This window comes from Lampris incognitus, chromosome 2 (genome assembly GCF_029633865.1).
Source record: "Lampris incognitus isolate fLamInc1 chromosome 2, fLamInc1.hap2, whole genome shotgun sequence".
Lineage (NCBI taxonomy): Eukaryota > Metazoa > Chordata > Actinopteri > Lampriformes > Lampridae > Lampris > Lampris incognitus.
In genome coordinates this window covers 107022987-107095075 of record NC_079212.1, presented here as the reverse complement: position 1 = coordinate 107095075, position 72089 = coordinate 107022987, and positions in this window count along the sequence as shown.

Sequence of the window (72089 nt, the reverse complement as noted above, 5' to 3'; positions counted from 1 at the left end):
AGAGATGGAGGGCCTGATAATTGCTGCACAAGACCATAGCCTGGCAACCAGATCCTACCACCATTGCATCATCAAAGATGGAGCAGACCCCAAAATGCAGAATCTGTGGAATGTCTGAAGAAACCATCAACCACACTGTCTCAGGTTGCCCTGAACTGGCAAAGACCGAGTTCATATATAGGCGCAACAAGGCAACAGCATACTGGAACTGGAAGATCTGCAGGAGTTCCAAGATCAAGACAACTGAGAAGTGGTAAGAACATCAGCCAAAAACGGCCACTGATAACAATGATGTCACCATCCTCTGGGACATGCCCATCCACACTGACATAAAGATAAAAGCCAACAAGCCATTATCAAGGACAGGAAAGAAAAGAGGTGCATGCTCATCAACATGGCAATACCAACCGGAAAAAAAAAAACCTCTGTGAAAGTCACAGAGAAGCTGACCAAGTACAAAGGCCTGAAGATTGAAATCAACAGGATGTGGGGTATGAAGAGTGAAACAATACCAGTGGTCATCAGAGCTCTAGGACTCATGAAGAAGGAAATGGAAAAGTTCACCAACCCCGCATCCCAGGCAACATCAACATCCACGCAGTCCAGAAGATCGCCCTACTTGAAACAGCCCACATATTACGATGAGTACTGTCAATCAAGTGATAACAATAATACGTGTAGTGCCCCTGAAAATATAATTTCATTTGAATAAAAGATGGAAAAATATTGCGTGTTTTGAACTTGCGGTAAATGTTTTTACAATGAGGGAAACTAAGGACTAGATCCCATTGTGTTTCAAAACCTGCTTGTATGTATTGGTCAGTTAAAAAAACAGTAGTTTAAAGGGTTAAAAATATGCAATGTAGTTCATGATGTTCATGTGATATCAACATGGAGAGGCACACTGACCAGTGATGATGTGCATGTACAGCATCTTGGCTTATTACCTGGCTGGTACCACTGTGTTGGTCCAATTACATGTTTGTAGGGGGTGGGGGTAGAGAAAGGAAAAAAAAGAATAAAGGGGTTCTAGTTCAAAGACGATGGTTTTACAGCGTTCAAAGGAAAGTGGGACAAATGAGGTATGCAGGAAGGAACAGGCGATATTGTTATGTCTGCACACATCGACAGTGCTGCATTTGATCTGGTGCTGTTCTATTGTGCTGGGATCGATTGGCGATGCCTGCGGGCTCTGGGTTGTTTGATCGGGTCTGCCTGTGATGCTGTGTCAGTCTAAATAAAGAATGCAACGTAGCGGTTGTGTCGAGCGACAGCGCTGTGTCCTGACGTGATTTCTAAATACAATATTGGCGACGAGGATGGCTGATATCTCTCTCCCACCACCTGCCCCCTTCCTGGCATTACCTGGTGAGCCTCCAGTACCATGGACTCGCTGGCTACATAGTTTTGAAAATTACATCATCGCCTCAGGGCTCTACGACGTGAGCCAGGCTAGGAAGACGGCTCTGTTGCTACACTGCTTGGGAGCAGAGGGTCATCGTGTGCTCGGGACTCTGGGGAACGTCACAAACTTTGACGAAGCTGTGGGACTTATGAGCACCCATTTCGCTGCTCCACAGAGTGCCCTCCTTCGGCGATTTATATTCCATCAGCGACACCAACTGTCTGGTGAGTCTGTGCAGCAGTATGTAGCTAATTTGCGAGGGCTAGCTAGCTCATGGAAAGTTTGGCGTGCTTCAGGACGAGATGGTTCGCGACCAGCTAATCGAACACACCAACAACGCAAAGGTGCGTGAGGCTCTCCTGCTGGAAAAAGACGATCTGCTGCTGTCCAGAGCAATTACCATTGCACTACAGGTTGAGGGAGCAGCTGAGTGTGCTGCTATGCTAAATACACAGCAAGTGGCCACCTCCAGTCAAGCTGCCAACGACTCCCCCCTCTACTCACGGCTGCCCCTCGGGACGCAACCCAGCCAGAGCGAGGCGGGCGCCGACTCCACTGGGGACGTCTTGCAACTGCAACGACGGCGTTCTCGGCCCCGCCCTCAACAGTCCTGTGGTAACTGTGGATCTGGGTCTCATGTTTCAAGGGCTCAGAACTGCCCTGCCCGTGGCCAGACATGCCATAGCTGCGGTAAGCAAAATCACTTTGCCAATGTCTGTTGATCTTCCCCGGCTGGGTCAGAGGGCCACACCCCCCAGTCTTCAACCGCCGTCATTCACAAGGTGAGCTCTGGGCCAGTGTCATTCAAATCATGCACAGTCAACATTAATGATGTGTGCATCCCCCTGCTGTTGGACACCGGTGCAGGTGTGTCTCTCCTGAATGTTGATACCTACAGTCAATTTTTCGGTTCACTGCCACTGTCCGCACCCTCAGCTGTCCTCTGTGGGTATGGTGACTCCAAAATCGATCTGGTTGGCTCTCTCCAAGTGACTGTCCGCTATGGAACCAAGCTGGTGCCCAATGCAGTTTTTCATGTGGCACGCCGTGGGGCCAACCTGATGGGCCTGGACCTGTTCTCCGCTCTGGGGTTCTCCCTCTTAGACACAAGGGGGGCAGCAATCCTGACTGTTGCCACACCTTGGCAGCAGAAGTGGCCATCGCTGTTTATGGGGCTGGGCTGCCTCTCCGCCTTCGCCCATCAACCTCTCCTCAACCCTGCTGTGAAATCTGTCATCCAACCACTGCGCCGCATCCCGTTGGCTCTCCGTGATGGGGTCTCCGCCGAGCTGCAACAACTGCTGGAAGCTGGCATCATTGAACCGGTGGACGCATCACCTTGGGTCTCAAACCTCGTGGTGGCTAAGAAGAAGTCGGGGGGCCTGCGTGTCTGCGTCGATCTACGTGCAGTGAATAAGGCAGTGGTCCCTGATAAGTATCCACTGCCCACCTCAGAAGAACTCACTGCTCAGTTCTATGGCTCTGAGGTGTTCTCCAAGCTCGACCTCAGACAGGGGTACTTACAGGTGCCCCTCCACCCCAGCAACCGAAACCTCACAGCCTTTGTGACACATGCAGGAGTGTTTCGCTACACCAGGATGCCTTTCGGTCTCAGCTCCGCCCCTAGCTGCTTCCAGAAAATCATGGTCTCCGTGCTGGCTGGCATACTGGGCGTGGCCATTTATCTGGACGATATAGTGGTACACGGGCCCACCAGTGAAATCCACGACAAGCGCCTCAACATGGTCTTCGCAGCCCTGTCCAAGCACAAGCTAACTCTCAATGCTGAGAAATGTGTCCTCTCTGTGCCAGCCATCGAGTTCGTGGGGTTCCGGCTGTCAGCGAGCGGTGTAACTCCACTACAATCCAACGTGGACGCCATTCAGGCCATCCCTGAGCCCAGCTCGGCCGCCCCGGTCGCCTCCTTTCTGGGTATGACAAGTTACTACCTGAGGTTTCTTCCCCAGTACTCTGTGACCACAGCCCCCCTGCGCCAGCTGCTGCGTAACGACGAGCCATGGGTGTGGTCAAAGGCATGCAGTGACGCTGTGCGTGATCTCAAGACTCAACTGACTTCACCACCAGTGTTGGCTCACTTCGACATCTCCAGCTCCACCTTTGTGACCTGTGACGCATCAGCCACAGCGATAGGGGCTGTGCTATCTCAAACCCAGAACGGTGTGGAGAAACCCATCGCCTTCGCCTCCCGTGCCCTCAACCTGACTGAGCAGCGGTACTCCGTGGGTGAGCGTGAGGCATTAGCCTGTATCTGGGCTTGTGAAAGGTGGCACCTCTACCTCTATGGCCGCTCCTTCACCCTCAGGACAGATCACCAGGCCCTGACAGCACTGTTGTCCACATCTGGGAAAGGCCACAAACCCCTGAGGTTGCACCGCTGGTCTGACCGCCTCCGCCAGTACAACTTCAGCCTGCAGTTCACCCCAGGCGGACACAATGATGTCGCCGACCTGCTCTCTCGCTCTGTCTCCACCCCAGCTCCACAGACGGACACTGACTGTGTGGAAAAGGACATTGTCCAAATGCTACACACACCCCTTCAGGCCACTGTCTCTCTGCAGGAGCTGAGGGCAGCCTCCGAGCAGGACCCTGTCCTCTCCCAGCTCCGCACCTACATCCAGAATGGCTGGCCTCACAAGGTCCCAGAGGAGCTGGCTGCGTTCGCCCGAGTCAGACAGGAGCTCTCCTGCTGGAACGACACCTGCATGGCACGTGGGTTTTGCACAGTGGTCCCGGCTGCTCTCCGTGCACGTGTTTTGAATATGGCGCATGAAGGCCACCTGGGCATTGTGAAACTGAAACAGCGCTGCCGAGACCTGGTGTGGTGGCCGGGGATAGACAGAGATTATGAGGCTCTGGTGAAGGACTGTTCTGCCTGCCTTGTGAGTGGCAAGACTGGCCACCAGGCTCCCCCACCCCTGCAACCTCTCGCCTGGCCCTCTCAGCCCTGGGAACACCTGCAGTTGGACATTTGTGGTGAGATTCATGGAGTTCCCCACCACCAACGCTTCATGGTGGTCGCCTACGATCTACACTCAAAATGGCCTGAACTCACCAAGCAAGGGCATCCGTCATATACGCACTGCGTACCACCACCCCCAGGCCAATGGCAGCGTTGAACGTTTTCACCAGTCACTGAAGAACGGCCTCAGAGCACACATGGCCCAAGGGTGCTCTTTCACGCAGGCCATCCGTCACACTCTGCTGCACTATCGGGCCACACAGCACTCGACCACAGGCGTCTCCCCAGCCTCTCTCATGCTAGGCCGGCAACTGTGCATGCCCCTTGACAGGCTCCGCCCCTCCACACCCCAGGCACCTCCCTCTGGGGTCAGGGCCTCAGTCACTCGTCAGCAGATGTGGATGAAGCAACGGTTTGACCAGTCAAAACGAACCAAGGTGCCAGACATCAATGTGTCAGACTGGGTCAGGGTCCGCAGGCCCCGCAGGGACAATAAAATGGCTTCATACTGGTCCTCCCCTCTCCAAGTCACCCGTCAGCTGGGCCCAGCCACTTACCTCCTCAGTGATGGCAATCCGTGGCACTCCAGTCGTCTACGGAAGGTGTCAGCTCCGCCACGCACAGCTGGTGACACAACCTTAGCCATTCCCTCAGCATGGCGAGACGCCCCGGGGCTTCATGCAGCTCCTACACGGGCCCCAGACATTCCTGGGCCTCAGCTTCCCATGCCTTCTCCCTCCCACCTCGGCCTGCCCAGCCTCAGGCCGCCCCGCGACCTGTTCGCACACGTTTACGCCCTGGCCACCTAGAGGACTTTGTGTCAACCTTTCATGTTTGAAATCCTGCCGGGGGGGGGGGGGAATGTTATGTCTGCACACATCGACAGTGCTGCATTTGATTTGGTGCTGTTCTATTGTGCTGGGATCGATTGGTGATGCCTGCGGGCTCTGTGTTGTTTGATCGGGTCTGCCTGTGATGCTGTGTCAGTCTAAATAAAGAATGCAACGTAGCAGTTGTGTCGAGCGACAGCGCTGTGTCCTGACGTGATTTCTAAATACAATAGATATGATATAACAATTTCAAGACTCAGATTTGGACACACTGGACTAAACAGTGCACAACAAAATGTTGACCTGTACTCCACTTTTGTCGATCTGACCAAGCCCTTTGATACTGTCTGCAGAGATGGCCTTTGGAGAACAATGGCAAAATACGGATGTCCAAAAAAGTTCATCACCATTGTACGACAGCTACATGATTGCATGCTAGCCAGAGTCCAAGACAATGGAGTTGCATCTGAGCCGTTCCCTGTCTCTAATGGAGTAAAGCAAGGCTGTGTCCTTGCCCCAACTCTGTTCAGCCTTATGTTCTCAGCCATGCTGTCAGATGCCTTCAGAGAGGGGGACGCTGGCATGGTTGTCAATTACCGTTTTGATGGCTCTCGCTTCAACCTTCAGCGGCTTAAAGAAAAACCTTAGTTAAAGCAGCAACCATCAACAATCTTCTTTTTGCCAATGACTGTGCCCTCAATGCTACATCCGAAGCCAACATGCAACAAATTATGAATAAGTTCTCGGAGGCTTGCAACAACTCACCAACAACATAAAAAAGACTGAAGTACGTCATCAGCCAGCTCCAGGCAAGCCATACAATGTACCCAACATCACCATCAATGGGCATCGATTAAATGCACCTGACAAATTCACTTACCTGGGCAGTTCTCGCTCCAGATATGTCACCACTGATGAAGAGATGACCGCACGACTTGCTAAAACAAGTACTGCTTTTGGCAGACTCCACAAGAATGTGTAGAACAGGAGAGGCATCACCAAGGAGACAAAAATTAAAGTCTATCGGGCCATAGTTCTCACCACACTGCTTTAGGGCTGCGAAACATGGACAGTTTACAAACGCCATGCAAAAACACAACCACTTTCACACCACATGCCTCAGAAAACTCTTAGCATAAAATGGTATGACAAGATCCCTGACACAGAGGTCCTCACTCACTCAAGACTGCCGAGTATACACACCATCCTCATGTAATCACAGCTTCATTGGGTGAGCCACATATAGCTCACATGCCAGACCACCGGCTTCCAAAAAAACTGTTATACGGTGAACTCAAGCAAGGCAAACACTCCCATGGTGGTCAAAACAAGCGTTTCAAAGACACCTTGAAGGTTTCGTTAAAGCCTTCACCATCAAGGAGGAGAGTGGCGTGCAGCCGTCCGAATTGGTGCAATCACATATGAGGCTGCCAGGATTGCTGCAGCAGAGAGCCGCAGGCAGGCCAGGAAAGACCGTGACAGCAACCCTCCAGCTACTCCCAATATCCCATGCCCACACTGCCAAAGAACATTCAGGGTGCAGATTAGACTAACCAGCCGTCTTCGCACCCACAGAATTCGGCCCCTACAGGATGACTAGATGGTCCTCGTCGCTGCAACGGAACAACATTATTCTGAATATTTGCCTCTTCTCTTGATTCATGGTTTTTACTTAATGCCTAAATATTTAACCTCAGTTTTAACAGAGACACCAAATAAAGACCCACAATGATGCTCATGTATAACCGGAAGTTTCCATTTGCTTATATTCAGAGTTAAACCTGATGCTTTAGTGAAGAGCTCAACTGATTTAAGAGCCCAGGGGATCAGGAAGGCATTTTTTTACGAAAAGTGTGGTGTCATCCACAAGTTGGCTTATCAATAATTTGTTGCCCAAGGCCTCTAGGCCGTCAATGTTATAATTTTTAATTAGAATGGAAAGTAATTCTGCTACAATAATGAATAATAAAGGAGAGCTGCCGCAACTTTGCCTAATACCCCTCTTGGGCAGGTACCACCAGGTAACGACACACAAAGTTTATGTCCTTGTATAACATGCTTATGACCCCAACAAACTTTTCTCCAAAAGAAAAAAAAATGATGTAGTGTTTGTAAGATGAAAGGGTGCTCAACAGACTCGAATGCTTTGTGAAAGTCTAGAAACAGTAGGAATCCATCATCTTCAATTAAATCACTGTAATCTAGTAGATTCAGAAAAAACAGAGGGATGTTATTGTGAATAGATCTTCCCTTGATAAAGCCAGACTGTGTTTCATTAATTGTGTTATACCTTCTTTCAGTCTGGCAGCTAATACTCCTGACAGAATCGCATAGTCTGCATTTAGTGAAGTGATAGGCCTTAAATTATCTAGTATTCTTTTATCTTTCCCCGGTTTAGGGATCAATATTATTACCCCTTGTTTCATTCTTGGGGTCAGTTCCTGTCTTTCTATGCACTCCTTTATTGCATTTAGTAATAATTATCTAATATCTGACCAAAAACATTTGAAGAAAATTGTAGTAAGACCATCGGAGCCAGGAGATTTACCTGTAGACATTTTTTGAATAACATAATTCAGTTCTTCTATAAGAACGTCTGAATCACACAAATCTTTGAAGGGTTGATCAATGCTAGGCAGATGACCTTTAACCTGGTCAAAAAACTGCATAGAACCAGAGTCAGGAAACGAAGATGAATATAGTGACTTGTAGAAATTAAACACCTCATTTGCTATATCCTTTGGTTCTCTACCGGAAAATGGTGGATTGCTCCCTCCGGGTTGGGGATGAGTTGTTGTCTCAAGTGAAGAGTTCAAGTATCTCGGGGTCTTGTTCAAGAGTGAGGGTCGGATGGAGTGGGAGATTGACAGGTGGACTGGTATAGCATCAGCATTGATGCAGACGTTGTACCGGACCATTGTGGCAAAGAAGGAGCTGAGTCGGAAGGCAAAGCTCTCAATGTACCAGTCAATCGTCTTTCCAATCCTCACCTATGGTCATGAGCTGTGGGTAAGGGTGAGATCGCGGATACAAACGGCTGAAATGAGTTTCCTCCATAGGGTGTCTGGGCTCAGCCTTAGAGATAGAGTGAGGAGCTTGGACACCCGGATGTAGCTTGGAGTAGAGCCGCTGTTCCTTTGCATCGAAAGGAGCCAGTTGAGATGTTTCGGCCATCTGATTAGGATTCCCCCTGGGCACCTACTTTTGAAGGTTTACAGGGCAACACCAATTGGGAGGAGACCCCGGAGTAGACCCAGAACTCGCTGGAGGGACTACATGTCCAATCTGTCCTGGGAACGTCTTGGGATCCCCCAAGAGGAGCTGGAGGGCGTTGCTGGGGAGAGGAACGTCTAGAGTGCCCTGCTTAGCTTGCTGCCCCCGCGACCCAACCGAACCCGGAAGAGTGGCTGAAGATGAGATGATTTATATATATATATATATATATATACGTATATATATTGCTTGAACTGTTTCTTATTGATCCATGAGGTGTGTGTGTGTGGGGGGGGGTTTAATAAATACACACTATGTTTAAGTTCAAGTGAATATATGTGGTTTGTGTATTATTAATGTAATAAGTTTTGTGTATATTTCTCTGAGTGTAAGTATTCAGAGTGGGGGATCAAGAGCAAATGTTTTTTGGCATGGGAGATTGTGTTCTTTATGCGATATAGCTACTCTATGGCATTGCTGTGGCTACCTGAGGCTGCTCACGGACCCTAGCGAGATCCTAGATAACGAGCATAATATTGGTACATCCCGCCATAGCTCCTCCCATGCTTTTCGGTAATATTTCCCTTTATGTTAATTGAGCAAGGTGGTTGGGAGAGCTACATGTGGGGGCTCGTCCGGGATCTGTGTACTGTATTTTTTGAAGACATTTGCATAATTGAAAGCTTAAAGTAGCTCCGAATTCCTTGTGTAGGGGTAAATAATTGTACACAAATGCATAAGGTAAATGGTTAGACTTCAAGAATAACCACAGGACTCTGACATTTTTATTATTGTGATATTTTCATGTGTTTTATGGTTTATTGCTGGTGAATTTCATACAAAATGGAGGCAAGTCAGATACTTACCTGGTGTAATGAGAAAAACCTTGATGTTAAATGATCTTGTACTCCGTGAGGTGTCGGCTGAGATATCTGTTGAGTAAATTTACAGTGTTGTGGATGCTGCCAAAGTGTTGGGTTGGACTAAGATAATGAGGCAGGGTTTAGATGCAACAGGGAGAGGCCAGCTCACCATTTTAGTTGAGACCACAAAGGATTTAACACAAATCAAAGTACCAGAGCAGGTAGGGCTTCAAGGTGAGTTAGGTCCCTGGCCAGTCCATATCCTGGAAAAACAGCCATTGCCAGCCCCCACTGAGGCAGAAGACTTTCAGTTAAAGCTGATGGCATTTCTGAAGCATGAAGAGAAGACCTTAGATGAGGTTAAAGGCTTGATACTCCTGCTAGCCCTGTGCTTAATGCTCCTGATTTGAATATCAAGTTAGTGAATGCCATATCCTCCTTGATTGAGAAATGCCAAGTAGCACTTTTGGAGATACAGAGCTACTATCATAAGCTATGTATGCTCTACTCCAACCGGAGAAGAATACGATGCCTAGGCTGAACAGGCTATCCATATGCTTAAGGAATGGCAATGTTGTGACACTGTGAAGAAACAGAGTAGCTGAAAGTCTTAAAGGGCCAGCTGCAGATATTATTAGGTCAGTTACCTCTCTGCGACTGCAAATGACTACCTCAAAGCTGTTGAGAATGTATTCGGGACAACTGAGAGCACCTCTAATCTCATGGTGAAGTTTTGCAATACAGTCCAGCTTGATGGAGAGAATATTTCTGCATATATGTTAAGACTAGACAAACCCCTGACCACTGCTGCACTCTGTGTTAACGCTTACCATGGCTGCCTTAGCATGTGCTGCACCTGCTGTGACTCCCACTGTCATTAGTGACCCCACTGACAAGGTCATGTAAATAGAGCTGTTGAGAAAATTAATACAAGGCCTGAAGAGTGAAATTGTCAGCCTGCACTCTGCCACAGTAGCCATGTCAACGGCAGAGGTAAAGCCTCCACTGCAAAGCCCTAACAAGGTTGGATCGGGGAGCTCACGATCACAGCACCAAGAGAGAGTCCCAGCAAAAAATGCTGAACTGTGACTGCACATTTTGCTCTAGGTGTGGGGAAGATGGCCACTTCCAGCATGAATGCCAGAATCCTGAGAATCTGAGAAGTGTCAAGCAATGCCTCCTGAAAATGAAACAACCGGGGGGAATCTCCCAGGGGCTCAGTAAGGGCATGGCCTGTCGTCCTGGGAGATACATTCCACAAAGCGTGATACGCTGCAAGAAACCAAGGCCACTTTGCCCAAAGGCTTGGCAGGCCAGAGTTCGGTTGTCTCTGTACAAATCGAGGGTATGTATGCCAAAGCCTTGCTGGACAGTGGGTCAGAAGTTACCCTTCTCTAACCCTCATTCTACAACAAGTATTTGAAGCACCTGCCATTAACACCCATTGAGACTTTGGAAATATTGGGGCTTAGCATGCAGCAATATCCCTATGATGGCTACCTGGTCTTAAAGCTAGAGTTTGGAGGGGATGTAGCTGGGGTAGCAGAGATGGAGGAAACACTTGTGCTTGTGTGTCCAGACCAGGCGAGGAAAGGTGGAATCTCCATTCTGGTTGGGACCAACACCTCTGTGTAAGGAAACCGATGGAAGTCTGCAAGGAAAAAGGAGAAAACTTCCTGAGCACAATGACAATTCATCCAGTGATGAAAGGAGCCTACCAAAAGCTGCTTTTAGCTCCTGATGACCCTGCTGACCTGAAAAGCGGCACTGTCTGGCTCGCAAAAGCAAAGACTTTGACGTTACCCCCAGGGGGAGCTGCGACTGTCACCAGTATTCCAAAGTTTCCAGGAGATCTATTCACTCAAGCAGTCATCATAGACCTGGGCTGCCCAAAGTGCCCCCCCAGGCCCGCCACAAGGTTCTGTTTGGCCCGCCAGATGTTTCTCGTAAAAAAAAAAGATAATAATAATAAAAATCAAAAAAGAAAATAAATTTGTCAAGGATTAGAATACAAATCACTGTTTTTGCCATTTCATTTTTATGAGGTAAATAGGTAAATATATGTTTAATATGTTGGATGCCTAATTATTAATAATTTATTTTTCCTAATCTGAGCATGGTGGGCAGTGATACTTTGTGCAGGAAGTCAGTTTGGTGCGAGTGAGATAAGAGTAACAGAAAAATGGAGAGACAGAGACTATGGCACACCGATGAAAGGAGTTTCAAACAAAGCTGGCAAGAAGACTTATTTTTTACAGAAGTGAATTCCAAGGCAGTTTGTCTAATATGCAAGCAGTCTGTTGCTGTACTGAAGGAGTACAATGTCTGCTGACAGTATGGTACTAAACATGCAGCAGCTTTTTCAAAGTACCACAGTGATGCACGCAAGCTAAAGACCAGCGAATTGCTAGCTAAACTTCACTCACAGCAAGGCACTCTCATCCGGCCCTTGGCAGTTCAGATGAGCGCGACATGGGCCAGCAGTGAAATTGCAGCAAAAAGCAGATCATTTGCTACTGGGGAGTTTGTCAAACAGTGCCTCTCTTCAGCTGCTGAATTGATCAGGCAAGATTGTTCTCCCAAATCGGCTTGTCACGGAATACAATCACACACTGTATTGAAGACATGTCTCAGGACATCAGCAATCAAATTAAGGCAAAAGCTCCTGAATTTGCCACCTTTTCAATTGCGTGCGATGAGAGCACTGATATTTCAGATTCAGTACAGCTTTTGGTGTTTTTGTGGGGAGTGAGTGAAAACTTTGACATAACACAAGAACTGGCTGGCCTCGAGACACTGAGCAGTACCATGAAAGCGGAGGATTTGTTTGCAGCTGTTGAGAGAGTGCTGGAGAACACATATAATTTAAAATATATTTAAAGGTTTATTTAAAAGACATTTAAATTTTTTTTAGATACAAACCTTATAAAAACTGATACAAAAAAAGAATGACCTATCCAACCAACTAAATAGCAATAATTGCCACAAACCATATAATTATATACTGTGCAAAAATATATGATTTATGTCACATTTTCTGAGCTGAAGTAGACACGTCTTCCATCCTTCACAAGCATGCAACCTCCCATAATGTTTCTGTTTTTAAAAGGATATGAGAAAGACAAGTATGTAGATAATATATACTTAGCACAAAAAGTAAGGAAATTTGTGTTTGGTAGATTATTTATTTGTTGTAACAATGCTTCTTGGCAATACATCTTATACCGCTGGAAAGCCTGTTTATTTCCCTTTTAAATGGTGCCACATTTGTAAGGAACATGCATTTGTGGGATGAGCAGCAGAACTGAGTATGTGGGTTGCACCCATGAAAAATTTGCCAAATCTTCTCTGCCAATGCCAAACAGCTCATTTTGCTGTTGCTATTGACTCTTGTTTTGAACTTCAGGTACCCCAGGTGCTGACAATCAGGTGCCTGATATAAGATTTATTGCCAAGAAGCATTGTTACAACAAAGAAATAACCTACCAAACACACATTTCCTTACTTTTTGTGCTAAGTTTAGTTGCAGTCATTAGTTTTCTCAGACAAGTCAATTTTACATGGGGAAATTTTGCAATCCAAGAACAATCACACATACAAAGACACACACACACACACACACACACACACACACACACACACACACACACACACACACACACACACACACACACACACACACACACACACACACACACACGTGCTCCAAACACCACAGGACCAAACTTGAGGATAAAATACACTAGACTGTTTGTTGCTGGATTATATTTTAATTAAACATGTATTATCTCCCAAAACGTTTACATACAAGTACTCAGCGATAAACACAGAAAGGTTAAAGTTAGCCACTTTTCCATACACGTGCTGACTTGGCTTGACTCAGTTTGACTTGGTGCATCAGCCCATCGCACTTGGCATTTGCATTAACATTACGAAAGGGCTACCTGCTTGACGCTGTGTATTTAACTGATGATGTGCTTGTCTTGATTTGATGACATTTAAAAGCAAGCACCATTTAGCACTCTTTACTATTGCACTTTGCAACAGTTGTTGGCATCCAGCTAATTATCATCATGGATTGCTCGGCTGTTGTCACAGTTTTGCTTGGCATCACTTATTGCTTGAAAAATGGAGATGGGATGATGCTTAGACGGAGGCTTTTTAAACATTTTGCTGAATCGTCACTGAACAATGATGCTGATGTCACCACAACGCGCTTGGAGGCGGCTCTAGCACGATCCATCTCGGGTGCGACTCGGCACAATTTGGCATGTTTAAATGGGTAATGGAAATGCAAATCAATGGAGCATGGTTTAACTCGGCATGGCCAAAACTGCAAATAAAAGAAACACTACTGCAGTGAGAAAAGTCAGACTTAATTACATCCCAGACTTATCCCTCTTCGAGCCCTGAAACAATTACAAATTAATCAAAGAAGTCACAGAGCGTAGCTTTCTGAATGAACGTTGAATATTAAGGTGTCAGAAGTGTGTACTGTCAGTGTGTGTGTGTGTGTGTGTGTGTGTGTGTGTGTGTCATGTGCAAGATTCAATACTTCCATTTATGTGTTTCCAAATGTGTTTCACTGTGCCTTGTGTGTTTTTGTTCATTTTGATGGCTACTAAGGGGTGCATGTACACACCCATTTGTCAGTGTGTCAATGATTTGTCACTAAATAAATAAATAAATTACACTTACACACACACACACACACACACACACACACACACACACACACACACACACGGGTACACTTGTGTGTGATGGTACATCATTCACAGCTGCTCCCATAACGGCCCATCCCTAATAACCGATTCATTTCACGGGAGCCAAGCCACTCCTTTCATTCTCCTTTCTAATCACTCGCAATTGCCCAATTAAGCCCAATCGCTTTCACAGGCCAACACTCTCCAGTGTAATGAGCCCATCAGAGGAGGCGATTCACTCTCAATCAGAGTCCCATACTGAAAAATGTCTGTGTGTAATTTCACCGCTATTCCAACCATGACAATTCAATGAATTGAGGCTCTCCCCCTGTATGTACTGTAAGAGGGGAAATAAAGGCTGTGGAAATCAAAGACAGTATTTGAATGAAACGTCAAGGACGAGGATAGGATGAGGATAGTATGTTCAAGTCAATTTGGTTAGACTTAAATGAGGAAAAGTAAATTGTGTAGCATTTATTTTCATGTTCATCATTACCATACTGTATTGTAGACCACTGACTCAATGTTGCCATTAATAATGACTCTGTCTCTGTCTCTCTGTCACTCTCCCTCTTTCCCTCTCCTCCTTATGGAATGTGGAAGGAGAGATGGTGGTGGATTTTGTGGAAAAGATGGAAATGGCTGTGATGAATACATATTTCAAGAAGAGGGAGGAACACAGGGTGACATCTAAGAGTAGGGGAAGGTGAACAAAGGTGGAATATATCTTATGCAGGAGGTGCAATCTAAATGGGATTGGAGATTGCAAGGGGGTGACATGGGAGAATGTAGCTGGGCAGCATCGTATGGTGGTCTGTATGTTGACTTTGGGGATCAAGAAGGGTAAGACAGTGAAGGAAGAGCCAAGGATCAAATCGTGCAAGTTGAAGAGGGAAGACTGTTGTGTGGAGTTCAGGGAGTAGTTAAGACAGGCACATATTGGTAGAGAACAGTTGCCGAATGGCTGGGCAACTACTGCAGAAATAGTGAGGGAGACAGCTAGGAGGGTACTTGGTGTTGTCATCTGGACAGAGGAAGGAAGACAAGGAGACTTGGTGGTGGAGGAAGATGTTGGCAAAGAAGACATGGGATAGTCAGAGAGATGAAGAAAGAAGACAGTAGTACAAGGAGATGTGACAAAGGCAAAGGTGTTTGGTGAGTTGTATTGGAGGTTAGACGCCAAAGAAGGAGAAAAGGACTTGTACCAATTAGTTAGACAAAGAGACCGAGTCGGGAAGGACTAACAATGCTGTGATTGCAACTCCTCCCCAATATTCTGTGAATAGTACACATGACCGTTGAAACTCTAGTTGGTGGTCACGCCTATTTGCATATGAAACCAATATTGTTTTCACTCATTCTGTTTATAAGGTTGGGGGATACCTGCAGTCAGTTGAGACTGACAAAGTCACTTGGATGAGTGATGAAACCTTTCTCCCACTAAACATGTCCAGATGAACTGATTCACTTTTCAGTGATCTAGGGTTAGTGGTTAGTAAGCAGCTGTCTCGATCACATGTATCACATGTATCACATCTACGTATGTATGAAATGTGGATGAGAACATAAGGGAGTTATTGTTACAGCATTGTTATCTTGTAGAGAATCAAAACCCCATAAAATGGGATCAACAATCACAATTGTCATTATTGCAAAACAACACATCATTCCCCTGAGACCAAACCCAATTTTCCTAAAATGATGCCAGGGCCTGCTCTCGGGCACTGGCCTCGTTACTTACAACACAGTACCTCAATGGTGCCTTGTTGTCATCAGGCTCAATTAGATAAAATCATGCTTTTCCTTTTCCCTATTGGGTAGCAATCGTTGGTTCTTGGTAGGTTTTTAAACCTCAGCGAGCTGAATGTGTCTACTTCTCTTCCTTGTTTGTGAGCGAAGTGGATCTCTTACCCTGTACCTTTGTCTCAGATGGTGGCACCTTTTTGCAATGGCTGGCATATATCCAGCTGACTCTCCCCTCCACCTTAACGGTTGTAGGTGGGGTCCATCCCTCTTTCACTCTCTTCCCGACATCCATACATAAATATGTTACTATGTATATCTACTACTGCTACTACTTTCGGCTGCTCCCATTAGGGGTCGCCACAATGGATCATCCTTTTCCATCTCTTCCTGTCCTCTGCATCTTCCTCACAAAATCCACCTGCATGTCCTCCCTCACCACATCCATATACTTTTTGGCCTTCCCCTTTTCCTCTTCCCTGGCTGCACCATATTCTGCATCCTTCTCCAATTATACCCAGTATCGCTCCTCCGCACATGTCCAAACCATCCCAATCTTGCCTCTCTTGCTTTGTCTTCAAACAGTTCAACCTCAGCTGCCCTCTATTAAACTAGTTCCTAATCATGTCCTCCTTTGTTACTCCCAATGAAAATCTTTGCATCTTCAACTCTGCCACCTCCAGCTCCGCCTCCTGTCTTTTCATCAGTGCTACTGTCTCCAGACCATATAACATAGTTAGTCTCACAACCATGTTGTAAACCACCCCTTTAACTTTTGCTGGTACTCTTCTGTCCCAAATCACTCCTGACACTCTTCTCCACCCTGCCTACACTCTCTTCTTCACCTCTCTTCTGCACTCGCCATTACTTTTAACAGTTGACCCCAATCAGTTAAATTTATACGTTCCTATATATATATATATATATATATATATCAGTGTTGTAGTCGAGTCACTAAACCTCGAGTCCGAGTCGAGTCTCGAGTCCCCAGTGTTCGAGTCCAAGTCCAAGTCCGAGTCACCAAAGAAAAGTCGAGTCGAGTCCGAGTCGAGTCCCCATTACCTGAGTCCGAGTCAAGTCCCTATTACCCTAGTCCGAGTCCGAGTCATCAAAGTTGAGTCTGAGTCGAGTTCCAAGATGGCTCCAGTGATCCACTCGGGCACAGTCAAAGATCTGACATACAAATAAAAAAGGTCTACATTAAACAAAAATGACACAGCTGTCACCATTTCAAAGGGAGTTTATTTACTTTGTGACACGATAGCCAAACAAATGCACACCCACACACTCGCACACATGCACGCGCAAGCATGCGCGCACACACATTTTTAGAACAGTCTGAATTTCTTTGACATTCTGAACACTGGATGTGCTTCAAAACACATTTGATAGCTGTGAATAGTATGCTATTAGCAAATGGTGGAAACAGTATACAGAAGTAAGTTCCACAGCATACAATACATTCATAAAAACTAGTCAAAAGACATTGTCTCTCAGGAATAGTTAGGAACAAAAGGCTGGTGGCACTAGTTTTAAGCATACACGTTGCATTTCAAAAACACAAGATCTGACAGCATGGAACTACTCAACCTTGCACGGTGAGGCCTCATCAAAATGCCTCCATGACTAAATACCCTTTCAATGGGCGCACTGGAGGTAGGGATAGAGAATACCTGTGTGGCAATCTGATAGAGGGTAGGGAATTTGGATTTGTTTTGCTGCCAAAACCTGAGGCACAGGACTGAGTCAGAGTCCTGCTCAGCGATCAAGTTGAGGTATGCAGTCAACTGAGCCTGGCCAGACGGCTTCTTCTCGGTGGAGGAGGGAGTCCTCCTATAGTGGGAGAACATTCTCAACTGCTTCTCAGGAGGAGACTCTGAAAGTTCACCTTCCCCTGGTCCTGTTGCTTCCGCTGCATCTGCTGTTGATACCGCTTGCTTGTCACCCTCTGCCTTTATATACTCTGAAATGAGAGGGGGCATGGGGGACTCATTACAAATATGTTATTGACTAGGCCTACATGACAAATGACACGCCTATGTGCTTTATTGTAACACCTTCAATGATATAAACATCACAACAATCAAATAGTTAATCACTTAACTAACGTTAATCAAAACATTTCTCACCTTTGATCTCAGTCTTCAGCACATCTTTGACGTCACTGTCCAGCTGCACATCATGTTCTAGCCGCTGGAAGCCAAATGCTGGGTCCAACACAGATGCTATGAAGTAGGCATTGGTGAAAGGAAATTTGGTGGGGCCTCTTCCTTCAGCTGGCTCACATCCTGGTATCTTGACTGCACTGAAAACCTCTGCAAACCTTGTTTTCAAGGAGCTCTCCAGATCTCACCAGAGGCCCACAGTATCTGGCTTTTCCTCTTATTTCCTGCAGGTAACAGCGCAGAGTGAGGACACAGGGCACAATCACACTGACGGTGACAGTAGTCTCACCCTGAGTTAGGTTGGTTGCCTCTAAGAACGGATCAAGAACTTCGATCAGTTCTTTAAGCTGAGCATACTCTCGCGGGGATAAGATAAGGCTTTTGTGCCCCACTGATTCCAACACACTGGACAGCTTTTGCATGTCTAAATGCACATAAGCCTTCACCTGCTTCAGAGTGGAATTCCATCGTGTGGCATTCGCTGTTGGAATTGTTGCATCACCAGAACACGCTTCAAAGCAGTCTTTAAACGAGGTGCCACTGTGGAGGAGGTTGGCTGCACGGGATAGCTTTGCTAGGGTGCTTGACAGCCCACTTGTGTCTTTCAGACCATCTTTTATGACCAACTGCAGTGAATGTGTGAAGCATGATAGTCTCTGCATCTTACAGTTCTCAGCCAAAGTGTCATTGACTGTCTGTTGATCTTCTGGCATCAGGTCTTGCCATATTTCATCATCGTCCTCAAATGTACTGGGATCATGAGCTTCAGCATCACAAGGATCCTCTAGGGGAAAGCTGGCCTGGAAAGCTTTTCTCATGTTGGATGCATTGTCAGTTATGACAAAGTTGATCTTGTCCTTAATCAGGTATTCTTCAGCACAGCATTCAAACATCATTGCAATCTTCTCTCCTGAGTGTTTCCCATGCACTCTTTTGCAGGAAAGAAGATATGACTGAAGGCTGAGTTCCTGTTTTTTTTATCCATTGCCACTGTGTGTGCTGTCACTCCAAGGAATGACTGCATCTTTCGATCACTCCAAATGTCTGCGGTAACAGCAACACTCGATGCTTCTGCCAGCTGGTTCTTTATCTGTTCTTTCTTGACTTCCACCATTCCTGGAATGGTCACAGAGGAAATTGTGGATCTTGCTATGGGCCGGTACTGAGGGTCCAGGACATGCAGGAAGTGCTTGAAGTCCTCGTTGTCAACGATGGAGAGTGGCAAGCAGCACTTAATGATTAGATCTTTTACAAGGGCATCACTTATTGCCTTCTGACGTGGATGTTTGAGGTCGTACATCCTTTGCTGTCCATCATTTAAAAATGATGTGATAGTCTTCTGACCTGGAGCAGCTGGCATCACATCTGAAGCAGTGGAGGCACGGTATTCTTGGAACCTAGGGGAAGATAGGATACACACTTTAGCTTGCTGATGCCAAACTGTTTCAAGTAATCTTTCTCACAGCAAAAAATGTGTAACGTTATAGCTATAACAATATGCAATAAAAATACAAATGTTACACATTATACACATAGTGGTTTGAACCATAACCAGTTAAGTTACATATTTAGTTATCTATATAACTAACATTACCATATTAGTAGATTAACTAATGTAAACTAGCTGGATAAATGAAAAGTATGAGAAAAGATACATAATTTATGAGACTAACAGGACAGGGATTAATTAGCAAAACCCAGTCATTTAATTATTGATTTAAGTATGTTACATGCTACCTAGCTGAGCTTTAACTCTCTATCCTCCGTGAGTCTGTACGTTTATTCTGTATGGGTCAGGGAGGGTGTGATTTTGTTAGAAGACAGAGCCAGTTCATAGTACTGTTCAAAAGCTACGTCGCGCGTGTCTATTTTTAGAATTTGGCACACCCAATGCTGCATATATGCAAAGAAAAATATCCCCATATTTACAGTAGCCTATGCGGTGTCACCAATCACGATCCGGTTCGGTAGTTTTCGGTACATCGGGGGGGGGGGGGGGCGGGGGGGGAATGCCACATCCGTCAAATCTTGTACCGTCTCCAGCTCTCAAGAAAACCAGTGGCGGCATCCACATTAGCTTTCTTCATTTAGTCCATTTAGCGAGTAATAGCCTACAATTATTTTTATTTGCATTGTAAAGTTGTGCACATTTTATCAACATTATTTGTGGATGCATATAGGCTAGACTCCTTCCTTCTCCGCACTTGGAGAATATTCATGGCGGAGATCTGCAATGTGCGGATTTGTTATTGCTAGTTAAGATTAATGCTAACACGGTAGTTCAGAGTGGTGTGTTTTTTCCGTTAAGTGTATGCTACTTGGTAATTAGCTAAATGATAAATAAGAAAAATCAGTTTTAATCTCCCTATAACACGAAGACGCTGCGTGTTACTTACCAACTCATCATTAGTGAGATGGATGGCACGCTCGTACCGAAAGCGAACCGTACTGTGACTTTTCTGTGCAATGCTGCATTAGCATGCTAACAGTAACGTTACTTAACTTACCTATACAATCTCACTTGGTTCTAGTGATATGATATACCCGCCATACCACCGAACCCAACGGTTCTAGTGACATGATATACCCGCCACACCACCTAACCCAACGGTTCTAGTGACGTGATATACCCGCCGCCACACCACCTAACCCAACGGTTCTAGTGACATGATATACCCGCCACACCACCCGACCCAACATCTTGGACCAGTGGTTGAGTTACTTCAGAGGCTATTGTTACCGTAGCTAGATAGCTAGCTAGCTAACGTTAACTGATCACCAACCATATCATCAACTGACTGCATATCACTTACTTTTCTGGGTGCATCCTTGACAGATGTCTGTTGAAGTTTGAGGTTGTCCCGGTCTTCTCCTCAATAGTTCGTTTACATATCGAACATCTAGCAGTGATCTTGCTGGAATTTGTTGTAAAATCTGTGTAAGCAAAGCGCACAATTCGGGGCGTCTCTTTAGGCATCTTCGCGCTACTGAACATGACGGTATGCACGCCACGTGAATCCGCATGTAGGTGGAACACACGTGCCTGCCCTTACACGAAATTGAATAATGTTACAGTATTAATATAGCTATCAATATATTTTAACAGGGCCTATTATTTAAAAAAAATCTAACAAAAACAGTCTTTATCAATTAAAAAGTCAGAGTCCGGGTCTCCAACTTCCGAGTCCGAATGCAGTAAATTCGCGAGTCCGAGTCCAAGTCCGAGTCATCAGTGCTCAAGTCCAAGTCGAGTCACGAGTCATGAAAATCAGGACTCGAGTCGGACTCGAGTCCGAGTCCTGGACTCGAGTACTACAACACTGATATATATATATATATATATATATATATATATATATATATATATTATCACTAAACTCTACTGGTTAGTGGCCCTTAAGATTGGAACTACAAGCAGTAGAGTTTGAAATCTTTACCTGGGAAATGGGACGCCACTCGTTACGTCATCACCATCATTGTTACGTCTGCTGCTCAGCATTTCATTAGTTGCCTGGTTTGCTCAGGACATGGTTATAACATTATAGTACTATTCTTTTTTTTTAATTAAAGGCTGTTACGTGCTACCACTATCAACTATTATAGTGACATATCTAACCAAATTTACAGGACATAACAATACAAATGAATCTATTGACAATAGCCAGGAATCATGTTTACACATCAGCTACTTCAGTGTAGTCCTGCCAAATAAAAATTATCCCTCGGTCACACAACCTGAAGGGATCTTTGTGAATGTTTATGACTGTTGTCATTAAGTGTCATTCGGTCAATTGTCATTTGAATGCAAAGTTGACATTGTTTGAGATGTGTTTGTTCTAGCAACCTGAGTGGGCCCGAGCCACTGAATTCGATATATTTCGTGCATTTGTAGCTCGAAAACAGACATCTCAAATAATGTAAGAATTCCATTAAAAATTGCATAATTTCCCAAATGTAACTGAATGACAACAGTCACAAACATTCATATGTAGCGACGGAGGGAGGTGGTCGCTCCGACTGTCAGCGGCTCTGAGCTGGGCGAGCGCAATGGCTCATGGGACTGTTAATGTTTGTTGAAATTGTTGATTGTTGTGATGTTTGTTTGAGGGTTTGTAATGGAAAAATACAAACTTATATGGGTTTTGCTGTAACCTTGTGTAGCCCCGACCAAGAGTACAACAATTTGTTTGATGGGGACATCAAAAGTCTAGAAGGGTGAGGGTGTAGCCCGGGTGAGGAAAGGCTGGGTTTAGTACAGTTGTTAAATGCATGTAGTTTTACTGTGTCATTAGGGATTTGCTAATGTCTGAGGTTCGCATCCTGTCTGCCCTAAAAAAGAAGGAAAAAAAACTAAGCATGTTTGATTGGAATGTACATTGGGTCCCATACAGCATAGCACGTGTACAACCTATTATGTATGACGTAGGAGTGTCTTATTGGTTAATGTCAAATGGCAATAAGGGCAAACCTAATTGTGATTGGATGGGGGCGGGAGTAGAGGAGACTTTAGGGAAGAAGACGTTTTAGAGAGTTCGGGAGTGAAGGTCTGACGTCTCCTTAGCCTTATCCTGTATTCGGCTTTAATTGCATACTTGTTAGAGTCGACTCTTATACAGTGCTGCTTGAAAGTATGTGAACCCCTTGAGCAGTTTAGATGTTTCTGTTGTTTTACCATGATTTTCTTATTTTATCATCACCAGTTTTTATGTATGAAATGTCAGATATATGTTTATCAATTGCATGTACTTGTTTAGTGGGACTTGTTTAAGTAGCCCAAAAACTACATGAAACATGGAATCAGTGTATGTGCAAAAGTAAGTGAACCCCCAGCTGCATTGGTTAAGTCAAGCAGGTAACAGACTCGGGTGAAACACATTTGGGTGCTTAATTAATCATTTAAGCAGACCAATGAAATGAGACATCCTTGGGGAAGGGTTTGGCCTGCACTAATTAAAAGAGAGAGGATACCAACCAAACCACTGTGGTCCCATACAAATCAACAATGCCGAGAGCAAAGGAGATATCCGAGGACATGAAGAAAAGGGTAGTGACAGCCCATCAGTCTGGGGAGGGCTATAAGACCATCTCCAAAAGATTCCAGCTCCATCCATCCACTGTAAGACAATTAATTTACAAATGAAGGGCCTTCAACATGACAGCAACTCTGCCTAGAAGTGGACGCCTATCAAAACTATCATCCAGAAGCACCAGAAAAATAATAAATCGGGTAAAGGCCAACCTACACATCACCTCTAGAGAGTTGCAGACCTCTCTGGTAGCATCTGGGACAAATGTGCATGCGTCTACAATCAGATGAAAATTGAATAGCCATGACATTCATGGGAGGGTTGCTAGAAGGAAGCCTCTGCTCTCAAAAAAGAACAAAGCTGCCCGTTTCAACTTTGCCAGAGAGCACTTGGACAAACCAGAGGCCTTCTGGAAGTCCATTCTCTGGACAGACGAGTCCAAAATAGAATTATTTGGTCACAATCAAAACCAACATGTTTGGAGAAAAGCCAACACTGCATATGAAGAAAAGAACCTCCTCCCAACAGTGAAGCATGGTGGTGGAAATGTGAAGGTCTGGGGCTGCTTTTCTGCTTCTGGACCTGGACGACTCCATATTATCCAAGGAACCATGAATTCTCCAGCATATCAAGACATTCTTGACCATAATCTCCTGCCATCAGTCAGGGAGTTGACGCTGGGACGAAAATGGATTATGCAACAAGACAATGACCCAAAGCATTCCAGCAAAACTACAAAGGAATGGCTTCAGAGAAAGAGGATTCGTAGTCTGGATTGGCCCAGTCAAAGTCCGGATCTTAATCCAATTGAAATATTGTGGCGAGACCTGAAGAAGTTGGCACATACCAGATGTCCCTCCAACCTCTCTCAACTGGCCGAGTTCTGCGAGGAGGAGTGGGCAAAAATCCCCATAAGCAGATGCGAGTGACTGGTTAGTGGTTACAGAAGACGTTTGGTTGAAGTAATGGCTGCAAAAAGAGGAGCCACAAGCTACTAATACAAGGGTTCACATACTTTTGCACATGTTAAATTTTCAGTTTTTGTGAAATAAACCACCTTTGTTGAATTAAATAATGAAAATATATCTCTTTTTGTGTGTATGTCCATTATTTGGAAGGTGTGCTTTAAAATAAGCTTATTACACATACATCCAAATCCCAATTTGTAATGCTTTTTACAAAAACAGTGACCATGTCTGGAGGGTCCACAAACTTTCAAGCAGCACTGTACGTTGATCAAACGTGTAAATTGCAAGGTATGTTGAGTCAGATTATATTCAGAAGTCTGAGGTTATGTATGTAAATTCTCACTATTAACTTCGTTTGCTAGCTTAATCAGTTTACATTAGCTGATTGCTCCCGATTAGCTTGGGTAGCTAGGCTAATCTCACCTTTACTTTAATGACGGCCGTTGTCATTCGAAATATGGTCTTTTACTGACAACATATAGGAGTCGACTCGGTTTTATAGCACATTTGAAAGACGTATTTTATTTTCTGTACGACCCCAGTGTTTTTTTTACGAGTGTCTTGCTAGTCAGATATGCTAGCAAGTTAGTTTATCTGTAAGTTAGCTGACCACAGTGTCCATTACCGGTTGTCTTGCTAGTCAAATATGCTGGCAAACTGTATTGTAAATACTCTGCCTTGTTTCGGTGAGCCGGTAGCTTGTGGGACTGAGCCGTAGTATACGGCAGTACAGCAACCAGGTCACGCGCACCGCGCATGAAGTTTCTTATACGGCGGTTCATCGTTGGATTTTGGTCATCGTTCCCGCTCTGTGCTACGTGGGCGCGTACGGAGCTTTCCTGGCCACAGCACTACTTGTCCCACCCAACCACCCGTGGACATTCGTAAGTACAGTCTCATTCGGCTCTGTTGAGTGAAGGGGCCCATTGTAAGTAGCGTGCGGGTCACCAAGCAACAACCAGGCCTGCAACGTTTATTTGTTTATGCCAGCTTTTGGGGTTATTTTATTTGTGTTATAAAGTGTGTGGGCCCACCACTATTGTTACATTTGTGATATTTAGCAAAAGGTATTTTGTGTTTTGCTTTATTTGGGGGTATACTCGCAGCTAGTGTCATATTGTTCACTAAATAGATATAATACTACTATCATAATCCTGGTCTCACTTTATACAAATTCTTTCCCACTATTCTGTAACACACACACACATGTATATATATATATATATATATATACACTATATACACTACCGTTCAAAAGTTTGGGGTCACATTGAAATGTCCATATTTTTGAAGGAAAAGCACTGTACTTTTCAATGAAGATAACTTTAAACTAGTCTTAACTTTAAAGAAATACACTCTATACATTGCTAATGTGGTAAATGACTATTCTAGCTGCAAGTGTCTGGTTTTTGGTGCAATATCTACATAGGTGTATAGAGGCCCATTTCAAGCAACTATCACTCCAGTGTTCTAATGGTACAATGTGTTTGCTCATTGGCTCAGAAGGCTAATCGATGATTAGAAAACCCTTGTGCAATCATGTTCACACATCTGAAAACAGTTTAGCTCGTTACAGAAGCTACAAAACTGACCTTCCTTTGAGCAGATTGAGTTTCTGGAGCATCACATTTGTGGGGTCAATTAAACGCTCAAAATGGCCAGAAAAAGAGAACTTTCATCTGAAACTCGACAGTCTATTCTTGTTCTTAGAAATGAAGGCTATTCCATGCGAGAAATTGCTAAGAAATTGAAGATTTCCTACACTGGTGTGTACTACTCCCTTCAGAGGACAGCACAAACAGGCTCTAACCAGAGTAGAAAAAGAAGTGGGAGGCCGCGTTGCACAACTGAGCAAGAAGATAAGTACATTAGAGTCTCTAGTTTGAGAAACAGACGCCTCACAGGTCCCCAACTGGCATCTTCATTAAATAGTACCCGCAAAACACCAGTGTCAACATCTACAGTGAAGAGGCGGCTGCGGGATTCTGGGCTTCAGGGCAGAGTGGCAAAGAAAAAGCCATATCTGAGACTGACCAATAAAAGAAAAAGATTAAGATGGGCAAAAGAACACAGACATTGGACAGAGGAAGACTGGAAAAAAGTGTTGTGGACGGATGAATCCAAGTTTGAGGTGTTTGGATCACAAAGAAGAACGTTTGTGAGATGCAGAACAAATGAAAAGATGCTGGAAGAATGCCTGACGCCATCTGTTAAGCATGGTGGAGGTAATGTGATGGTCTGGGGTTGCTTTGGTGCTGGTAAGGTGGGAGATTTGTACAGGGTAAAAGGGATTCTGAATAAGGAAGGCTATCACTCCATTTTGCAACGCCATGCCATACCCAGTGGACAGCGCTTGATTGGAGCCAATTTCATCCTACAACAGGACAATGACCCTAAACACACCTCCAAATTGTGCAAGGACTATTTAGAGCAGAAGCAGGCAGCTGGTATTCTATCGGTAATGGAGTGGCCAGCGCAGTCACCAGATCTGAACCCCATTGAGCTGTTGTGGGAGCAGCTTGACCGTATGGTACGCAAGAAGTGCCCATCCAACCAATCCAACTTGTGGGAGCTGCTTCTGGAAGCGTGGGGTGCAATTTCTCCATATTACCTCAACAAATTAACAGCTAGAATGCCAAAGGTCTGCAATGCTGTAATTGCTGCAAATGGAGGATTCTTTGACGAAAGCAAAGTTTGATGTAAAAAAAATCTTATTTCAAATACAAATCATTATTTCTAACCTTGTCAATGTCTTGACTCTATTTTCTATTCATTTCACAACATATGGTGGTGAGTAAGTGTGACTTTTCATGGAAAACACAAAATTGTTTGGGTGACCCCAAACTTTTGAACGGTAGTGTATATATATATATATATATATATATATATATATATATTCCCATCTCAAAGGCACTGGTATACTTGGGATGCACCAGGGTATTGGTTGTGCAACTATTGACTGGAGTCACATTATTCTTCATTTGCATTTCCCTTTTTGTGGCATTTGACGTAATTAATATTTTTGTGCGCCTTTTTGCATTGCTACTGTCACAACTTTACTTTATTCACATTCCTAAATTCAATACATTACCTGTTTATCTAAGGAGGTTGTCTGGTCCAGTTATTTCATCTGAATAATAAGTTGAGCTCATTAAGCTTAATTTTGCTGGGTATAGTTAACGCTTATTCAGAGTAGTATTTGTATACGAACCCGTAGCCCCACTTTCCTAGTTTATTCCATTTCACAGCGTCTATAGACACAGAGTAGGGGGTTGGCACTACACTTGGTATTGAGACAAATGTAGTGGAAAAGTACAGAGCCACTTGTTTCTAATTAGACGTCATGTACTGCTCATATGCTTGCCTAAGACTTATGTTTTGTTTACAACTGACCCTTCCGCTGCTGTCGGCACATCCTTGGTGCTGAGACAGTGGCTGCTTTCTCCATGTTTACCTTGGTAACCGCTATTTCTTTAGTCTAGAAGTGCTTTTTTCACCACAAAAAGTATGGCTAGTATGTGGCCTTACCATGGCAGAGGGGGGAGTAGCTTGCACCTGCAGATGGAGCGGGCTGCTCCCTTTGTCTGGTGTCAGCAGAAAACCACATTCCATCCAGATATGCAGGTTGTTTGTCACACCCTATAAAAAAAATAATGTATCTAATGTTCTGTCCTCATCCTGGCCTTGATGAGACTGAGTCCTCATACATTCAATTTTCTGTGAATTAAACTTACTCAGAGAGACAAGACTGACTATTTTCTTTTTATAACAAAGTGTGCCACCACAGGTTCAACTCAGACTGGGTAGACAACCATTTTATTGACTGACTGACTGAGGGACCGTGACTAAGACTTATGTTCATAATGTAGCGCTATCTATCCCTTTTAACTGTCAAGGACAACGCTCCTGAGTTCTCTATACAACTTGGTATCCAATAAACTATTGAAGTATGTTAACTTCGCTTCTTATGTGTTTAACGTATGTTCTAAAGGCTCTAAATGCCCTACAGTGTCATCAGGTAACTCCAACTAAAAAGTTGACTACCTCTTTAAGGCGCTTAAATATGGCATTTAAGGCAATCTAACATGGTCTAGACATCTCTGGGTGTCACTAGGTTACTTCCAGTAAAAAGGTGGACTAGCCCTTTAAGGTTGTCTCAACATATCACTTACCATAGCCTAGACACCACAGGAATAAACACACATGAATAATCCACACTCACACAGGTACATAGAATTATATATACAAATGTATTATGAGTAATAATTATTAGAATTAATGAAAGTAATAAGCCTCAATGGCTAACAAGCATATGCATTCATATACACACAAATGAATCAGACCAACACATTAGCATACAGCTCAACAACCCTATAACTAAGCCGGCAATAAAAATAAAAGAAAGTCAACCCCCAGTTGCAGGCCTGTTTCTTTATCGGGTACGTTGGGGCCCTAAACAGCCCTCTTCGCTCCCCTTGGAAGCCCGCACATCCAACTTGTACTCACAAAGAATGCTCCTCTTCGTCTCGCGCTTCTCGCCGCAGCACAGCAGCGAACGTCAGGCAGGCAGCCAACCTAGCTAACTGGCTAGTTAGCCGTTAGCACCATCTCACGGTCGAACCGTGCGCTCGCCTCGGCAGCACAACACGGCAACAGACGACTCCTTCTGCGTTCCTCGATGGTCGCATGAACACACCACTACACTGTAACTGATAACGTTACTTCGCTAAACTAGAGGACGGCCCGACTCACTGTGGGGCAAGCCCCTTACCGCATCCAGTCCATTCGCGCGTCTTGCTGCGCTAGCAACGAACACCGACTGGCTAGCTCGCTCCGTAACGTCGCTGGGTCTACATATGGGACTGACGAGTAGTCAGTTTGTCTCCCCAGTCCACACAAACAGTTCCCGGGATTGGTCTCGGTCAGACACCCGCACACATAACTGTTCACTTAACTTCAATTACATTTCTCTCCCCGCAAATAACAACTCGACATCAAACTGCTCCGTTTTGCTCACACAAGGGACGAGCGACCTCCTTTCTCTCACAGTCTAGTCTGCTCGCGCTGACGTTCCCCGCTGCCCTCTCAACCAATCACATTCAAGGTAAGTTATTCTCTCCACAGCCAACCAATCACAACAATGGTAACTTTTCAATAATAAAAGTAAATGCATTTCACATTGGTAAACAACTGTTTTGCAGAACAATATCAACAATATAATATATTCATATTCAAAAGGTAAACAAATAACAAACATAGGCCAAACTATTATCTAATAGTGCAATATAATATATCTAAGGCCTGTAATTTAACCACAGGGTTGCAATAATGATAACCTCGTTGTGGGAAGCCATTGTTCGGCAACCATGGGGAAGGGCAGAATAAAGGAGCACTGCTGGGGTCGTATGGGACACAGGAGCAGCCGTTGTGAATGATTCCTTGCCTCTCCTTTCCCATCAGTTCCGTTCAATTCTGGCAGAGTGTTTGTTGTGACTTCTCTTATGTACACTATTGTAGTGTTACTATTCGTGGGTTACTAACTTAATCACTAATATATATAAGTACACGGAGACGAGGATGTGGCACCAGTCTGATCTTTACTGACGGAGACATCACACACTACAGCCTAGACCAGTGTATTACAGAACTCAGTAGTGGTGACAGTCCAACACAATCGAGCACCGAGTGCTCGATCCAATACACCACATCCCTCTTTTCCAACTGAGATGTGGCCTACTCATCAGTTACTTCAACAGTAGACCCTTTACTGAACCATTAACGCTATGGCATCAACACTGAAAAAGTATTTTCTACTTGCATACTTCAATGATTAATAAAGCATGTTTTTTAAATGACAGATGACTCTCATTAAACAACATAAACCATTTCCTTTTCACATTCTGGTGGTTAGCAAGTAAACATTTTGAACATTCTTGCTTTCGGCGGCTCCATTGCTTTTGAAAAGCAAACTATAGATCGACCATTTAGCTAGCATAACCAGTGGCAGGTTGCTTAGCTGACTCGTCAGACCCCTGAGCCAATCAAAAGTGTGTGATTTTATTTGTTTTACGAAACAGACCAATACGATACATCATGTTTGGAAACAAATTAACTGACAGGTTTAACGCCTGTCAGTCACGATAGATGCAGTGTATGAGTAGGCTAGAGGGGCGGTGACAAATAATCAAAACGATAACTAAATAATTATTGGTGCCATTTCAGAGGTGCCGTGGGGTTTCGGGGGGGGGGGGGGTTCAGACACGAAAACCACCTACCTGGCTACGTGCCTGGTGACAGCAAGCTAAGTAGGGTACTCCAGATGTCCCTCTCCCCAGCAGTGCCCTCCAGCTCCTGGAGAATCCCAAGATGCTCCTAGGCCAGATTGGACATGTATTTCCCCCAGCGAGTTCTGGGTCTACCACGGGGTCTCCTCCCAGTTGAACATGCCCAGAAAACCTCCAAAGGAAGGTGGACAGGAGGCATCCTAAGCTGATGCCCGAACCACCTCAACTGGCTCCTTTCGACGCGAAGGAGCAGCGGCTCTACTCTTGAGCTCCCCCCGCATGTCCAAGCTCCTCACCCTATCTCTAAGGCTGAGGCCAGACACCCTACGGAGGAAATTAATTTCAGCCGCTTGTATCCATGATCTCGGCCTTTCAGTCACTACCCAAAGCTCATGACCATACTTGAGGGTTGGAACGAAGATTGACTGGTAAAATCAAAGCTTTGCCTTCTGGTTCACCTACCTCTTCAACACAACAGTCCGGTACAACGTCAGTATTACTGCTGATGCTGCAGCAATCCACATGTCAGTCTCCCACTCCATCCTACCCTCACTCGTGAACAAGACCCTGAGATACATGAGCTCCTTCACTGGAGGCAACAACTCATCCCCAACCCGGAGGGAGCAATCCACCATTTTCCGGTAGAGAACCATGGCCTCAGAATTGGAAGTGCTGACTCTCATCCCAGCCATTTCACACTCAGCTGCTTAACTGCCCCAGTGCGTGCTGGAGATCACGTTCTGATGAAGCCAATAAACCACGTCATCTGCGAAGAGCAGAGAGACAGTTCTGATTGGCTGCACCTTGAGATCCTGTCCATAAATATCACAAAGAGAATCAGAGATAAGGGACAACCGTGGCAGAGTTGGACACCCACCGAAAATGTGTTTGACTTGTGGATACAGCTCTCACTTTGGTTGTACAAGGACTGGATGGCTTGTGACAACTGCCCGGTCCCGGAGGGGCCAAACTAAGAGTGATTCCCAAGAAACCCAGTGAAATTACAACAGTAGCTCTACAGCACCTTGCCCGGAAAAGAGAAACTGGGGCCCCCTGCTGGAGTCAGACCTGGAAAGGGAGTTTGCCAGCCGTGGGGATGAGCATTGAGGTAGGGTGCAATGCAGTCCTGACAGCAGGCAAAAGTGGGGACCGGGGTTTGCCAACTTCCGGTATCATCAACTGGGCCTCGGGATGTGGAATGTCACCAAGGAGCCTGAGCTGGTGTGGGTGGTGGAGCGGTACCTACTAGATATACTTGGGCTCACCTCCACACAGCATGGGCTCTGGTACCAAATTCCTGGAGAGGGGCTGGACTCTTTACTTTTCCAGACTTGGCCAACAGGTGCTGGGTGGATGTTGGGATACTCACAAGTCCCCGGATTAGCGCTGCTGTGTTGGAATTCTCCCCGGGGAATGACAGGGTCGCCTCTACACGACTGCAAGTCACTGGAAGGAAGGCTCTGACTGTTGCGTGAGCTAATTTATCGAATAGCAGTTTGGAGTATCCGACCTTCTTGGAGTCTCTTGGTGGTGTCCTGGATAGGGCTCCACCTGGGGACTCTATAGTTCTGCTGGGGGACTTCAACGCTCATGTGGGCAGCAATGGAGGAGCTTGATTGGGAGAAACGGCCTCCCCGATCAGAACCTGAGCATAGCCTTGTTGTTGGACTACTGTGCGAGTGATGGATTGGCCATAAAAAACACCATGTTCAAACATAAGGTAGTTCATAAGTGTACTTGGTACCAGAACACCCTAGGCCGAAGATTGATGAGAGATGTGTGGTTGTAGCATCAGATCTGCGGTCGTATGTTTTGGACACTCGGGTGAAGAGAGGAGCAGAGCTGTCAACTGATCACCACCTGGTGGTGAGTTTGATCAGATGATGAGGAAGGCTGCCGGACAGACCTGGCAAACCTAAACGTGTAGTGAGGGTGAACTGGGAACGTCTGGCAGAGGCTCTTGTCCGTGAGCTCTTCAACTCCCACCTATGGAAGAAGTTCTCGTGTATCCCGAGGGAGGCTGAGGACATGGAGTCTAAGTGGGCCATGTTAAAAGCCTGTATTGCAGATGCAGCAGGTAGGAGCTGTGGTGATAAGGTCATCAGTGCCTGTTGAGGTGGCAACCTAAGAAACTGCTGGTGAACACCGGTGGTGGGGGAAGCTGTCAGACTGAAGAAGGAGGCCTTTCAGGCTTGGTTGGCCCAGGAGTCTCCTGAAGCAGCAGACAGGTACCAGGAGGCCAGAAGGGCTGCAGCTTCTGTGGTCACATAAGCAAAAACTTGAGTGTGGGAGGAGTTCGGTGAGGCTATGGAGGAAGACTTTTGGTTGGCCTCAAGGAAGTTCTGGCAAACCATCCGGTGACTCAGGAAGAGGAAGCAGGGCCTGACTCAAGCTGTGTTCAGCCGGGGAGGGGAACTGCTGACCCAGACTGGGGAGGTCCTGATGTTGTCAGGCGGAGGAACAAAGACTTTGAGGAGCTCCTGAACCCAGCTAACACATCCTCATTGGAGGAGGTAGAGTCTGAAGACTTGGGGGAAGCCCCACCCATATCCCTGGCAGAGGTCTCTAAGGTAGTTAAGAAGCTCCTTGGTGGCAAGGTGCCGGGTGTGGATGGGATTCAACCTGAGTTGCTGAAGGCTCTGGACATTTTTGGGCTGTCTTGGCTGACATGCCTCTTCAGTGTCGCATAGAGGTCTGGAACAATACCTGCGGAGTGGCAGACTGGGGTGGATGTTCCCATATTTAAAACCGGGGACCGGAGGGTGTTCTCCAATTATCGGAGCATCACACTGCTCAGCCTCCCTGGGAACGTCTACTCTGGAAAGGAGGCTCTGACCGATTGTAAAACCTCAGATCCAGGAAGAACAATGCAGATTCCATCCTTGCTGTGGAACAATGGAACAACTCTTTACCCTTGCGGAAGTGCTGAGCGAGGCATCGGAGTTTGACGAGCAGGTAAGTCTACATGTGTTTTGTCGACTTGGAGTAGGCTTACGACCATGTACCCCGGGGCACTCTGTGGGGGGTACTGCGGGAGTATAGGGTATGACTTTAGCTAATGCTTGAAATACTTCAATTACTGATTCAGCTACTTCAAATACTGTTTTTAATCTACACACAGCTTCAACGACTACTTCGGCTATTTTAAGCACTGGTTTAACTAATGTCTGTAAATGTTCTCATTCATCCAGGTCATAGTTATCCAAAGGAATTGAATCAAGTGCAACTGGACTTGGTTATAGTATATCCGTGAAGACATTTCACCTCTCATCCAAGAGGCTTCATCAGTTCGTGCCTTTCTGACTAGACCAAGCTAGTCTGACTGGCTGGTGATGAAACTCAGATATTTAGCCTCTTTGGAGTCGTTATCAGAGCTATTGATGTCAATGGCTCTTTTGTGTTCCGATGTTTAGCAACGACAGTCGTTATAAGAGCTATTGGTCAATGGCTCTTTTGTGTTCCGATGTTTAGCAACGATAGTCTTTGGAGGTGTTAGTTTCGACTTCGTTAGTGCTCCATTCAGTGGTCATGAGTCGTTGGAGCCGTTAGTGACCGACTGTTGTTCTTGGAGGCTAAGCTTTTGAGTCTCCTGGGTAGAGATGAAAGGATGGCATTGTAAGTGGGAGATAGGTGGTGTCGTAGACCTCCTCCTCTGTTGAGGGATGGTTTTTCCAGTTTCGCATAGATGGCTTCCTTCACCCCTCTTTCAAACCATCTATCTTCTCTGTACAAAATGTGTACGTTGCTGTCCTCGAAGGAGTGTGTGTTCTCCTTTAGGTGTAGATAGACTGCTGAGTCTTGTCCTGAGGAGTTTGACCTTCTGTGTTGGGCCATCCGTTTGTGTAGTGGTTGTTTGGTTTCTGCTATGTATAGGTTAGTGCAATCCTCATTGCATTGTATAGCATACACCAGATTGCTTTTCAGACCGTGTGGTACACGGTCTTTGGGATGAACCAGTTTTTGTCGGAGTGTGTTGCTGGGTTTGAAGTATACCGGGGTGCAGTGTTTGTTAAAAATTCTCCTGAGTTTCTCGCAGACCCCAGAAACATACAGGATGACTATGTTATTCCTTATGTTCCTCTTCTCCTCATCGCTCACCCGGAACGTGTTGCAGTTTTCACAAAGGTCCAACTGGGGTACTCTGGCTGCTCACTAACAGCTCCAACGACTCATGACCACTGAATGGAGCACTAACGAAGTCGAAACTAACACCTCCAACGACTGTCGTTGCTAAACATCGGAACACAAAAGAGCCATTGACATCAATAGCTCTGATAACGACTCCAAAGAGGCTACATATCTGAGTTTCATCACCAGCCAGTCAGACTAGCTTGGTCTAGTCAGAAAGGCACGAACTGATGAAGTCTCTTGGATGAGAGGCGAAACGTCTTCACGGATATATAACCAAGTCCAGTTGCACTTGATCCAATTCCTTTGGATGGTTTAACTAATGCCTCAACTCTGTCTTTTAGTGCTTCAACAACTGCTTCAGCTATGTCAGGTAGTGCTTTAACTAAATCAAGTACTGCATAAATACTTCAAATATATAAATATCTACTTTTTCAAACTGAAGCAAGGAAATAATTTTCTGAAAATTTTACATTTTCTATTTAATGCTGCATATCACATAATTGGTAAAATATTTATCTTCTCTACTTTTCACAGATTCAATGATAAAACAGTTTCCAAATGCAACATTGCCTGATGTGAGAGACCTCATTCGCAGAAAATGCAACAATGAGGCATTCTCAAAGAAGAATTACAGTCCACTGCATGGATGATGATGGGGATAGTTCAGTTTTTGGTGTAAGATAAATGAAGACAGGTGCATTACATAGTGACAACAAGGACAACTAATGTACATGTTGGATATATATATATATATATATATATATATATATATATATATATATATATATATATATATATATATATATATATATAACTAAACTGAACACCAGGCAGCATGATATAAATTGTTTTGTTGTGTAGCCAAACCTCTTTTGTCCTTCGTCTATAGTGGCCTTTTCCATGCCCATCCTGCTGATGTCAATATTTGTGGCACCAAAGTTCAGCACCAATGTAAATTTGGAAAGTTGTCACTGTGATGTAATCTCCTTTCTTTATTTTATGCTCTCCTTTTGTTTGGGTTCCAAAACTTTAGGCCCACAGTTCTCAGTTTTTACTGTTTAAAGTAATTTAATGTACGGTGCAATTTTTCCCTATATTTTCAGAAGTGTGACTTTTATTATATGTAGCAATTTAAACAATGGTGGATGATGGTGGGTGGGTATATTTCAGTTTTTACTTGGATTGTTGAGTGTACTTAAGGTTTGCTTTAAGTAGTGGTCAAATTTAAGTTGCAAAAAAAAGCAAAAGCTTTGTTGCTTTATTTATTTTCTATGTATTATAGAATGTTTTTAGTTATTTTATTATTATTATTATTATTATTTTTTTTTTTAAGGAACTCAAACTGGTATTTTATTCTATGCTCTTTTCCTCCTTATTTTGCTACCTCTGCCAGGTGGTAGCCTGGATATTGCGTTTACTCATGTGTGTGTGTGTGTGTGTGCGTGTGTGCGTGTGTGCACGTGCTTGTTTGTATATCTGTCTCAATGAATTTACCTAGCACTGTTCTGCTGACGAGATTATAGCATAGAGATTATTGAATATTGCAAACTGTTTTCTTTTCTCGCATGTTTATTTTCTCTCTCTCTCTTCTGAATGGTCTTCTCCTTTCTCTTTCTGTGTGTGAATGGTGTGATGTGAGTCTCCCTTGTGTGCACGTTCACTCTGTCCTCCCAGGTCACCATGGTGATGGTGGTCGCCACCTGGACACTGATTGGTACCCCCCTCATCAGAATCAGAACCCCCCCGGATCAGAATCATATTTATTGGCCATGTAGGTTTGCACAAAAATGGAATTTGACTCCAGTTTCGTGGCTCTCTCAATGTACCTAACATAGAATAAAATACTACAGCACAATCACATTTTCTTTTTATATATCTTATAAATCCATATAATTTTGTTATCCTGTTTCAATGTTATAGCCTTCTCTGACTCAGATGAGTGACTGATGTGTTGTTTTTTTTGTCTACATGATGATGGATGTTGCATGGCTCAGTTCCTGGGCTGTTCCGGTAGCGTTTGGACACTGCTTGGCATCCTCCTCATCATATTCTTCATATACAGTGCATCCGGAAAGTATTCACACCCCTTCACTTTCCCCACATTTTGTTATGTTACAGCCTTATTCCAAAATGGATTAAATTCCTTTTTGTTCTCATCAATCTACACACAATACCCCATAAAGACAATGTGAAAAAGGTTTTGTAGAATTTTTTGCAAATTTAGTAAAAATAAAAACCTGAAATATTGCATGTACATAAGTATTCACACCCTTTGCTATGACACTCAAAATTGAGCTCAGGTTCATCCTGTTTCCACTGATCCTCCTTGAGATGTTTCTACATCTTGATTGGAGTCCACCTCTAGTAAATTCAATTGATTGGACATGATTTGGAAAGGCAAACACCTGTCTACATAAGGTCCCATTGTTGACAGTGCATGTCAGAGCAGAAACCTGGACTGTCCTCGAAGCCATGAAGTCAAAGGAATTGTCTGTGCACCTCCGAGACAGGATTGTATCGAGGCACAGATCTGGAGAAGGGTACAAAAAAATGTCTACAGCTTTGAAGGTCCCGAAGAGCACAGTGGTCTTCATCATTCGTAAATGGAAGAAGTTTGGATCCACCAGGACTCTTCCTAGAGCTGGCCGCCCAGCCATACTGAGCAATCGGGGGAGAAGGGCCGTGGTCAGGGAGGTGACCAAGAACCCGATGGTCACTCTGACAGAGCTCCAGCGTTCCTCTGTAGAGATGGGAGAACCTTCCAGAAGGACAACCATCTCTGCAGCACTCCACCAATCAGGCCTTTATGGAAGAGTGGCCAGACGGAAGCCTCTGCTCAGTAACAGGCACATGGCAGCCCGCTTGGAGTTTGCCAGAAAGCACCTAAAGGACTCTCAGACCATGAGAAACAAGATTCTCTGGTCTGATGAAACCAAGATTGAACTCTGTGGCCTGAATGCCAAACGTTACGTCTGGAGGAAACCAGGCACCTCTCATCACCTTGCTAATACCATCCCTACAGTGAAGCATGGTGGTGGCAGCATCATGCTGTGGGGTTGTTTTTCAGCGGCAGGAACTGGGAGACTAGTCAGGATCGAGGGAAAGATGAATGGAGCAAAGTACAGTGAGATCCTTGATGAAAACCTGCTCCAGAGCGCTCAGGACCTCAGACTGGGGCGAAGGTTTACCTTTCAACACGACAATGACCCTAAGCACACAGCCAAAACAATGAAGCAGTGGCTTTGGGACAAGTCTGTGAATGTCCTTGAGTGGCCCAACCAGAGCCCAGACTTGAACCCCATTGAACATCTCTGGAAAGACCTGAAAATAGCTGTGCAGCGACGCTCCCCATCTAACCTTACAGAACTCAAGAGGATCTGCAGAGAAGAATGGGAGAAATACCCCAAATATAGGTGTGCCAAGCTTGTAGCTTCATACGCAAGAAGACTTGAGGCTGTAATCGCTGCCAAGGGTGCCTTAACCAAGTACTGAGTAAAGGGTGTGAATACTTATGTACATGCAATATTTCAGTTTTTTATTTTTAATAAATTTGCAAAAATTTCTACAAAACCTTTTTTACTTTGTCATTATGGGGTATTGTATGTAGATTGATGGAAAAAAAAGGAATTCAATCAATTTTGGAATAAGGCTGTAACATAACAAAATGTGGGGAAAGTGAAGGGGTGTGAATACTTTCCGGATGCACTGTACTTTGTAATTCCATTATAATTCTGTTATCCCCTCTCAGCGTTGTATTCTGTAAATTGTGTTTCATTCTGTACACACAACATCCATTGCATGTTGTCCATCTTGGAAGAGAGATCCCCTCTGTTGCTCTCCCTGAGGTTTCTTCCTATTTTTTCGTCCCTGCTAAAGGGTTTTTTACAGAGTTCCTTATCCGATGCGAGGGTCTAGGGACAGGGTGTTTTGTTGCTGTAAAGCCTCTTGAGGCAAATTTGTAATTTGTGATATTGGGCTATACAAATAAAACTGACTTGACATAACTAATCTCGCGTACTACTGGGTCTGTCAGCCTAGTATTTTTTTGTGCAGAGTTATGACTATGATCAAGAATATCTCATGGTTGTGGTGATTCAAAACCTTTGTAAAACGTTTTTTCTCGCCAATCACATAGCCATGGGTGTGCCCGTCTCATAGAGCCTGACATCTCCGGTGAGAGCTATGCATGCAATCTGTACTCATACAGATGGATACCTAACCCACACACACACACACACACACACACACACACACACACACACACACACACACACACACACACACACACACACACACACACACACACACACACACACACACACACACACACACACACACACCAACCTGGTAGCTGTGGGTGTGTCCAGATGTGCCTTTGCTATCTAATACTCAAGCTGGCACACCCAGCATAATCATAAAAAAAGTTGAAAAAGTTGGCTGCAAATTTTTAAAAAAATCCATTATTTCTTATTATTTCTTACACTTTTGAAATTAATTGGAAAAGAACTGATGTGAGATGTGACCCAAAAAAAAAATATTGTTCCTTGCTTCTTGTTTACGACATGATGATGATAGGAAAAATTTATTGAGTGGCAGTGCATTTCTCAAATGCCAGATTGCGAGCAGCAATCTTTCAGCAGTCCACTCTTTCACTCTGTACAGCCTGCATATTACACAGAGGAACTGAGGCCTACTTTCTGATAGCTAGCCGCTTTTAATGTAGGTTAAGATAATAATCACAGTGAAACAAAGAAGTTTGCATAAGTTTTTCATAAAAAATACATTGTGAGAAGTAGGAGGAAGATAATTCAGCTAAGTTCAGCTATCATTCTCAACCCAGACACCTACACCTTCCCCAATTTCTCCTCAAATACCAAGTAGTAACATCACATACGTAGCTGCTAATTCAGCCCTTCCCTGTCAGGAACTGTTCTGTTGAAAGACTAGGAGGAAGAGAATTCAGCTATCATTCTCAACCCAGACACCTACAGCTTCACTAGTTTCTCCTCAACTGCCAAGTAGTAACATATATGTAGTTGCTAGTTCAGCCCTTTCCATATCAGGAACTGTTCTGTTGAAAGACTATTTTCAGCTATAAGTGGGATAAAAACTGGTATCTGGGCATCAATGATAACATACAGACTGAACTCTTAGTCCCTGTTCTCCTCCTTTAGTCCCTGCTCTCCTTTGAAAGAGAACTGACTGAATCATTGGACTATAATGGTATAATTCCAATGTTCAACACCAAGCCCAATCGTGTCCTGCTGTAATCATCAAAAGTAAGCTAATTTAAAATTTCGGACTGTAGTAGCCTATTGCCTATTTCAATATTATTGTTTATTGGGTATATTTTTGTTGGGTGTACATTTGGATTTTATGCTGATGTTGCTGTGTGTGTGTGTGTGTGTGTGTGTGTGTGTGTGTGTGTGTGTGTGTGTGTGTGTGTGTGTGTGTGTGTGTGTGTGTGTGTGTGTGTGTGTGTTACATGTGTGTGGTTTATGTGTCCACCGCGTCAGGCTATTCTCAAGTGTCATCTTTAACATTACTGAGCATGTTTGGCACCGGTGTTCCTCTATCCATAGCCTTAATTAATGATGTTGTTGTGTCTGTCAGCTGTGTGCATGTGTGAATATGTTGCTGCTCGGCCAGGCTATGTGATGCTGTCAATGTTTGTCTTGGTGCCTGTAACATTACTTCTGATTATGTATATGTCTTGTATGATTAAACTGGTGCATTCAGGCAAGTATAGTTTTAATGGCCTATTTTGGTTAACATACACATTTCAGAACCTATTATGTATGATTGGTCTTGGATGAGCTTGGCCCACCTGATTTTCTCTGTGCCCACCCACACTGTGATTTCTGTCTACGCTGTTGGTTCTCACTACTGCTGCTCGCTCTCTTCCTTCCGTCTCTAGCTCCAGCTAGGAAACAAAAATCAAATAACCTCACCTGGCTGAACCACAAATAACCTCACCTGGCACACTTGTGCCTTAGAAAACTCGGTAGACAATCAGGACAACAACGGAATGTCAATAAATCCAAATTAGCGCATAACACCTGTGATGAGAACTACAGTGCCCAGCATGCCGTGTACGTAAGAGGAGGGGCACGCAACCATATGTTTTAGCGCGGTTCTGTACTGGGGCATTCTGGGGATTGTCCGGGTCGGGGACTGGAAGCAGATGGCTGAATAAAGCACGTTATTAATCGCGACTCCCTTGCCTGTCTTTTATGCACATAACAACACCCTTAAAAACCAAATTTTAATTTACCAGAAGGCAGTTAAGGATGCAAGATCAGCCTACTTCTCTGAATTGATATCTAGAAATAACCACAATCCTAAAGTTCTCTTTAGGGTAATTGTTCTGTTTTGTTCTGTTCTGTTCTGGAGAATATCAGGTCCCAAATCCACTCTGGCCCTTACATTCGTTCCATTCCCCATATGACTGATTATGCTTCTTTTACCCAGTTTCAGCCAATTACAATTTCAGTGTTAGAGTACAATCTCCAATATGAACTCTTCTTCCTGCTTCTTAGACATCATTCCCACCAAGCTGCTCAAGGAGGTATTTTCAACTGTTAGCCCGTTATTCTGCAAATTTTTAATAATTGTTTGCCCTCTGGTTCTTTTCCAGACAGTTTTAAACATGCCATTGCTGAAGAAACCTAGTTTAGATCCCCTGTCCTTAAGTAACTACAGACCAATCTCCAAATTTTATTGTATATCTAAGGTTCTGGAAAGAGTAATTTCATCTCAAGTGATTTATTTTATGAACACATATAGTGTTTTTAATAGGTTCCACTCTAGTTTTAGAGCACTACATAGTACCAATACAGCTCTACATAAGATTATTAATGATCTACTGCTGACTGCAGACAGAGGTGACTGCTCGATTTTAGTTCTTTTAGACTAAAGTGCTGCCTTTGACAGTTGATCATAGTATCCTCTTACATTGCTTAGAGACAGACTTATGTTGGCATCAAGGGCTCCACTCTTAGTTTAGAGTGGAGCCCTTGCTCTTACCTCTCTAACAGAACTCTTACCTCTCCAATTATGCTCTTACCTCTCCAACAGAACTTTTTCTGTTGGTCTGGGTAACTCTACCTTCTTGGTGGCTCAGTTGAGTTTTGGTGTTTCTCTAGGCTCAGTTCTTGGCCCTCTTCTGTTTTCCATATATATGCTACCCCTTGGCCAGGTCATTCAAAATCATAACGTGTTTTACCATTTTTATGCTGATGATGTTCAGTTATAAATGCCACTAAAACCCACAGATCTGAGCGGCCATAGCAAATCTCATAACTTGGCTGTCTGACATTAAATCCTGGATTTCCAAAATGTTTCTTAAATTTAGTGATGATAAGTCTGAGGTCATTCTGTTCGGTCCCCAACATTCCATCCACCCATTTGGGAGTAATCTTGGTGGTCTGTCAGGTATAGGGATGCCCCCCGAAACCCGGTTCTAAACGGGAACTGGTTCTAAATGAGTAAAAACCGGAGCATTTTTAAGATCCGACGTTTTCGGCTCTGCTATCGGTAGTCGCTAGGTACTTGAGAAATCATGGAGTGATATTTATATTGTGGCAAATGTGTCTTTCGAGGAATTTAAACATCGCGAACATAATCTTGTTTGCCGTTTTCTCCATCTCTCTGTCTCTCTCTTACTGCGCGAGGGGCGGGGCTGTGCTGTGCTCCACACACTCGCTCACACACGCACAGACAGCTCTGCTCAAGTGCTCATCATGGCGGAGAGAACTAAACGTTCAAAAGTTTGGGTATATTTTTCAAAAGTCGATGACAACAACGCTCGTTGCCACAAGTGCAACAAATCATTTGCCAGTAAGGGTGGCAATACAAGCAATCTGTCGAAACATCTTTTGTCGAAACGTGGTGTTAATCTGAAGAAATGCGGAGTTTTCGACTGCTTTGCTCATAGTGTTCCATCCACGTCCACTGCAGGTAAGCCGCATGAGCCATAGATACGGAGTTAACTAGGCTAATAACGAATTATTACGAATAGGCCAATAAATAAAATATAATTGCTTAGCTGCAAATATTTGAAAGATTTCACAACTTTTTGTAGATTGTCAGGCTGAGGCTGCAGCCACCATGTCCCAGCCCACCCCTCCTCCCTTTACCACCACCGGTCCCAGCCAAGCCCAAAGTCCCTTCACGCTAGCAGTTAGTGGAAGGATGACGGAGGATAGGGTGAACGAGTGTCACAGGGCTGTGACCCAGTTTGTTGTCAAAGGCCTGCACCCTTTCTCTACAGTGGAGTCCAAGGGCATTAGGTAACAAATAATCAGTCAGTGTATATTGAGTTTTTTTTAACACATAGTTGTCAAAAAGGGGAGCAGCTTTGTTATAAGTTATTGAAGCAGCTATTCCCACCACTCCACACAAATTTACAATAATTCAATCCTTTCTTTACTTTAGGGAGATGACCAATGCTCTCAACTGCAAATATACTCCTCCCTGCAGGAATGTCCTCAGTAACACACTGATTCCTGCCTGGTATAATGTTGAAAAGGCCAATGTTATCGCAGACCTTAAAGATGTGCCAAAGTTAGCCATTACAACTGATGGGTGGACCAGCTTAACTCAGGACCACTACCTCGCGGTTACAGCACATTGCACAAGCCAAGGCAGTGTGAAACAAAAGGTGCTTAAAACCAGAGCTGTTTACCAGGCACAAACAGGGGATATAGTGGCAGAGGAGATCACAGAAGTTCTTGAAGAATTTAGCATAGAAGTTGGCAAGATTGTAGCAGTGACAGTCGACAATGCTGCTAATATGAATGTTGCCATAAGGAAACTCCATGTCCTGAAAATCGGATGCTTTGCTCACACACTGAACATAGCAGCGCACAAAATCTATCAGATCAGTGCCATTGACAGATGGGCAGGAAGAATCAGGGCAGTGGTTGTCTGGATGAAGAGGTCATCCATGGCTAAAACAGTCCTGAAAGAAAAGCAGCAGCTCCTAGGTAAGAAGCCAGTTCAACCTATTAAAGCATTTTTTTAAATTCCCAATCAAATTTTAATTAATTTAATTATATATTCAAGTGTGCTGTGATGAAAATGTTGTTTGTTTCAGACCTTCCCCAACACACAATGATCCTTGATGTGAAAACAAGGTGGAATTCTCTCTTCCTTATGGTAGAAAGATTCATGGAGCAATACCCAGCAATCCAAGCTGCATCCATGGACCCACGACTCAGGAAACAGATGGAAAAGGACAAATTGGGCCAGCTGAAAGATGAGGATTTCCAGAAGGCTGAGGAGTTTGTGCAACTCATGCGTGTCATGTACACATCCACCCTGTGCGTCTCCAGTGAACAAACTCCCACCTGTGGCCAAATCCTCCCGATCCTCAGGAAACTTTTAAGACCATTTCACAGTGCAGGAGGAAGACACACTGTTTGTGTCGAGCATTAAAGAGAAGGTTTGGGGGAATCTCTCTGGACGTTACCAGGAAGACACCATCCAGGCCTTCCTACTCGAGGTGACAGCGATGGACCCCAGGTTCAAAGGGAAGATGGAGAGTGATGCCACCTGGGACCGGTTGAGGGAGGCAGCTGTAGCAGAGGAGGAGGGCCACACAGAGGAGCAGGGCCACACAGAGGAGCAGGGCCACACAGAGGAGCAGGGCCACACAGACACAGACCAGCAACAACAGGAGTCAGAAGAAGAAGGAAAGGAGGAGACAGCCACTCCACTCTACAAACCAAGGAATGCCTTGGAGGAGCTGTTTGCTGATGAAGACATGGAGCTGTGGACCACCATGCGGCAGAACACCTTGTCCATCAGTGAACGAGTTGATCATGAACTCCAACTCTACAAAGGCCAGCCTTCCATCCCCATGTCAGAATCCCCTGCTTTGTGGTGGTGGGAAAAGAGAGGTACTCTGCCCCTGCTGACACAGCTTGCAACCACCTACCTCTGTGCCCAAGCCTCCTCCATCCCCAGTGAGAGGGTCTTCTCTACAGCCGGGGACACTATAAGTCAGGAAAGATCACGACTCCTGCCGGAGAAGGCAGATATGTTGATTTTTCTGCAGAAGAGCTGTTAGGATAATGTTCTAGGTTCTTGTTTGTTTGAACTTCCGTTAGCCTTTTGCTGTAAAAATTTATTTTTAATATTTTTTTTCTTTATCTTTATCTACTTTTATTTTCTTATCTTATTTGTTGTTGTTGAATGTTGATTATGAAGTCTATAATTCAGACGCATTTAAAACATTGCTGCTGCTGTTGCTGCTGAATAAATAATATTTGTTTATATTTATATAAAGTTATATAATAGAATAATAAAGCAATGTCGATTCTGTTCTTAATTAAGTGTCTTTTTTCTTGCATAATAATCAAAAAGAACCTATAAGAGTATCGATAAAGTACCGAACCGATAAGCAGTATCGATAAGAGTAGCAGTATCGATAAAACCCTAACGATGCCCATCGCTAGTCAGGTAGGAATCGTTGGGTAGTATTTGATGCTAAACTCAGTTTTGATAATCCAGTCAAACATGTTGTTCAGTGAGGCTTTCTCCAGATCAAGCTAATCTCTAAAATTAGGTCATTTTTATCAATTGCCGATCTGCAAAATGTTGTACATGTTTTTATCTATTCTCGGCTTGACTATTTGTAATGCACTTTATTCTGGTATCAGCAAGGGCTATCGCCACCATCTGCAGTTGTTACAAAATGCTGCTGCTTACCTCACTACACTGGCTACCTGTTCTGTTTTGAATTGATTTTAGAATCTTTATTGCTCACTTTTAAGGCCAGTCTTGCTTCTACATACATTTCTGAGTTATTGACCTGCTATATACCCTCTTGACCATTAAGATCCGCAGACGGAGCCCTGCTGGTTATTCCTAGGTCTCGGTTTGTAACAAAGGGTGATCAAGCTTTTGCTGTTAGAGTTCCCACACTATGGAATGCTCTTCCTGTTGAACTAATGCAAACCACGTCTCTTCTTTCTTTTAAATCTCTTCTTGAATCCAAATGGTAGAACTAATAGTAGACCCTACAGAGATTAATGAAGCCTTCAGAGTCTTCTATGGGAAATTGTATAGCTCTGAGTGCTCTTCTAGCCTGGTCATGCAGACAGACTTCCTAAACAACCTTAATATTCCTAGAATTTCTGAAGAGGAAAGTAGAATATTAGACAGAAGTATAACAAAATTGGAAATTGCAGAAGCGATTGGCTGTATGCAGGCTGGAAAAAACAGCAGGTCCTTTCACCCCTTTTGGAGATGTTTCAGGAGTCCTTTGAGAATGGTCTCTCCCCACATCCATGCGGGGTGCCCAAATCACACTACTTCCAAAGCCATCCAAACCAAATACAAAATGTGAAAATATGCATCCAATTAGCTTTTTAAATTCAGATATAAAAATACTCTGTAAAGTTCTTGTAAGGAGGTTGGAGGACTTGCTTCCTCAGGTGGTGGGGCAAGACCAAAATGGATTTATCCAAGGTAGACACAGCTTTCATAATATCAGATGATTGCTCAATATTTTACACAGCCAGAGAGAGGCGACAGATACGGCCTTACTCTCACTTGATGCCAAGAAGGCCTTTGACCGTGTTGAATGACCTTATCTGTTTGAGGTGCTTTCCCGCTTTGGCTTTGGAGATACATTTTGTAACTGGGTTAGATTGCTCTGTACTGGGCTTACTGCAGAAGTCCTGACTAATAGTATAATTTCTAACCTTTTAACATCTGTAGAAGTTGCCCGCAAGGGAGTCCTTTATCACCATTGCTTTTTATCCTTGCAATAGAACCATTTGCTATAGCGGTGAGGATGCACACTGACATTTATGGAATTCGAGAAGGTCATTTACAACATAAAATAGTGTTCTTTGCCGATGATGTAATTTTGCTCCTAAAAAATCTAAATAGCTCTGTCCCTGCACTCCTAGGTCTTATTGAAACATTTGGAAAAATATCTGGATATAAAGTTAATCATTCAAAATCATCTATAATGCTACTTAATGAATCAGAGAGGAAAAATAGCCATGTTTATGCTTCTACTTTCAATTCAACAGATAATTTCACATATTTGAGAATAAAAATTGTCCTTGAGGTGAATAAGATTGCTCAGATAAATTATGACCCAATTGTGGAAGCTAGTATCTCATCAATAGAACATTGGACATCTTTACCTATTTCAATTATTAGCAGGATAAATAATCTAAAAATGAACATACTCCCTAAATTCCTTTATTTGTTCCAGAATATCCCCTTGTCCCTTCCCTCATCTTTGTTTACTAGAATCAAGAAATTGTTTACCAACTTTATTTGACAAAATAAGCGCCCCAGGTTACGTCTATCTTTACTATATCTACCATATGACCAAGGAAGCCTTAAATGCCCAAACATCCAATGGTATTACTGGGCAGCTCAATTGCAGCCCATTATCTTTTATTTTTCATCCGCAACGCCCCCTGCTTGGTTGGACTTGGAATCCTCTTCTGTTACACCAAGATTACCATTGCACTTATACTTGTATTCAGCAGATCGTAAATACCTGAGGAAAAATATAGAGAACCCTATTATATTGAATTTGATTGATGTTTGGTTTGACACCTGTAAATATTTGAATATAAACTCTTCCTGGTCACGCTTCAGTCCTATTTGGGGTAATGCCAGTTTTAAACCAGGGAAAAGTGATACAGGATTTCGAATGTGGGCTGAAAAGGGGTTAAGGAAAGTGCAAGACATGTACAGTGAGGAGGAAGTATTTATGTCATTTGCAGAAATATCAACCAAATATGACATTCCAAAGAATATTTTTTTTTCAAATATCTTCAACTTAGAGGAGCTTTATATCCTCTTCTCAAAATCATTCATTAGATAAACCTGGCATTTCTACATTAGAGGTAGCAGTCACAAGACATTGTTATGGTAAAGGTTTGATTTCAACTCTGTATGACTTGTTTGTGTCCGGATCTAATGATTAATCTGCATCAAAACTGAGATTATGGGAGGAAGATAAAAGGGAGGAAATATCTTTAGAAGACTGGAGTGAGGCATGTAAGGAGGCACGGAGGCAGACAATCAGCAGTAGCTTGAAACTTATACAGTTTAAATGGCTGATGTGGACATACATACCTCCTGTTAAATTACATAAGTTTAATAATAACATTCCTGATACTTGTATCAAGTGTAAGGAGAAAAGAGGAACACTATATCATTGTATATGGAAATGTGTGAAAGTGAAAACCTTTTGGCAAGATGTTATTAATATGATTTATCAAATGTTATCAAAGAAATTACCATTGGATCCCAAGCTTTTTATTCTTGGTATATATCCTACCAACCCACATTTACAAAGCAGAGTTCAGGTTCATAGACATGTGTATATTACAAGCTAAACATATAATTGCTCTTAATTGGAAAAATGTTGACGGACCAAGAATGTGAATGTGGATCAAAGAAATGGCATCAAATATGTCAATGGAAAAGATAACGTATATTGTTAGACATAAACAGAATGTTTTCGATGATATCTGGAGACCCTTTATGTACTTCTTAAGGCATAATGTTAATGTTGGCAACTAGCTTCAGCAAGAACAAGCTCTGGGGGAGTAGGATAGCTTTATATGATCGTGTACACATTGACCAGAAAAATACCCTTTAAATCTTCTTTCTTTTTAATGTTTTTTTTCCTTATCCTTATTTTAGATTATATAATTTATTTGACTTATTGTAGCGAATTCGGTGGACAACGCAACCAGAGGAGCTGCCGCGGCCGGGAAGCGAACCCGTATCACCCGCATCGCAGGAGACATCGCTAACCGCTCGACTAAAGGGTTAGATCCGCAAGCCAGCGGCCAGCGTGTCTACTTATCCATGCACGTTACATTATATACCTATCTTTATTGTACTTAAGTTGTTTGGGATTGGGTTATGGGAGGGAGAACAGGGTGAAACATGTTTGTTGTGTTCTGTACTGTTGATGTACAATTTGTCGTGATTTGCAAACTGAAAACCAATAAATATATTGTTAAAAAAATCTCTTCTTGAAACTTTTCTTTCTGTGAAAGCTTTACAAATGTTTGATATTTGCGTAAAATACTAATAAGACACGTTAGCCCCTAGCTAACGAGTTTGACCCTTTAGCCGAGCGGTTAGTGATGTCGCCTTGTGGTACAGTACACCCGTTCCGAATCCCGCACCGGGCAAGAAAATAACTGGTTATATTTATTTATTCATACTCTCTTTATTTTTACTCTTATTTGATCTTACTTTTTTATTTCTTAGTAAAGGAATTTGTAACATTCTTTTGGAAAAGTGCTATATAAATAAGTTATTATCCACCTCTACTCCTTGCATCCTCACCGTTCCCTCTTGTTTATATTTCATCTTGCTGCTACTGACTTTCATTCCACATCTCTCCGGTGCATACCTCTACCTCTCCAGGCTCTTCTCAACCTGCTTCCTACTCTCTCTACAGATCACACTGTCATCCACGAACATCATAGTCCACGGACGCTCCTGCCTGATCTCCTCCGTCAACTTGTCTGTTGTGGTGACCCACATCTATATAACTAGAGACATTCACCTAAGAGAGAATGCACTTCCGCTTCCGGTCCAGAGAGTTCAGTGTCGTTGTCGAATATATGACATGTAAAGTTGGAGCTAGTAAACTACCTCGACTACGTCTACTCTCACGTCTCCTGTCTCGTTGTTTTCTAACTCCACATTGGTGACCCCGACGTGATCGAACAACTAATACGAGTATGTCTGACAACGACGACGCCGGTGCTAACAACATGGCTATTGCTAACGCTAGCATTTACGCCGCTACTGTGAAGCTACCCGACTTTTGGCAGCATAATCCACGGCCGTGGTTTCAACATGTGGAAGCCCAGTTCCAGCTGAGAGGGATAACGCAGGATGCAACGCAGTACTTCCACGTAGTGGCGGCGTTAGACGCATCGACAACGGCGCGAGCAATGACTGTTGGAAGCTCCGCCAGCTGCTGGCAAGTACGATGCTATAAAGACATTCCTCCTGAAACTATTTGAACTGTCGGAGCTGGAGAAGGCAGACCGTTTACTGTCCCCGAATGGCCTCGGCGACGGCAAACCGTCTGATTTAATGGAAAAAATGCTGTCTGTGCTGGGATCGGCTGATCCGGCCTTTCTTTTCACACACATTTTTCTGAGGCAGCTCCCCGCACCTGTACGCACAGCACTGGCCAGTTCTCCTCTCGCCGCCTCCAAGGACTACCGTTCTCTGGCTGCTGAAGCAGACAGGGTTTTCCTGGCCAACCGGCAACAGTTTGTGCATGCCCTGCTACCCCACCAGACCGCCCCACCACCACCTGTGTACGACTATATGGACACCGCGGCTGCGGTGACAGCCCGCCGCCAACCTGACGACGGGCTCTGTTATTACCATGCCAGGTTTGGGGCAAAAGCAAAACGGTGTCGCAAACCCTGCAGTTACAGGGTTCAGGGAAACGCCAAGGCCGGCGCTCGTTAACGGCTATGGGCGCCGGCTGTGACTGCAAGCTGTTGTTCATCAGAGACTCCTTGTCGGGCCGGCGGCTGCTGGTTGACTCTGGCGCTCAACGCAGCATACTACCAGCACAAGCTGTGGACACGATGACCGACAGTCACGGCCCCCAGATGGACGCCGCCAACGGCACGTCCAGTCGGACGTACGGTATCAGACATGTGGACGTGTGTTTTGGCGGCCGACGTTTCGGCTGGGACTTTGTGATGGCTGCTGTATCCACCCCGCTCCTAGGTGCGGATTTCCTCTGTGCTTTCAACCTGCTGGTGGATGTTAAAAACTGTCGCGTGATTGATGCCGTCTCTTTTGCGTCATACCCCTGCACGCTTGGGGGCGCTGGAGCGCTGTGCCTCGCTAACACACTCTCCACCGGGGATCCATACCAACGCCTGCTCGCAAATTTCCCCGAGCTGACCACACCCACCTTCTCCTCGGCGGTGGCCAAGCACGGCGTGGAACATCATATCACCACAGTGGGGCCCCCAGTTTACGCCCGGGCCCGACGCCTCGACTCGGCCAAGCTCGCAATAGCCAGGGAGGAGTTTTCGACTATGGAGCGCCTCGGCATTGTCCGCCGTTCTGACAGCCCGTGGGCTTCCCCTCTTCACATGGTTACTAAGGCCAACGGGGGTTGGCGCCCGTGCGGGGACTACCGTCGCCTAAACAATGCCACGACCCCCGACCGGTACCCCATACCGCGCATACAAGATTTCTCTACCCACCTGGCGGACGCTGCCATCTATTCCAAAATCGACTTAGTGCGGGGGTATCACCAAGTGCCGGTCCACCCACTGGATGTCCCAAAAACGGCTGTCATCACACCCTTTGGGCTCTTTGAGTTTTTACGTATGCCTTTCGGCCTTAAAGGGGCGGCGCAGACGTTTCAGCGCCTTATGGATTCTGTGCTCCGTGACATGCCATTTTTGTTTGTGTACTTAGACGACATCCTCGTGGCCAGCGCGTCGGCGGAGGAACACATGACGCACCTCAGACAGCTGTTTGACAGGCTCAGCGAACACGGCCTCATCATCAACCCAGCTAAGTGTCAGTTCGGGGAGTCGTCCATCACCTTCCTCGGGCACCACATCACTCCACAGGGGGCCGTTCCCCTCCCTGCCAGGGTTGAGGCTGTCACCATGTTCCCCCGCCCCCGCACTGTACAGTCGCTGCAGGAATTCCTGGGCATGGTGAACTTTTATAACCGTTTCCTGCCCCGTGCCGCCCACATCATGCGTCCCCTGTATGAGGCCCTGCGGGGTAAGAAGTCTAAGGACGAGCTGGACTGGTCTTCGGGGATGGACGAGGCTTTTGTGGCCGCCAAGACCGCGCTGGCCAACGCTGCGCTGCTAGCTCACCCGTCGCCTGCCGCCCCCATAGCCCTTACAACGGATGCCTCCGACTACGCCGTGGGGGCCGTGTGTGAGCAGTGGGTGGGGGGGGGGGGGGGCTGGCAGCCGTTGGCGTTCTTCAGTAAACAACTCCATGAGAGCGAGCGCAAATACAGCACCTTTGATAGGGAACTACTGGGTCTCTTCCTCGCAACCAGACACTTTAGGTTCCTATTGGAGGGCCGACAGTTCACCGCTTTCGTGGACCACAAACCGCTGACGTTCTGTATGGCCAAAACCTCAGAACCGTGGTCTGGGCGTCAGCAGCGTCATCTCGCGGCGGTTTCCGAGTTTACCACGGACATACAACACGTGTCGGGCAAGGATAACTCCGTCGCCGACTGCCTTTCACGGGCGGTTGTTAACGCCGTTCACTTGGGACTCGACTACGCCGCTATGGCAGCGGACCAAGCCAAGGACGCGACCGTTCAAGACTACCGGTCGACCCCTACGGCGCTACGGCTGGAGGACGTGACGTTCGACGCGGCCAACACCACCCTCCTCTGTGACATCTCCACCGGTCAACCGCGCCCCCTGGTGCCTACTTCCTGGCGGCGCCGAGTTTTCGACACCGTCCACGGCCTTTCCCACCCGGGAGTGAAGGCCTCGACCAAATTGGTGAGCGTCAAGTTTGTTTGGCCTGGGCTCCGTAAGGATGTTAGAGCCTGGGCCGGCTCTTGTGTGGCGTGCCAACGCGCCAAGGTGCACCGCCATACCAAGGCCCCTTTGGCGCCGTTTGTGGTTCCAGAGAGGCGGTTTGACCACGTCAATGTTGACCTGGTGGGTCCCCTGCCCCCCTCCCGTGGTTATACGTTCCTCCTCACTATTGTGGACAGGGCCACCAGGTGGCCAGAGGCTATTCCCTTGTCCTCCACGACGGCAGCAGAGGTAGCACGGGCGTTCATCGGCTGCTGGGTGGCCCGTTTCGGCACACCGGGTGACATCACGAGCGACCGGGGCTCCCAGTTTACCTCGGAGCTCTGGACGGCGGTCGCTGAGCACCTGGGGATGAAGATCCACCGCACTACGGCGTACAACCCGCAGAGCAACGGACTTTGTGAGCGGTTCCATCGGGACATGAAAGCCGCTCTGCGGGCAAGCCTCACTGGCTGCGACTGGATGGACCGGCTCCCATGGGTCATGCTCGGCCTGCGTTCGGCCCCGAAGGAAGACCTCCAGACCTCCTCCGCTGAGCTGGTGTATGGCCAGCCCCTGCGAGTTCCGGGGGAGTTTCTTCCGGATGCTACGACTCCCTGGTCGGCCGCCTCTCACCTCAGTGCGTCCCGGAGCGCTGCCGGTGCCTTCGCTCCCGTTCCGATGTCTCAACACTGCCTCCCCCGGTCCTACGTCCCCAAGGATCTGCCATCGGCGAGGTACGTCTTCATTAGGCACGACAGCCATCGGTCCCCGCTGCAGCCCCCATACGACGGGCCCTTCCGCGTCCTGGAGGCGGGGGATAAGAACTTTGTGGTGGACATGGGGGGCAGGCCGGAGCGGGTCGCTATAGACCGTCTCAAGCCTGCTCACTTGGACATTGGGGAGCCAATGCAATTGGCCCTACCCCCGCGGCGGGGACGCCCTCCTAGGTCGGCCCCGGCACCTGCCTCTGTTCCTGCTTCGGCCCCGCCTATGGCCCGGGTTTCGGCCCCATCTGTTTCCCCTCCTGTGAAGCGCAGCCGTTATGGCCGCAGGGTCCACCCCCCGACTCGTCACTTGTTTTCCCCGTGACTTTGCACTATGTCATTGGCTGTTCTGTTGTAGAGTCTATTTTTATGTTCATGAGTTGCGCTTTTGCTGTTTTGCATTGTTTTGTGTAGGTGAATTCTGGGGGGGCCTGTGTGGTGACCCACATCTATATAACTAGAGACATTCACCTAAGAGAGAATGCACTTCCGCTTCCGGTCCAGAGAGTTCAGTGTCGTTGTCGAATATATGACATGTAAAGTTGGAGCTAGTAAACTACCTCGACTACGTCTACTCTCACGTCTCCTGTCTCGTTGTTTTCTAACGCCACACTGTCAACATTGTGTAACCCTGTTGAAATGTATTCATTATTATAAGATATTATTTTGAATAAATAATTTCATAATTTAATAAATAGAATTTACGGTTAAATTGTTAAGATTCATTGACCAACAAGGACGTTATGATTTTGCTCAATGAGAGAAATGCATATTGGGTAATGTTCATGTTTTACTGAATACAGCATCTAAAAATGTTAAATATTTGTTGTGTAATAATATATGTGAAAATGCTTTAAAAATGCCTGTAAGAATAGGAAGAAAGAGGTACACAAATGTTTTGTGAAGTTAGTTTTTTTTAAACTCTGGTGAAGGAGCCAATCACATTGGAGGTCAAAGGGCGAGGGAGGGAGTTGAGAGAGAGCGACGAAGGAGTAAGAGGGAAGAAGCGTTTGGTCTGCTGAAAAGAAAAATACGAAATGTTATGTTAAGGTGTACACCATTTTTAGTGAAAGTGTTCAACCAGGACTCTTATACTAAACTTTAATGGTGATATTTCTGTCCGTTTTGAGTGAACTACTCAGCACAAGAAGACCGAAAGAAGTTTAAGTTAGCTGCTGACTTAGTGACTAGTGCTTTCGCATGGACTTTGCTAACAAGCTAGCGACCAGCGACCTCGACTAGCAAAGCCTGTGTGAAACTGAAACGGACGACGAAAACGACCCCGACGGAGCCGGATAGCGTTGCCGAGTGGTGGACTTTGCCGAGATCGTCAGCATCGTGAATCGTTTTGTCACATCTCCTCCTGCTGCCGCCGCCTTGGATCTTGTGTATTGGAGGCTACATTCCATTGAGGACAGGTACCGTTCTTTTGTTTTTGCCTGCGTGGGGAAGCAGCCATTTTGTTTTTGCCTGCGAGATGAAGCAGCCATTTTGTTTAAGGCTACAACGTTCACAAGCTACACTCAGGCCTGCATCATTCGAACTGGGTATTTGAAATTAGGCTAGGTTATTGCCGGCTATTTTTTTTTCTTGGGCCCTTATGTTTCAATGTGTATGTGTATGCATTTGACTGGGAGACTTCAAAAGACATTTGAAAACGAAGCATTTACATACTGAACAATATTTTCTAAGTAAATATTTTACACTTATTATAACACAGTGGTGTTGAATTATTACTTTTGATATTTTAAGTTAATTAAGAAAGAGAGTATTGCATATAGCCCAACCCAGCCACTGAGGATGCACAAGCCAGTGCATCCTTAGTGCCGGTCTCAAGCCCGGACAAATGGGGAGGGTTGCGTCAGGAAGGGCATCCGGCGTAAAATCTTTGCCAAATCAAATATGCGGATCATAAATAAGACTTACATACCGGATGGGTCGAGGCCCGGGTTACCAACGACCGCCACCGGTACTGTTAACCAGCAGGGTGTCGGTGGAAACTATGCTACTGTTGGGCGAAGGAGAAGGAGAGGGGGAAAGCATGTCCAGAGGCAGCTAGAGAGGAGGAAGGGTAGGCATGTGGAGGTGAGAGTTGGAACTTTGAATGTTGGCACTATGACTGGTAAAGGGAGAGAGCTGGCTGACATGATGGAAAGAAGAAAGGTAGGCATACTGTGTGTGCAAGAGACCAGGTGGAAGGGGAGTAAGGCCAGGAGTATCGGAGGTGGATTCAAACTCTTCTACCATGGTGTGAATGGGAGGAGTAATGGGGTAGGGGTAATTCTGAAGGAAGAGTATGTCAAGAGCGTGTTGGAGGTGTAGAGAGTGTCAGACAGAGTGATGAGTATGAAGCTGGAAATTGAAGGTTTATTGCTGAATGTTATCAGCACATATGCCCCGCAAGTTGGGTGTGAGATGGATGAAAAAGAAGAATTCTGGTGTGAATTGGACGACATGGTGGAGAGGGTACCCAAGGAGGAGAGAGTGGTGATTGGAGCGGACTTCAATGGACATGTTGGTGAAGGGAACAGAGGTGATGAGGAGGTGATGGGAAGGTATGGAGTCAAGAAGAGAAATGTGGAAGGACAGATGGTGGTCGATTTTGCAAAAAGGATGGAAATGGCTGTGGTGAATACATATTTCAAGAAGAGGGAGGAACACAGGGTGACATACAAGAGTGGAGGAAAGTGCACACAGGTGGACTATATCTTATGTAGAAGGCGCCATCTAAAAGGGATTGGAGACTGCAAGGTGGTGACAGGGGAGAACGTAGCTAGGCAGCATCGGATGGTGGTCTGTAGGATGACTTTGGAGACCAAGAAGAGGAAGCGAGTGAAGACACAGCCAAAGATCAAATGGTGGAAGTTGAAGAAGGAAGACTGTTGTGTGGAGTTCAGGCAGGAGTTAAGTCAGGCACTGGGTGGTAGTGAAGAGTTGCCAGATGGCTGGACAACCACTGCAGAAATAGTGAGGGAGACAGCTAGGAAGGTACTTGGTATGTCATCAGGACAGAGGAAGAAAGACAAGGAGACTTGGTGGTGGAATGAGGAAGTACAGCAAATTATACAGAGGAAAAGGTTGGCAAAGAAGAAGTGGGATAGTAAGAGAGATGAAGAAAGTAGACAGGAGTACAAGGAGATGCAGCGTAAAGCAAAGAGAGAGGTGGCAAAGGCAAAGGAAAAGGCGTATGGTGAGTTGTATGGCAGATTAGACACTAAGGAAGGAGAAAAGGACTTGTACCGATTGGCTAGACAGAGGGACCAAGCTGCAAAGGATGTGCAGCAAGTTAGGGCGATCAAGGATAGAGATGGAAATGTGCTGACAAGCGAGGAGAGTGTGCTAAGAAGGTGGAAGGAATACTTTGAAGGGCTGATGAATGAAGAAAATGAGAGAGAGAGAAGGTTGGATGATGTAGGGATAGTGAATCAGGAAGTTCAGCGGATTAGCAAGGAGGAACTGAGGGCAGCTATGAAGAGGATGAAGAGTGGAAAGGCAGTTGGTCCTGATGACATACCTGTGGAGGCATGGAGATGTTTAGGAGAGGTGGCAGTGGAGTTTTTAACTAGATTGTTTAACACAATCCTGGAAAGTGAGAGGATGCCTGAGGAGTGGAGAAGAAGCATACTGGTACCGATTTTCAAGAACAAGGGCGATGTGCAGAACTGTAACAACTACAGAGGTATAAAGTTGATCAGCCACAGCATGAAGATTTGGGAAAGAGTAATAGAAGCTAGGTTAAGAGGAGAGGTGATGATCAGCGAGCAGCAGTATGGTTTCATGCCACGAAAGAGCACCACAGATGCGATGTTTGCTTTGAGAATGTTGATTGAGAAGTATAGAGAAGGCCAGAAAGAGTGGCATTGTGTCTTTGTAGATTTAGAGAAAGCTTATGACAGAGTGCCGAGAGAGGAGGTGTGGTATTGTATGAGGAAGTCAGGAGTTGCAGAGAAGTATGTAGGAATGGTGCAGGATACGTATGAGGGAAGTGTGACAATGGTGAGGTGTGCGGTTGGAATGACAGATGGGTTCAAGGTGGAGGTGGGATTACATCAAGGATCGGCTCTGAGCCCTTTCTTGTTTGCAATGGTGATGGACAGGTTGACGGACAAGATCAGGCAGGAGTCTCCATGGACGATGATGTTCGCGGATGACATTGTGATCTGTAGCGAGAGTAGGGTGCAGGTTGAGGAGAGCCTGGAGAGGTGGAGGTATGCACTGGAGAGAAGAGGAATGAAAGTCAGTAGGAGCAAGACGGAATACCTATGCATGAATGAGAGGGAGGACAGTGGAATGGTCAGGATGCAAGGAGTGGAGGTGACGAAGGCATATGAGTTTAAATATTTGGGGTCAACTGTCCAAAGTAATGGGGAGTGCAGTAGAGAGGTGAAGAAGAGAGTGCAGGCAGGGTAGAGTGGGTGGGGAAGAGTGTCAGGAGTGATTTGCGGCAGAAGGGTACCAGCAAGAGTTAAAGGGAAGGTTTACAAGATGGTTGTGAGACCAGCTATGTTATATGGTTTGGAGACAGTGGCACTGATGAAAGGACAGGAGGCGGAGCTGGAGGTGGCAGAGTTGAAGATAAGATTTTCACTGGGAGTAACGAAGAAGGACAGGATTAGGAATTATTATATTAGAGGGACAGCTCAAGTTGGACGGTTTGGAGACAAAGCAAGAGAGACAAGACTGAGATGGTTTGGACATGTGTGGAGGAGAGATGCTGGGTATATTGGGAGAAGGATGCTGAATATGGAGCTTCCAGGAAAGAGGAAAAGAGGAAGGCCAAAGAGGAGGTTTATGGATGTGGTGAAGGAGGACAAGCAGGTGGCTGGTTTGACAGAGGAAGACGCAGAAGACAGGAAGAGATGGAAACAGATGATCCGCTGTGGCGACCCCTAACGGGAGCAGCCGAAATTAGTAGTAGTAGTAGCATTGCATATAGCCTACTAAGTAGTCATTACACACATACAAGTTAAACACTGATATGTTTATTAGTGAAACCCCACTTATTTGATGGGGTCCTCCCTATAGTCCCCGGGTCCTATAGTCCCCGGGTCCTATGTTCCCCGCTTTGTATGAGACCGGGGAATATCAGACCTTTTTGTATACAGAGGGCCCTATATTCCCCACTTTTCCCCAAAAGGGTCCTATGTTCCCCGTTTTGTATGTGCAGGGGAACATAGGACCTTTCTTTATAAAAAGGGTCCTATGTTCCCCTAGGGCACCCGGGGAACATAGGACCCTTTTTATAAAGAAAGGTCCTATGTTCCCCGGTCAGCAGGTTTGACGCTGTTTGGCGCAAAAAGTGCATTTTCAATAATGCATTATTTAGGGCAGATTATTAAGAAGACAATGAATCATACGATTTCTATTTTTATATCACAAAAACGAATTCACAAAGTCCAGGTTGGTTAAAGTATGTGGAAACTTTCGACACTAAACCAATTTTAACTTATTAGGCTATAGCCTATATTTGGGCGCATAACCCACCCCGGTAGTTCTCGGTATGCTTGAAATGTGTCACTTATCGAGGAAAATGCGCCTCGCCTATGTCTGAATGTAATATACACTCACTGGCCACTTTATTAGGTACACCTTGCTAGTACCGGGTTGGACCCCCTTTTGCCTTCAGAACTGCCTTAATCCTTCGTGGCATAGATTCAACAAGGTACTGGAAACATTCCTCAGAGAGTTTGGTCCATATTGACATGATAGCATCACGCAGTTGCTGCAGATTTGTCGGCTGCACATCCATGATGCGAATCTCCCGGTCCACCACATCCCAAAGGTGCTCTATTGGATTGAGATCTGGTGACTGTGGAGGCCATTTGAGTACAGTGAACTCATTGTCATGTTCAAGAAACCAGTCTGAGATGATTCGAGCTTTATGACATGGCGCGTTATCCTGCTGGAAGTAGCCATCAGAAGATGGGAACACTGTGGTCATAAAGGGATGGACATGGTCAGCAACAATACTCAGGTAGGCTGTGGCATTGACACGATGCTCAATTGGTACTAAGGGGCCCAAAGTGTGCCAAGAAAATATCCCCCACACCATTACACCACCACCACCAGCCTGAACCATTGATACAAGGCAGGATGGATCCATGCTTTCATGTTGTTGATGCCAAATTCTGACCCTACCATCCGAATGTCGCAGCAGAAATCGAGACTCATCAGACCAGGCAACGTTTTTCCAATCTTCTATTGTCCAATTTTGGTGAGCCTGTGCGAACTGTAGCCTCAGTTTCCTGTCCTTAGCTGACAGGAGTGGCACCCGGTGTGGTCTTCTGCTGCTGTAGCCCATCTGCCTCAAGGTTTGACGTGTTGTGCGTTCAGAGATGCTCTTCTGCATACCTCGGTTGTAATGAGTGGTTATTTGAGTTACTGTTGCCTTTCTATCAGCTCGAACCAGTCTGGCCATTCTCCTCTGACCTCTGGCATCAACAAGGCATTTTCGCCCACAGAACTGCCGCTCACTGGATATTTTCTCTTTTTTGGACCATTCTCTGTAAACCCTAGAGATGGTTGTGCATGAAAATCCCAGTAGATCAGCAGTTTGTGAAATACTCAGACCAGCCCGTCTGGCACCAACAACCATGCCACGTTCAAAGTCACTTAAATCACCTTTCTTCCCCATTCTGATGCTCGGTTTGAACTGCAGCAGATCGTCTTGACCATGTCTACATGCCTAAATGCATTGAGTTGCTGCCATGTGATTGGCTGATTAGAAATTTGCGTTAACGAGCAGTTGGACAGGTGTGCCTAATAAAGTGGCCGGTGAGTGTAGTAAGCCTATGCTCCTTGGGCAATTGTACCCGGGCGTAGCTCAGTCGGTAGAGCTCTCGCCTATGGATCGCAAGGTTGTGAGTTCGATCCCGGGTGCCGCCAACTCAGCGTATGAGTAGCACATTGTGCGAGAAGTGCTGGGAGCTGAGGATAGGTGTTGTGTTCCGTCCTCAGCAGTCCATCTCCCAGAGGTCTAGTGCATTGTACCAGGGATAGACTCCTGCGAAAGCTAGCTGATACCCACAATAGGCCAATTCCGACCCACTTCTTCTATGTTCGCTAGAAAGCCGTCGTTCCTATCATAACCACACCAGCTTATTGGGAAAAGCATCTGACAGATATTAGATAGAAACCATCTGCTCAGTAAGGCCCTTTAAGCATCATAATTGTAATGATAATAATAATAATAACATAATAATAATGACAATAATAATAATAATAATAATAGCCTAATAATAATAATGATGATGATGATGATGATGATGATGATAATAATAATAACAATATAGCCTTATATTAGAAATGCTAAAAATTGGATAATTGAAATATTTATAATTATAAAGTAGGCTAATATAGCATGGTAATAACAAAATAATAACAATATCTGCCTGGTCTCTTAAGATTCTAAGATGCTGTATGCTACAGAAATAACGGGACATAGGCCTAGGCTAATGAATACGCCTTTTTGACAAAATATGAATGAAAGGCTAATCAACAACGCTAAAGCTGAATCACAAAACACATATTGCTCGAAAAATAATTTATAAATAGCCAAATGCACACATGATTTCGAGTTTGGAAATATTTAAAACTTGTCGTGAATGTGTGGTCATCTGCACGCAAGTTTCCTGGCGTTCTAAACCACATGATCAAAATTCACCAATATCTAAACCGCCCGCCAACTTGCAACAGTTTGCAACAATCGGTTGTTATCGGTGAAAACTCGTGGACTCACTGTCATGTGCTTACTAGCCTACAAGAAGACAAACAATGGCGATAGTTATGGATGGTGATCGAGGGGGCAAAGTGTTGGTACATGAGAACTTCAGATATCAAAAGCGCCGCACCAATCAAGACACCATTAGATGGAGGTGCTGGAGGTGGAACTGTAGAGTGCCACTGATCACAAATAGATTTGAAGTGGAGGACGTGGATGCTAACATTATTGTGCACGATGTTGGGGAACACGTGCATCCCCCTGACGGAGAAATGGTGCACCGTGCAGAATTCCGACAGGGGGTGATTGCAGAAGTTGCGAGGGAGCCAACAGTCCCAATCAGAATGATCTATAATGCGCAAAGGGTCCTGCAGCATCGGCAACGTCAAATCCAAGGTGGCGGCGACAGACCACCACCACAAGGAACCTTGAGGCAGATGGGCTACAGCAGCAGAAGACCACACCGGGTGCCACTCCTGTCAGCTAAGAACAGGAAACTGAGGCTACAATTCGCACAGGCTCACCAAAATTGGACAATAGAAGATTGGAAAAACGTTGCCTGGTCTGATGAGTCTCGATTTCTGCTGCGACATTTGGATGGTAGGGTCAGAATTTGGCGTCAACAACATGAAAGCATGGAGCCATCCTGCCTTGTATCAACGGTTCAGGCTGGTGGTGGTGGTGTAATGGTGTGGGGGATAATTTCTTGGCACACTTTGGGCCCCTTAGTACCAATTGAGCATCGTGTCAACGCCACAGCCTACCTGAGCATTGTTGCTGACCATGTCCATCCCTTTATGACCACAGTGTTCCCATCTTCTGATGGCTACTTCCAGCAGGATAACGCGCCATGTCATAAAGCTCGAATCATCTCAGACTGGTTTCTTGAACATGACAATGAGTTCACTGTACTCAAATGGCCTCCACAGTCACCAGATCTCAATCCAATAGAGCACCTTTGGGATGTGGTGGACCGGGAGATTCGCATCATGGATGTGCAGCCGACAAATCTGCAGCAACTGCGTGATGCTATCATGTCCATATGGACCAAACTCTCTGAGGAATGTTTTCAGCACCTTGTTGAATCTATGCCACGAAGGATTAAGGCAGTTCTGAAGGCAAAAGGGGGTCCAACCCAGTACTAGCAAGGTGTACCTAATAAATTGGCCAGTGAGTGTATATGGATGCAATGTTCAGAACGTGCCCCCGCCCCTTCAGCCAAGTTTTTACAGTACTTGGAAACATGCATGGCTTCGTTATCCCTCTTGTGCATGCGCTGATGGGCCAGTGCACAATTGGGCACTACCGGCAGGTGCTCGATTGCATCAAACGGGAAACCAGCAGAGGTGGAAAAAGTACAAAAATATTGTACTCAAGTAAAAGTACCAATACTTTGATTAAATATTACTCAAGTAGAAGTAAAAGTACTCATCTGAAAATGTACTCAAGTAAAAGTAAAAAGTAGTTCATTTGAAATGTACTTTAAGTAAAAGTTACTTAGTTACTTTCTTTGTGTGGGGTGTGAGGGTAGTAAAAATAGGACAAGGGGTCAGAAATCCATAACTATTTTGTTTTTAATTAAAGAACAAGTGTAACAAATGTAAGCGCAATAACAACAACTTCACAACAACTGAACTTCTTGTTCAGTTTAAGTAGCATCTTAAAGTTAGTTGAGCTCATCCATTCAGTGGTACAACATTAAACATGCTTACTCTCACGTTTTCTCTCTCTCACTCTCTCTCTCACATGCACACACTCTCCCTCTCTCTCCCTCCCACCCTCTCTCTCTCTCACTCACACAGGTAAAAAGTACAAAGTAATGCCCACATGATGACGCTCATAAGTGTTGCTACAAAGTCAAACTGACATAAAGGAGCAGCAATATTCCAGAGGAGACATGCTTGTGTGTGTGTGTGTGTGTGTGTGTTTGTGTGTGTGTGTGTGTGTGTGTGTGTGTGTGTGTGTGTTTGTTAACCGTCAGAGAATGAGAATGTGTTAATGCCATCTCCACAGCTGCAAGAGCGCTATAGAGGGCATGTGTGTGTAAGTGCGATAACAACAAAGAATACCTACACAAATGTAAGTGTAATTACAACAACATACATGTCAACACCAACAGCTGTTATACTGCAAATCAAGGCCGCTAGTTTTGTGACACCCTGAATCACCTGTAACCTAGTCTACAAACTTCTTGTTCAGTTTAAGCAGCTGCTGATTTTCAAAGTTAATTGAGCTCATCCATTTAGTGGTAAAAAACATTAAACAGGCTTGTGCACGCCTACTTTCTCTCTCTGTCTCTCTCTCTGAGAGGTACAAACTACAAAGTAATGTCCACATGATGACGCTCACAAGTGTTACAAAATTAAAGGAACTAACATAAAAGAGCAGCAATATTCCAGAGAGGAATATTGCAAATCAAGGCCACTAGTTTTGTGACACCCTAAATCACCTATAACCTAGTCTACAAACTTCTTTTTCAGTTTAAGCAGCAGCTGATTTTCAAAGTTAGTTGAGCTCATCCTTGCTCGCTTTGCAGTGAACAGTAATCCAGCACAACTGAAAAGCCGCTCGCAGGCAGCTGAAGCAGGCAGGCCGGTGTTGAGTTTCAGAGAGAGTTTTTTTTAAATTTGGAAAGGAGTTTAGCAGATCCATATCGTTTGGGATACAGGCTAGGTACCCTTCCAACTCCCCTGTACCTTCTGACGTTCTGGACTTCATTGAGGAGAAGAAATCATCTTCATCTGAGGAATGTTGTCCAACTTGCTCCACTTCCACCTCTGCCATCTGGTCAAGGTGTTGTCTGACATAAGCCAGACCTGTCGAGTGACAAACAACACATTTCTGACAATTAAGACTTGATTAATTTACCAAGAGTGCACCATAATGCATAATGCCTTATAGCACTGACCACATTGTATTGAGTATAAAACAAAGTAGAGCTCCAATAAACTGTTGAAAAGCAGTTTATTATAAGATGCAATCATACCTGTTTCTATGACATCCGGCCTCTCTGTCCAGGTGGTCTTGAACTTCGGTAGAAGTATTGCTGCCGCAATCAGTTCTGGGTCCATCATCATCTCACCAAAACGCTTTTGGACACCATCCTGAATGGCTTTGATGAGTGGTAGACACATCTTGGATGAGGTCTCCTGCCTTTTGAGTTTTGCTTGTAGCTGACATATCACTGGAAGAAGCCACCCTAAGTGTGTGTTGGTCTCTGACTGAAGTATGTTCAAGGCCTTTACCAGAGGTTTCATCACCGAGCAGTAATCAGTCAGGAAAGCAATTTCTGCTTGAGTCAGCCTGGCATAAATAGAATACAAACAATTGTTAGGAAATCAAGCAGGAAAAGTTAAGTTTCAAGTATGTAAACACACATTCACACTTTCACACTGTTGAAATGCAAATTAAAACTTACGTTTTTAATTTGAATTCTTCACAAATATTCCTGATTGCCTCCTCCCCTTTCTCTTGTATGATCCATATGATTCTCTCCACAGCCATGAATGTTGAATTCCACCGCGTTTGATTTGGTCGGATGAGCTGGAGTCGGCAATGATCTTCCACAACTTCTGCTGCCATGTATGAACGACCCGTATTGTTCCACATGGCTTGACATTTCCCAAAGGCTGCACGTGATAGTCTCTTGTATGTGTCCATCTTCTTTTCTGCTATCTCAGCATCTGTTGTGGCAACTAAGTTGAGAAGATGGCATGCACACCTTTGGTGTGTAGGAAGTTGGTACTCCAGGCCATTATCTTGCTCCAGGATGCTGAATGTGTCCAGGTAGTTAGCTGTGGGCTCATCATCAATTGAATCTCTGTCCGACTCAGCATCTGATTCTGCATCCTCAGACTGACTCTGTTCTCCGAAGACACTAAAAGCTTTAACGAAGTTTGAGCCACTATCTGTTGTGGTTCTCACCACTTTGCCCCTAATTCTATACTGACAGTATATGTCGTCAAGTGCCGCTGCAAGGACATCAAAGGTGTGGGACCCTCTTAACCTCTTACATGCAAGCGCAGCTGATCTCCTCTCAAAGGTTTCTTCATCCACCCAATGACCCGTCACCCCAATAAAACTTTGCTGGTGTGCAGTCCAACAATCTGTAGTGGTGGCAACGTAGCTCACTTTACTGAGATGGGACATGACATTCTTCTTCATCTGAATGGCAGATGCCTCTAATCTTGTCCGGACAGTGGACCTGGAAATGACCTTGCATTGTGGATTTAGCGTTGTCAAAAGTTCTTTGAATGCAGGTTGTTCAACCAAACTAAATGTATGAAGGCCCTCACATATTAGCCTAATGATGATCTTGTCGATCTTGCCTTGTGGCACACGGCGGTTGCCTCCCACTGTCATGGCATCTTTTATATTTGTTTGCTTGCTTGGACTTGGTGGATTTGCTTGGTGGGTTCGCTTCCCTGGCTTTGCTCGGCTAAAAGCCAGCTGTTTCGATGGATGTTTCCTCTGTGAAAAAAAAGAAAAGGGTATTATCAGTAGAGGAATCAATGTGGTGCGTATTAAACACACTGAAATTAAAACTTTGATAAATAAAAGTTTTCTATTTCTTTAGTCATCACATTTTGTCTATTACATTGTATTAAGCACAATATGCCACAATCCAGAGGGTATTACAATGCTGCACCCTTCCCAACAAAATCAATGATTTGGATTTGAATGCTAAAATTGAGATTTCAAATCAACATCAAAAGCCAATGTGTTTCTATAGCCTACCAGTATTATGATACAGAGGAAGGAGACATATCAATGCATGTGTAATCATCATAGCTGCTTGCATGCACACAGAGCAACAATCGCCTACTAGTGATCTAATCCCTTGTCGTTGATATGAAGGAGTCAAAACAATCTTTTCTGGGTCTGCCTAGTAGGCGGTGAGCTACGAGGCCTTATCGTGCAGTCGTGCACCCTCCTTACAATCGAACGAAACCAACTTTTTTTGAAAGGTCTGACCATGCTGAACATGTTAACAAATGTTAACATTGAAAATTTTGGGTTGCACGTCAGGTTTCAGGTACTCAATGCATTTCAGTGTATTTCCCTCCATTGGCTCTCCATGAGCAAGGGGAAGGTGTGACATCTGTCTCTGCATGTTTAATCACATCTAGAGGACACAAGCTTTTGGAAAATGTATGGTTTCAGTGGTATTATTGGCTTTCCATAATAGTAGAGACCAAAATTTAAAGTCTTTCTACTTGATTTGCCTTGTAAATCGAGTAGAAAGACTTTACATTCTGGCCTTTATTATTTAGAGAAAGCCAATAATACCACTAAAACCATACATTTATCACTAGATGTGATTAACTTGCAAAGACAGATGTCACACTTTTCCCTTGCTCATGGAGAGTCATGTTCCTGTAATTGTAATGCATTTCCAATGGAGGGAAATACATTGAAATGCATTGAGTACCTGAAACATGAAATGCAACCCAAAATTTTCAATGTTAACATTTGTTAACATGTTCAGCATGGTCAGACGTTTTTAAAAAAAGTTGGTTTCGTTCGATTGTAAGGAGGGTGCACGGTAAGGCCCCTTAGCTCCCCGCCTATAGTGGAGGAGCGCTGAGTGCCCTGTAATGTTGGTTAGGCAAAGTGCCTCACACTACAACCCTCTCTGTTAACACAGTTGATACATTTGATTTGACTGTAAATTCAAAGACACAATCAAATTGAAACCCGTGGCAATTTCGACGGGGTAACACCGACTATTCATAGCAGCTAAATTTAACCAAGGCTAATTTCCCCGAGTCCACTCAAGACTACTAGCAACTAACAGTTAGCCTTTACACACTCAAGTACCAGGGGCTAGCTGTTATGCAAATTTAGCCAATGTCCTAAAGACTTAAACAGACTGCAAATATACATTACGCGTTTTGTATCTGTTTGAAGTACAATAAACATGCGGATTGTCGGCTGGAGCGAGTTCATTTGGTACTTAATGATGTGTCACGTTTGATTATGTTAGCATAGCAGCTAATTAGAATGTGCTGGCTAGCTGTGGGTTTCTTCTACTGTCAATGGTTGCAGGTGCTAGCATAAAAATGCCCACGAAATGGGGTGAGCCTGGGTTGGCTATATTAAATAAAACTACTAATGAGACAGCAGAAATACTTACCAAAACATGCTTCTGCAGATTTGAAGTGGAGTTGTTGAAAGCAGACAGGTACTTCACTGCTGGGAGGCACATCTTGCACTGCATGATGATGCTGTTGCCTTTCCTACGCTTGAACAAAAAGAAATCTTCCAAATGTGGCCAAGGATTTTTTTTCTGCATCTAGTTCTACAGACTTCGATGTTTCAGCTTGAGCTTCATCTATTATTTCTAGGTCCGGATCTTCTGGACCGCAACCGCTGGCCGTGCCTGCTTTGTCGACCTCCATTCTAGCACTAGAAACTAAAAACTTCGCGCCAACTAACCTAGCTTGTCCGCGCGCGCCCTCTATGTTCACGCGCCAGTGCTAATCACATCATCATTTGTCACTGTTGGTTCTGGCCATTGGTTTACTGTCTATGGTTCTGGCGCGTATTTTTCCCCTGTAGGTTGAATTGTTATTTTTACTCAGTAACGGATAGGATTTATAAAGTAACTAAGTACAATACTTGAGTCAAAACATACTCAAGTAAAATACAAAATACCGATTTTAAATTGTACTTAAAAAATACAAAATACACAAAAAAGTATTCAATACAGTAACGTGAGTAAATGTATTTCGTTACTTTCCACCTCTGGAAACCAGGAGGATTACGCAGCACCACTGGGCACCTCAAAAGGTCATATGCGACTTTGAACAGGCACTTATCAATGCGCTGGAAACAGAACTTCCAAGGGCACAAGTGAGTGGATGCTACTTCCATTTCAGTCAAGCCCTGTGGAAGAGGGTGCAAAGACTTGGACTGACTACTGCATTCCGGGATGACCTTCAGTTGGCAGCAGTCATCCGCAAGGTGATGGCACTCGGCGACCTACCACTGGACACAGTTCAAGGCAACTTCGCCCTGCTCGTTCACCACCCAGACACGAGGCGCGTCCAGCGGGACCATCCAGAGCTGCATGACTTCCTGCAGTATGTTGGGAACACATACGTCCACGATTGAGCCCTCTTCCCACATCCAATGTGGAACGTCTATGCACGCAACATGGAGCAAAGGACCAACAACCACGTTGAGTGTAAGTGACTAAGACTTATTTTCTGATTTATTGAATAATCAGCGAACAGACTTTATTTTTGATGTGTGGCCCATAAAACGCTTAACATTTTCATGCGACACCACAGAAGCGTGCAGGCTATGATAACGTAGGCCAATTGTATGATTATGGTTGTGTAAATTAGGCTATACTGTTTTTAGTCGATTATTTGTATCATTATTTAAAAAAATAATATAGCATCGGTGTAGGACTCACAGTCAACCATTGCTTTGGATACTCTTAAAGCTTGATGAATCTACATTGTTTCCATCAATTAGCTGTGGAATTCACCATAGGCTATGTGTTTAACTTTCATTTTAAAAATCAGTTTAACACAATCCAGCATAATTTTTGGAGGTCTACATCACACAAAGGCCTACACTCCTAAAGCTGTATTATGCATTCATGTTTATCAAGCCACTGTCAACATGTTCAGCATATTCACATTTCTTTAACAGTTTACATGATTAACCTCTTGTTTTTGTTTTTGTAGCTTATCATCGCACTCTAAATGATGCGGTCCAAGTGCGCCACCCATCCCTTTGGATGTTTCTGCGCCACATTAAGGACCAGCAAACCCTGGCAGAGGAAAGGCTGGAGATGGCGGAGCGAGGAGATGCTCCCCCAAGGCGGAAGCCCAAGTGGAGGAGGTTGGAGGCCCGTCTCCTGCGGCTCAAGGGTCAACTGGATGCTGGTCACAGAGATTTGGAATCATATTGGAGGGCTGTAAGCCATCACATTTTCAGATAGGCTGAGTAGAGGTTTTAGCCCCTCTTTGTTGAGTAGCCTAATGGGCTAGGACTACTCATTTTGCTTTTTTGAAGAAGAAAAAAGCCTTAACGTTAGGCTAGTTAGGCCTTGGAGATTTTTGTTTTAGACCATGCCTTTTCTGGGGGGCTTCTGCCATAGACCAACCCTTTTTCAGCCAAGCTTTTACTAGAAGCATTTTGTTATTAATAGCCTATTATCAGTGTTACTATTGATAGTATTATGCCTGTAATTGTTATTTGTTATTAGGCCTCTTTTATAATTAGGCTATTATTATTATTATTATTATTAAAGAAGAACATCAAAGGATGTAAGGTAGCACTCATCAAATGAAAAAAAAAGACACAATTCTCTATTTTACCATTTCATTGTTTGGCATCAGTCAATAACTTGGCCGGGTGGTCTTCTTCAGAAACCTTAATGACTGATGCCAAACAATAAAATGGTGAAATAGAGGACTGCCTCTGTTGTTTTTTTACCATTTGGTGAGTGTTACCTTACATCCTTTGATGTTCGTCTTTGATTCATGTTTTTGGTTTAGCACCTCCACAAGCCTTTAGTTTTTTGAGAAGCACATATTATTATTATTAGGCAATTAGCCTATTGTGTAAGGTAGGCGGCCCCCGTTGATGGATACTTTGTGCTGGTCCTAAATTCCCAAGTCCTGGTCTAAGTTCTCTGCCTAAAAAGTCCATCATTAAAGTCTTTTTGAAAGAAAGTCTGCCAAGTGATTTAATATGGAAAACGAACTGCAAAGTAACAAGAAAGTGGCTGAAGTGTCCGGTGCTGTGCAAATTGAACATTGAGCGAAGGTGGAAATGGCTAGGTTATACTGGTAGGCGGGCCTACTGCAAGACAAACTTGCGTTGATTGCCGACTGTCCATGCTGAGCCGGAGAGCCAACTAACTAGGCCTACTGCAGTAAATATCGGTAAGAAATAACAATAAAGCAAATTACAGCCTCCTCTATAGGCCGAATTTGGATACACACTCAAGGTGGCCTGCGATATACAACAGCCAACAATGGTAATACGGCCTAATTTAATCAGCGGAGGAATAGATTGTCGTAGCCTACATCTCAGCCATGACCCCAGTTTTTATTATTTTGGACCCGTTAAGGAAATAATTTGCAAAAAGGGTTCTAAGTTCCCCGGTTTGTTCCTCGATTGGCAATAGCGGGGAATATAAGACCCTTTATTTGGAAAAAGGTCCTATGTTCCCCTGGAAACAGCGGGGAATATAGGACCCTTTTTCCAAAAGAGGGTTCTATGTTCCCCGGTGTCTATTGCAACGGGGATTATAGGACCTTTTTAGGGGAAAACGGGGAATATGGGACCCTTTTTTTTCGAAAGGGTCCTATGTTCCCCGATCGGGGAACATAGGACCCGGGGAATATAGGACCCGGGGACTATAGGCACGGCCCCTATTTGATTAGAGGTTTTAAAGAACACAGGATCGCCACCTCTCACTATAGCCAAACCCGCTAGAGAGGCGCTACAATTGCAAACAAGAAAGGGCTTAGAGCCGATCCTTTATGTAATCCCACCTCCATCTTGAACCCATCCATCACTCCTACCACACCTCACCACTCACACTGCCTTCATACATATCCTGCACCACACTTACATACTTCTCTGCCACTCCTGACTTCCTCATACAATACCACGTCTCCTCTCATGGCACCCTGTCATATGCTTTCTCTTAATCCAAAAAGACTCAATGTCACTCCTGACATTTGCTGTTCTCCATCAACTCTCTCAAAGCCAACATTGCATCTGTAGTGCTCTTTTGTCGCATGAAACCATACTGCTGTTTCATTTAATCACCACTTCTCTTAACCCAGCTTCCACTACTCTTTCCCATAACTTCATGCTGTGGCTGATCAACTTTGTACCTCTGTAGTTGCTACATATCTGCACATAACCCTGATTCTTGAAAATTAGTATCAGTATGCTTCTTCTCCTCTCCTCGGGTATCTTCTCCCTTTCCAAGATTGCATTAAACAATCTAGTCAATCTGTCTAGCCAATCAGTACAAGTCATTTTCTCCTTCCTACCTCCCAGTGCCTTTCTTAACTCCTCCCTGAACTCCACACAACAGTCTTCCTTCTTCAACTTCCACCAGTTGATCCTTGGCTCTGCCTTCACTCTCTTCCTCTTCTTGGTCTCCAAAGTCATCCTACAGACCACCATCTGATGCTGCTTAGCTACGTTCCCTCCTTTCGCCATCTTGCAGTCTCCAATCCCTTTCAGATTGTGCCTTCTACACAAAATATAGTCCACCTGTGTGCACTTTCCTCCACTCTTATATGTCACCCTGTCTGTGCAATCAACATTGGAAGCAGCAGCGACCTGTCAGGGTCGCTCATACCAGGTGACATGGAGGGGATCTGTGTCGGAGCCTCGCAGACTGACTACAGGTGAGCCACAAGGTTCGGTTCTGGGTCCTCTCCTGTTCTCCCTGTACACGACATCCCTGGGTTCTGTTATTCGCTCGCATAACTTCTCTTACCATTGTTATGCCGATGACACCCAGATGATCTTGTCCTTCTCTCCCTCTGACACACAAGTAGAGACACGCATTGCTGCATACTTGACTGGCATCTTGGAATGGATGGCGACACACCACCTGAAGCTCAATCTGGACAAGACAGAGCTGATGTTCCTCCCGGGGAAAGGTTGCCCACACTGAGACCTGACCATCACCATTGACAACACCATGGTGATGCCAACTCGGACTGCGGGGAATCTGGGTGTGATTCTGGATGACCAACTGTCGTTTGCGGCAAATGTTGCATCGGTTGCTCGCTCCTGCAAATTTCTCCTCTATAACATCAGGAGGATTCACCCATTCCTCACCGACAAGACAGCACAGGTGCTCATCCAGGCTCTGGTCATCTCCCGGCTCGACTACGGCAACTCCGTTCTTGCTGGTGCCCCGGCGTCGGCCATCAGACCTCTGGAGCTTGTTCAGAAAGCTGCAGCTCATCTGGTGTTCAACCGCCTTGAGTTCTCCCACACAACTCCCCTTCTCACGTCCCTACACTGGCTCCCAGTAGCTGCTTGCATCCAGTTTAAGACTCTGGTGCTAGCCTACAGGGCAGTGAAAGGAACAACTCCTTCCTATCTCCAGGCCATGGTCAAGCTCTGCTGCCTCAGGACGTCTGGTTGCCCCATCGCTCAGAGGCCCCTGCTGCCGATCGACCCGGTCATGGCTCTTTTCTGTCCTGGCCCCACAGCGGTGGAATGAACTCCCTACCAATGTCAGGACAGCAGAGTCGCTGCCCATCTTTCGGCACAGGTTGAAAACTCACCTCTTCAAGAACTATTACCCTGTTACTTGCTCGTAGCATTTATTGTAGTCACTCATTTAAAAAAAAAAATCTTTCTCGCGCTTTTACTTTAGCACTGGTTTAGCTCTTAGATGCTTGTTTAGAGAGAAGATGCACTTATGACCTCCGATGTCTAGTAGTTCTGATTTCCTACGTTAAATGCACTTATTGTAAGTCGCTTTGGATAAAAGCATCGGCTAAATGACTGTAATGTAATGTAATGTAATGTAAGCAATTTCCCCTTTTAAGTGGTATTTCTGCAAAGCATGGCAGATAGCAAAATAATCCATGACATCAACCGAGGAGAAGACATGTTTTCAACAACACTGTAAAATGGTAGAGGTAACAGGAAGTAGCCATATTTTCACACGTGGGGAATGAGACACTTTTTAAAAATTGACTTGTACTTGAAGAGAGCTGTAACATCATACG